At 40.1% G+C, this 60948-nt stretch overlaps 1 protein-coding gene across 1 annotated transcript; it reads left to right on the forward strand.

The window, feature by feature from the left end:
- Nucleotides 1-9169: 9169 nt before the first annotated feature.
- ccr6a (chemokine (C-C motif) receptor 6a) lies at nt 9170-55373 on the forward strand. The gene is made up of 4 exons (XM_043696272.2): nt 9170-9275; nt 24352-24404; nt 48682-48767; nt 53171-55373. Exon 4 carries the CDS (start codon nt 53189-53191, stop codon nt 54272-54274), a length of 1086 nt encoding a protein of 361 aa, XP_043552207.1. The 5' UTR covers nt 9170-9275; nt 24352-24404; nt 48682-48767; nt 53171-53188; the 3' UTR covers nt 54275-55373.
- The last annotated feature ends 5575 nt before the right edge of the window (nt 55374-60948 follow it).

A 60948-nucleotide genomic window follows, 5' to 3' on the forward strand; every position in this document is an offset into this window, starting at 1 on the left:
ATCCACCAAATATCTCTGGCTGAAAATTGTTGCAAAAGCCTCAGCTTTATGTCTTGCACTGATGTGCTTGTCTCTCCTATCATTGAGATAGGGATATATGTGGAGCCTCCTCCTCCAGTTTGTTGTTTAATTGTCTACCACCATTTGCGACTGGATAGGACAAGACTGCAGAGCTTAGATCTTATCTGTTGGTTGTGGGATCGCTTAGCTATGAGGAGAAAGTGAGGTCTGCAGATGCTGGAGATCAGAGATGGAAATGTGTTGCTGGAAAAGCGCAGCAGGTCAGGCAGCATCTAGGGAACAGGAGGATCGACGTTTCGGGCATTAGCCCTTCTTCAGGAATCCTTAGCTATGTCTATTACTTGCTGCGTCTGCTGTTTGGCATGCAAGTACCTCATTTTAAATATTCCTGGTGCTGCACCTGGCATGCTCTCCTGTGCTCACCATTGAGCCAGGGTTGATCTGCTGGTTTAATGATAATGGTTGAGTGAGAGATATGTCAGGTTGCAGATTGTGCTGGAGTGCAATTCTGCTGCTGTTGATGGCCCATTGCGCCTCATGGATGTCCAGTCTCGAGTTGCTCAATTTGTTTGAAGTCTGTCCCATATAGTATGGTGATAGTGCTACACAGGAGAAAGTGAGGACTGCAGATGCTGGAGATCAAAGCTGAAAATGTGTTGCTGGAAAAGCGCAGCAGGTCAGGCAGGCATCCAAGGAGCAGGAGAATCGATGTTTTGGGCATGAGCCCTTCTTCAGGCATTCCTGAAGAAGGGCTCATGCCTGAAACATCGATTCTCCTGCTCCTTGGATGCTGCTTGACCTGCTGTCCTTTTCCAGCAACACATTTTCAGCTCTGATAGTGCTACACAGTCAAAAGGTGTGGTGCTTGAAAGCACAGCTGGTCAGGAAGCATCCAAGGAGCAGGAGAATCGACGCTTCCAATTTTGAAGAGCTGATGGTTGAAATGTCGACTCTCCTGCTCCTTGGATGCTGCCTGACTGGCTGTGCTTTTCCAGCATGACTCTTTTTTACTCTCCAGCATCAGCAGTCCTCTCTTTCTCTCTCCTGATAGTGCCACACAACCTAATGGAGGATAATTTTAATACAAAAGTGGAAATTCATCTGCACAAGGACTGTGCAGTGGTCACTCTTACCAATACTGTCATGACAAATACATCTGCAGCCGGCAGATTGGTAAGGATGAGGTCAAGTATGTTTTCCCCTCTTATTAATTCCCTCACCATTTACTACAAACCAAACCAGCTCAATGAATAGTGCTACTGCCAAGCTACTCTTGGTGGTGGACATTGAAATCCCCCACCCAGAGTACATTTTCCATTGGGAGAGAGATGAAATTATCATGGAATTTTGAAGCTTCATTAATGCCCTTTAGGGATGGAAAAATTCCATCATTATCTGGTGTGACTGACATGTGAATCTAGAGCTGAAAACGTGTTGTTGGAAAAGCGCAGCAGGTCAGGCAGCATCCAAGGAGCAGGAGAATCGACGTTTCGGGCATGAGCCCTTCTTTCTCATGCCCGAAACGTCGATTTTCCTGCTCGTTGGATGCTGCCTGACCTGCTGCGCTTCTCCAGCAACACATTTTCAGCTCTGATCTCCAGCATCTGCAGTCCTCACTTTCTCCTCTGTGAATCTAGAACCACAGTAATGTCATAGTTGATATTAATGTTACAATTAACTCTTAACTGCCTTCTGAAATAGTCAGCAGTCACTCAGTGCAAAGGCAACTAATGATGGACAACACATCCCACAAAAGAATTTTTAAAAATTATTAGAAAGGGGAGGCATGGTGGCTCAGTGGTTAGTACTGTTGCCTCACAGCGCCAAAGACCCAGGTTTGATTGCAGTCTTAGGTGACTGAAAATATGTGGAGTTTGCACATTTTCCCTGTGTCTGTATAGGTTTCCTCCCACAATCCAAAGGTTTGCAGGTTAGGCGGGTTGGCCATACTAAATTGTCCAGAGTGCGGACTTGCTGGACCAAATGGCCTGTTTCCACAGTGTAGGGATTCCATGATCTTAAGGTGCTTCACAATCACTGGTTTACTTTTGCTTTTGTAATTGTGGTGTCAGCATTTTTTTTGTACAGGTCTCCACAAAGAACAAGTGAGCTTATTGTTTAGATAACGTTGATTTGGCTGGCTAAAGGGCAAATGCTGTCCAAGACACCTAGAGAATTCCCTGCTAATCCTAAACAGTGCTCTCAGTTTCTTTTCATTCACTTGACCAGACAAATAAGGACCAGAAGCTTGTACTATGAGATACAAGGTTGGACAACGTGATAGCCACATTAATAGCCATTAATTCAGCAGGTGAGCTCTCAAAGCTACTGAAAGTCCATCAGGCAATAAAAAAGTCATTGAAGTCCCAGCTGCCTTCTGTTAATGGGCCAAAAATTATTTGAACCAGGGTTGATCTCCTGGGTTGACGGTAATGGATGAGTGGAGGTTGTGAGCTGGTAGCTCTCGGATACAAGCAGGGAATGTATCAAGTATGACCATAGTGAATGTCAGAAGAGGGCAGGGTTGCTATTTTGATGTAAGTAAGTGTTTTCAAAGCTGAATCAGACAAATTTTTAATTAGTACGGGAATCAATAGTTATTGCGAAAAGGCAAGAAAGTGGAGTTGAGGATTGCTAGATTAACAGTTGACTGCAAGGCAGTCTCAGCAAATTGAACAGCCTTCTTCTGCTCCTACATCTTATGGTGTTACTTAAACTGCAAAGGAATTGCCCCACTTATTTTTCCACAGACTGTTGTCATCAGATAAAAAAACAGTTAGTATGAAACGTGCCTGAAAAACATCTGTAGGTGAATTGCACCCTCCCATACTGTGCAGTTTCAAGCTACATGAAAAGGTATGTGTTAGTTTCAGGCTACAAGCTGTTTCAAGCCAGAGTAGCATGTTTCACTTGGGTGTATAGTTGCAGCACAGTCAAATTGGCACCTCTCTATTTGCCTCTTGCATACAGTGCTAGTTTTGCTGCATACCAATGTGCAAGCATGGGTGTACAGAGTATTTTTGCAGAGTGCAGCCTTTTAAAATTTGTCTTGTTCATTCGTGGAATGTGGGGATCACTGGTTGGGCGAGCATTTATTATAAATTCCTAGTTGCCCTGAAAAGATTGTAGTGAGTTACCAAATTGAACACTGCAGTTCATCTGTTGTAGGTAAACCTACAATTGCATTAGAAAGGAAGTTCCAAGATTTTGAACCAGCAACACTGAAGGAACAGCACTATGTTTCCAAGTCAGGATGGTAAGTGGTTTGGAGGGGAACTTGCAGGTGGTGGTGTTCCCATGTATCTGTTCCCCTTGTCCTTCTAGATGGAAGTGGTCGAGGGTATGGAAGGTGCTGTCTGAGGATCTTTGATGAATTTCTGTGGTGTACCTAGTGGATGGTACATACTGCTGTGACTGAGTATCAGTGGTGGAGATTGAATGCTTGTAGACGTGGTGCCATTCAAGTGGGCTGTATTATCCTGGATGGTGTCAAGCTTCTTGAATGTTGTTGGAGCTGCAGCCAGCCAGGCAAGTGGGGTGTATTCCATTACACTCCTGACTTGTGCCTTGTAGATGGTGGGTTGGGGATGAGTTACTCGCTTAAATATTTTTTACCATTGTATTTATACGACTAGTTGAATGCAGCTTCTGGTCAATAGTAACCCCAGAATGTTGAAAATGTGGGATTCAGTGATGGTAAGAGAATTGAATGTCAAAGGATGATGGTTAGATTGTAAGTTGCTGGATATGGTCACTGGCTGGCGTGAATGCTACTGACCACTTACCAACCCAAGCCTGTATTTGAACATAGACTGCTTCAGTGTCAGAAGAGTCACAAATGATGCTGAACATTGCACGAACATCTCGACTTCTGATCTTATGATGGAGAGCAGGTCATTGGTAAAGCAGCTGAAGATCATTGGACCGACGACACTCCCTTGAGGAACTCCTGCAGAAATGCCCTGGAGCTGAGATGATTGACTTCCAACAACCACAACCATCTTTCTTTGTGACACGTATGACTCCAGCCAGCAGAGAGTTTGCCCCTTGATTCCCAATACCCTAGTTAGTCAAATGCAGCCTTGATGTCAAGAGCTGTCATTCTCACCTTACCACTGGAATTCAGCTCTTTATGCCCATGCTTAAACAAAGACTGTAATGAGGTCATGAGCTGAGTGGCCCTGGCTGAACCCAAACTGGGTGTCACTGAGCAGGTTATTGCTGAGCATATGCTGCTTGATAGCACTGTTGATTACACCTTCCATCAATTTACTGATAATCAAGATTGTGCTGATTGTGCTGTATTTGGCTGGGTTGGATTTGTTCTGTTTTTTGTGTACAGCCATACCTGGGTAATTTTCCATGTTGTTGGGTAGATGCCAATGTTGTAACTGTTCTGGAACAACTTGGCTAGGGGAGCAGCATATTCTGGGGCTCAAGTTTTCAGTAATATTGCCGAAATGTTGTCAGAGCCCACAGACTTTGTAGTATCCATTGCCTTCAACTGTTTGTTGATATTACACAGTGTGCATTGAATTAGCTGAAGACTAGCATCTGTGATGCTGGGACCACGGGAGGAGGCTGAGATAGATCATCCACTTGTTATCCACTGACTTCCAACAACCACAACCATCTTTTTTTATGACACATATGACTCCAGCCAGCAGAGAGTTTCCCCCTTGATTCCCAATACCCTAGTCAGTCAAATGCAGCCTTGATGTCAAGAGCTGTCATTCTCACCTTACCACTGGAATTCAGCTCTTTATGCCTATGCTTGAACAAAGACTGTAATGAGATCAGGAGCTGAATGGCCCTGGCTGAATCCAAACTGGTTGTCACTGAGCAGGTTATTGCTGAATGTTTCAGGCTTATCTTTTACACTGATGTGCTGGGTTTTTCCAATATTGACAATGAGGAAATTTGTTGAGCCCCTATCTCCAGTGAGTTCGTTAATTGTCCATCATAATTCATGACTGGATGTGGCAGGACCGTAGAGCTTAAATTTGATCCATTGATTTATGGAATCACTTACCTCTATCACTTGCTGCTTCTGCTGTTTGGTAGCTTCACCAGTTTGACACCTCATTTTTATGTTTGCCTGATGCTGCTCCTTTATGCTGTCCTCCAATGAATCAGGGTTGACCACCTGCCTTGATAGTCATATTTGAGTGAGGGATATGCTGGGCCATTTAGCTACACATTTTTTGGAGTAGGATTCCACAGGTTCTGAAGGCACACAGCACCTCATGAATACCCAGTCTTCAGTTACTAGGTCTGTTCGAAGTCTATCCCATTGGCACCGTGATAGTGCCATACAACACAATGTGAGATGTTCTCAATGTGAAGACAAGACTTTGTCTCCATGAGCTTCATGCAGTTATAACTTTACCAATACTATCATGGATGTCACCACCTGCTGCAAACTCAGTTTGTACTCATTTGTTCATGGGATGTGCGTACCACTGGACTTGGCCAGCATTTATTGTCCTATATGCCTTTGAAAAGTTGGTAGTGAGCTTCCTTCTTGAATCCCAGCAGTCGTTGAGGTGTGGGTTTACTCATTTGACTCAATTGACACTAAACAATCATTTCTGTTGCTGACGTGATGTTCTTAAGGTGGGACAGGGTGAAGTTGTGACACAAATAAATAGTAAAGACCAATCTGAACATGCACATACAGGAAGCTAATAATGACTATATGGAAATGCCAAAAAAAGCAGAGATGAGAAAACCAATTTAATTTATCTGGAGGTTGTGTTTCTTAATTATTTAGTTTATAAAACATTTCCATCAGAATATAAATGTATTGATTGTAACTAAACCAGCCAGGTGGACCTCATGAATATGAATTCCCTGATTGGGGCTATTAACCTGGTGTATTCAGGGATCCCTGGCTGACAGATATAAACAGGAGTGTCTGAGGTTCTGTTGACTCTGATGTCTGGCTTTAAGGAAGCTGGGCCAATGACAAATACTATGCACGTTAAATAAAGGATGGCTTGGTGATGGGATACCGGCTTCTGTGGAGTTATTTCAACAGATAATTGAATGTTACTACTACATGAGGCAACATATAAGTTTTCCTTTCTCCCCTCACAATTTCCAAGCTAAAAGTTGTTTGAGAGATAGCAAAACAGAATTATGGTTTCAAATGTGCACGATAAAGGTATATTGGGAATGGTGATGGATGAGGGAGTGCATTGAACTGAGGGGAAGGTGAATGTTATTGATTAGTGATATGCTCACTAGTTAAATAATATACTGGTGACAATGGGCATATAGCACATTTTTTGTACAAACTATAGTGTTTTAAACTAATTATTTAAATCCAAATAAATGAAGTTGGCAAAAGGTTTCCAATATTCAAGAAACAACTGCCTAAAACAAATATTTCACCCCTTATATTTGTAAATGTAAGACCTAATCACCTGTTTTAGGTGTCATCATAGCAACTGGGCAATGATACATTATTCAGACATTGGGTCTTGCTGAGGAGTCATCAATGACTGAAAATTCAAGAGTTTATTTCTTTTAATTATTGAAAAAGAAACACCCTGTGAAGTCAGAGAACTTGCTGCCCCATTTGCTCCCCACCACCCCCATCCTTAGATTGTAGAGCTTAGATTCCAGGGACTCATTTCATGCTCATTGCTACAGAGGCAAGTGGTCAATATTATTTGCATGAGCTTCCTTGTTATTGTTTGTGGAAATTTGCTGCATGCAAATTGACAGCTGCATTTGCTACATTGCATGAGCAATTACACTTCGAAAGTACTTAATCGGTGCCTTTATTAAAAGAACCTAATAAGGTGCTTTGCAACTTCCTGAGGTCTTAAAAGGTGTCATATAAATATAGGCACATGGAAGATAGTATAATGAAGGATATTTAGGTTAGGCAGATCTTTAGAGTAGGATAAAAGGCCGGACAACTTTGAGGGCCAAAGGGCCTGGCCTTCCCCTAAACTATACTATACTGTTCCATGTTCAAAGTCAATCTTCCTAGCAAGGGTGAATTCCAACTTGTACATCTATCATTATTCATCCAAGGAACAGGAGAATCGACGTTTCGGGCATAAGCCCTTCTTCAGGAATCCTGAAGAAGGGCTGATGCCCGAAACGTCGATTCTCCTGTTCCTTGGATGCTGCCTGACCTGCTGCGCTTTTCCAGCAACACATTTTCAGCTCTGATCTCCAGCATCTGCAGCTCTCACTTTCTCCTATCATTATTCATCACTAATTTAAGATGGTGAAATTTTATCAAGAAGGTTTGCTGTTATAATGACTCTGTTAGGGACTATTTATCAGATTCTTTTTGGTCTTAACTTACAATTTAAATAATTGTTTGTTAGGGTCATTTATTCTGACTATGTCCAATTAAGCTCAATACAAGCCTGAGAAATTACAATGTATTATCTTCTATTGAACACTTTAGAGTGCACTGGTCATAATATTAACTTCAATCATTTCAGGACTTTGATGTGGTTTCCACAATATCTTCAGAAGGAAAAATTTAAATGGCCAGTCAGCTTTAAGTGATGTTGAGGTATAGTCCAGGACATCAGGAGAAATATCTTTGTGTCAAATAATGACATAGGATGTTTTTGTCTGCCTGAGAGGGAGTCTGTAGCCTCAGTTCAGTGTTTCATTTAAAGGTGGTGTAAGATAGAATGTTTCAGGAAGGATGGAGAAGAGATTAATGCTTATGGTGGGATTGAATTTGAAGGAACATTTTGTTGCCCAGTTTAGTCAGCAACCTAAGTACTGAACTACTTTTTACTTTCCTGAAACTCTTAGGCTCTCAGTTTTGTTTTTGCCATTTTTCATGCTTCCATTTCTGTAAAAGATTTCCCCACCCCATTGCTACCATTGCCACCATCGTTCCTTCAGTTATTAATTATTCTCTGTAAATGTATATAATTTTTCACATTATAGCACCTAGAGTTCCACATTAATATTTCACAAGCCATTTAACTGTCATGGATGAACATCCACTTTTACTTAAGCAAGATATGGGATTGGTGTGTGAAGGTGACAGATGAATGGCTATCTTCTTGCAATGAGTCAGGAGCATATGAATTCAAATCTCACTCCAGAAATGTGAACTATTCCAGACTGCATTCCAGTATAGTATTAAGCGAGAGCTACAGGGCAGTGCTGTCATTCACATAAGGCATTAAACTTAGCCTGCCTGCCCTCTCAGGTGGATGTATAATGTTATTCACGAAGAGCAAGGGATATTGCCTTGGTGATCTGACAGAGATACTTAAATGGATATGAGCTAGACTTTAGAGATGATGATGTCCCAGTAATGTTACTAAACTAGTAATCCATGGGCTGCAGGCTAATACTCTGGGCACATGTGTTCAAATCCCATCATTACAGATAGTGAAATTGAACTCCATTCATAAAGCTGTAATTGGAAGTAAATTTCAATAATGGGGAGACTATGGAAGCTATTGTCATTCTAAAAACCCATAAGGTTTAATAAAGTTCTTCAGTACAGGAGACCTGTTGTCTTTATTAGGTCTGGCCAAACTCACAGCCACGCGATTGATTCTTAACTGTTCCCTGACCAGATGGAGCCGAGAATTAGGGATAAGCGGTAAATCTCATTACTTTTTCTTATTGTCCTGAAATTGTTTCTTTCCTAGTTTCCACATAGGCAGCGTTAAGGTATCTACATTAACATAAGCGTGCATTTCCACATCTTCCCTTTTTTTAATGGATGGAGTTAATTTCTCTTTAATATTTTGCTGTTCTGCTTCAGGTTCCGCACATAAACGGTCAGTTGTAGAGTTGTCAAATCCAGGACAGGTGTAGATTTTGGCGCAACCATCTTTTCTTCTTCAATTAAGAATCAAAATTTAGGAAGAAATCAAAATCCATTTTGTAACACCCCGAGGATGCCACCTGGCTATTACCTGTACAATGTCTAAAAGAGCTGAAGACTCGAGATAGCTTTGGGGAGTTGGTGCCACTTGCTTGTTTTGCCCGAAGGTGCAGACTGGTCTGTTGAATTGTATTTAGCACGTGATGTGGGTGATCACATACATCACTGAAACTCCGACCTGCAATGTTTCCTGTTGCTGCATCTGGAGTTTCGACGTTGCGCAACCTGCCTGGTTTTCAGCGGGTTCAGATCGAAGATCGTCGAGGGGAGAAAGAAATCTTTTCGGTTGCCCGCTATTTAACTGTTTTTATCTCTACTCTCACTCCACAAACTTCAAAAGGGATCACTTTGTCGTCGCTCGCAGGTGAGATGGAATAATTGGGGGGGTTATTGGGAAATTGGGAATGCGATTGAGTTAATATTGTGGAAAAATGGCTCAAAATTCTTTTAAAATGTGTAATTAAGATTTAGATTTCCTTGATTGAAAACAAAAAAAACCGCTGTATTAATAACTACAACAAAGTTTCGTTTTAAAAATTAATTTAAATGGTTATTGTTATGCACCTGGATCTTGGACTCGTATTTATATATCGATATTTTCTGATATATCAGAACTATAGTAAGCAAACAGGACGGCTAATTGAGACGCAGGACTTGCAACATTTAAAACTATTATAGAGTCACAGCGTGGAAACAGACCCTTCGGTCGGTCCATGACGACCAGATATCTCAACCCAATCTAGTCCCACCTGCCAGCACCCGGCCCATATCCCCCCCAAACCCTTCCTATTCATATACCCATCCAAATGCCTCTTAAATGTTGCAATTGTACCAGCCTCCACCACATCCTCTGGCAGCTCATTCTATACACGTATCACCCTCCATATGAATAAGTTGCCCCGTAGGTCTCTTTTATATCTTTCCCCTCTCACCCTAAACCTAGGCCCTCTAGTTCTGGACTCCCTGACCCCAGGGAAAAGACTTTGCCTATTTACCCTATCCATGCCCCTCATAATTTTGTAAACCTCTATTCTGATCAAATTCAGTAATAATTCTGAGAATTGCCAGGAGTCTGTGTGTCTGTGGCTGTGTTTTAATATCTTATCAAGTTGCTCAAAATATTGTTAATGAGGGAAATCCTACTGAGGGGAGGGAAAAACAAGTTGAAATTTCCATCCCAAATATATAATTTTTGTTTGAAAAATTCTGCTTTTTTTGGGGGGGGGGTGGTCGAAAGCAGATGAAAGCATTTTGTGACCGCTGTAAAGCTTAGAAGACAAAACCAAGGTGTCAAATTCATGGTTAGAATGAGGTTGGAAGCTCTGCCCGCTTTTAGATCAAGCAACAGTACTCACTGTTCCAGGATCTACAAATTGAAACTGGTTCCATATCCAGGTGTCATGAGAATAATTTCACATTTTAAACCTTGCTTCTGCTCGTAGTTGGCACATTCTAGCTCTCAATTTATACAATGTTGTCAATTTCAATTGAAGGAAGCCCTTTTATACTATTGACCTAGAATTTGGTTATGTGATTACCTCTAATATAGAGTCATAGAGATGTACAGCACGGAAACAGTCCATTCAGTCCAACTCGTCCATGCTGATCAGATATCCTAACCTAATCTCATCCCATTTGCCAGCACTTGGCCCATATCCCTTTAAACCCTTCCTGTTCATATATCCATCCAGATGCCTTTTAAATGTTGTAATTGTACCAACCTCCATCACTTCCTCTGGCAGCTCATTACACGCACCACCCTCTGTATGTAAAAGCTGCCCCTTAGGTCCCTTTTACATCTTTCCCCTCTCACCCCGAACCTATGCCCTTTAGTTCTAGACTCCCCCACCTCATGGAAAATACCTTGGCTGTTTATCCTAAACATGCCCCTCATGATTTTATAAACCTCTATAAGGTCACCCCTCAGCTTCTGACGCTCCAGGGAAAACAGCCCCAGCCTATTCAACCTCTCCCTATAGCTCAAATCCTCCAACCCTGGCAACATTCTTGTAAATCTTTTCTGAACCCTTTCAGATTTTATAACACCCTTCCAATAGGAAGGAGACCAGAATTGCACGCAATATTCTAAAAGTGGTCTAACTAATGTCCTGTACAGCTGCAACATCACTTCCTCACCCCTGTACTCAATGCTCTGACCAATAAAGGAAAGCACACCAAACGCCTTCAATATCCTATCTACCTGCGACTCTACTTTCAGTGGACTATTAACCCACCCTCCAAGGTCTCTTTATTCAGCAACCCTCCCTAGGACCTTACCATTCAGTGCATGTCCTGCTGATTTGCTTTTCCAAAATGCAGCACCTCGCATTTATCTAAATTAAACCCCATCTGCCCACTGGCCAATCTGATCTAGATCCCTTTGTCATCTGAAGTAACCTTCTTTGCTGCCCACTACACCTCCAATTATGGTGTTATCTGAAAACTTACTAACTATACGTCCTATGTTCACATCCAGATCATTTATATAAATGATGAAACATAGTAGACCCAGCACCGATCCTTGTGGTACACCACAGGTCACAGCCTCCAGCCTGAAAAGCAACCCTCCACCACCACCTCCTGTCTTCTATCTTTGAGCCAGCTCTGTATCCATATGGCTAGTTCTCCCTGTATTCCATGAGATCTAACCTTGCTAACCAGTCTCCCACGAGGAACTTTGTCAAATGCCTCACTGAAGTCCATATAGATCACGTCCACCACTCTGCCCTCATCAATCCTCTTTGCGACTTCTTCAAAAAACTCAAATCAAATTTGTGAGACATAATTTCCCACAATGTTGCAATTTGTAACTGTGAAAGCTGAGTTACTCCCAGACCATAGCAACACGACGGTTGGAGGAAGAGTGCCTCATCTTCCGCCTAGGAACCCTCCAACCACAAGGGATGAACTCAGATTTCTCCAGTTTCGTCATTTCCCCTCCCCCCACCTTGTCTCAGTCAAATCCCTCGAACTCAGCACTGCCTTCCTAACCTGCAATCTTCTTCCTGACCTCTCCGCTCCCACCCCACTCCGGCCTATCACCCTCACCTTGACCTCCTTCCACCTATCGCATTTCCAACGCCCCTCCCCCAATTTCCTCCTCCCTACCTTTTATCTTAGCCTGCTGGACACACTTTCCTCATTCCTGAAGAAGGGCTTATGCCTGAAATGTCGATTCTCCTGTTCCTTGGATGCTGCCTGACCTGCGCTTTTCTAGCAACACATTTTCAGCTTACTCCCATTTTAACCCTACCGCCTATTACTGCTTACTTTGAGATTAACATAAGCTTTAAACCAAGTTAATTCTATTCTCTAGATTCCATCTACGTTTGGATCACTGTAGCTGCTTTCCCTTTTTGCCTAATGCATCTGTAGCAATTCTTGTTTACACAGCCTGCTTTTTAAAAATCACTGTGTCTTAAAATTTATGGCGTGCCAATCTGTATTGACAATAAATATACCTCAACATATATTGTATTTGTAAGATCACTGGGTATTCTTATTTCATTGTTTGATCATTTACTGTTTCTGCTTCAAGTAAAACTAATTTTAGGGCATACGGCCTTTTAGGTCAACAGAACGTGTACTGGCATAGTGCCTTTGACATAGTGAAATATTCTAAGATGTCCCACAGGAGCAGTTATCATGAAGAATTTGAGACAGATTCACATGAAGAAATATTAGCTAACCAAAGCATGGTCAGTGAAGTAGGTTGTAAGGAGTATCTTAAATGTAGAGAGAGAGAGAGAGAAGGGGAAGCACACAGGTTTGGAGAGGAGACACCAGAGCTTAGGGTACTGGAAAATGAAGTCACAGCTGTCAATTGCAGAGGAAGAATACAGGGGGGTGGAAAAGAGGCTAGAATTGGCAGAGCACAGTGAATTTTGCAGTTTAGAAGGCTGGAGAAGGTTTCAGAGATCGGGGCAGTTGTTTTAACATGGCTAAGAATTGTTACGTTGAAGTTGACTGTGCCAAGAGCCAGTGTGAATCAAATAGCACAGGAGTCATGAGTGAACAGAACTTGGTCTACGTGTAAAAGCAACAGCAAATCTTTAAAAAGCAGCAAGTTATAATGAATGAGATTAGCAAGGAAAAAAAGTTGAATAGTTGAGTTTAGAAGTAACACTGGCATTGATGAGAGTTTCAGGAGGTGGTGCATGAGCTGAGGCAGAAGAGAGTTTAGGTGGTGTTACAGAGATGCAAGTGGCTGTCTTGATGAAGCAGAGGATATGAATTTAGCATATCAGTTCAGAGTCAAAAAGGACTCCAAGATTGCAGACAGTCCAGTTCAATGGGAATCTTGTGCCGCTTCATTAGAGAAAGATTCGAGCAGCTAGGATCTTATTCAAAATATCCACGGGACATGTTCAGAGAGTAAAGAGCAGAACTGAGATCTCAAGTGGGGTCACAAACTAAAATTCTGTGGGGTTACAAGTTCTGAGGCAGCAATGGTGACCATGGAACTCTACACCAACTGCAACCCCTGCGCCCCCACCCCTCCACTCCCTCCCCCCCCCCGCCATCCCTGGCTTTCTGTCTTTTCTTCCTAACCTCTGCACTCATTCGTCTTCATCCAGCTGCCTCTGCTTTTTTAGCTCTCACCAAGGGGTCGCAAATTGGGTCATAGTGGGAAAAAGTTTGGGAAGGGTTGCATAATAGTGAAGAAAGGATATATTCATCAGGATCTGGTTGGGGGGTGAGTTTAGATGGGCAGGCTATGGGGAATGTGGGTGGGACTAGAATTTTGGGTGGGGAAGGATGGAAATGATGATGGGACAGGATGGGTGGTGGGAATCTGATCCAGAAAAGTAAAAGACATCATCGACTCCTCTCTCATTTAGAGAGAGATGACTGGTAGCAAGTTATATCAGGGTCACCATACCTCAACCAAATGGTGGGTCTTAGAAGTCAGAGCCTTCACAGTGAGATCAGCTGATACTAGAATTGACCTATGCACCATTGGCCTTAATCAACATCATAAACAACCATCCAGCCAACAAAGCTGACCCCCCCCTAATGCCATCATTTCAACAAGAAGCTGACTGAAATCACCAAAACTGTCAAGGTCACTGAAGGCATCTTCAAAGAACATCTCCAATCACTGCACCACCCATGTTACACACTGCACAGTGCCCTCATTAGCAGTATTTAGCACTCAGGACTCAGGCCAAACATCCAGAGATTCCATTTGAGTCTCACACACCTTCCATTTGCATTTATACCCAGTTCCAACTTCTAGCTCATTTCAGCTACTCAGCAATGGCACATCATACAACAAACTGTGACATAATCACTGAGTTTTCTGCCTCCTCCTTGCAGGTCAAGGTGATTCATAACATGAGCAGAGCAGAACCAGTGAAGGACAAGAATGCCTACATCTCCTAAGCTCCACAGAGATGTTATCTACATCATGAGGCCAGTTGTGGTAGAGCAGTAGCATCAGACATCACAACATATTCATGATGATGAATGTTCCTGCTTTATGCTGTTTCTCAGCATTTCACTGTGCTACCATAGATCATGCAACAGCAGAAGTTGGTCTAAATCACAGTGCAATGCTGCTTAAGGTGCTGTAGTGAGCTGCTGGATCTGATAGAAAGGAGTGTTGTTGCATCTTCACAGAGTGGTAGAGGTTTTGATGATCCATAGAAAGGGTTGTAGTTGTAATGCCTATGAGTCAGCAAAACAACTGGAAGATGGAGTGAGGCTGTTGAGATGGAAAATTCCATGTAATAGCTTCTGCCATGTCAGAGCCAAACATTTCCATGTTCTTTGACAGCGAATGAGCAGTCTTGCAGCCGAACCAAGGCACCCGCATCCTAATTAATGTTCTCCTGTATGCGACCAAAGACCTCTTCTGGATTTTCATTAGTAGGACTCATCTGTAAAATCTCCACATAAGCCACTTTACCTGCAATTTCACTGTATGACCTTTAAATAACACTTATCGTGATTCCCTTCTATAGTAGTGGACGTGCACAATCTAAGATTCTGGTATGTGTTCAGATTTTGCGTGGTTGTTTCCTTTAAGACCATATGATGTAGGAGCAGAAATAGGTCATTTTACACATCAAGTGTGTTCTGTTATTCAATGAGATTGTGGTTGACCTAATAGTACTCAACTACACTTTCCTACCTTTGCCTCATAATCGCTGAATCCCTTACTGATCACAAGTCTATCTACCTCAACTTTGACTATGCACAAAATATGCACAAGACATTTCTCATCATCTCTGTCTTAAATATGAGGTGCCTTACACTTTGATTGTGCTGTTTGCCCTTGATTCTCTCACAAGGGGTACCAACCTCTCTGCATCTACCCTGTTAAGTCCCCTAAGATATTTACACGTTTCAATAAGGTCTCTTCTCATTCTTCTAAACTCCCCTGAGTACAGGCCCAACCCACTAACCTCTTCATAAGAAATCCCTCATATTTGGAGTCAACCCGGTGCACCTGCTCTGGACTGCCTCTAATGCAATTATCCCTTTCCTTGGCTAAGGGAACCAGAACTATTCACAGTATTCCAACTGTGGTCTAATGAGCGCCTTTTATAGTTTTAGCAAGATCTTCCCATTTTTATACTCCATTCCCTTTGAAGTAAAGGCCAACATTCAATTGCTTTCACTATTACCCACTGCACTTGGATGCTACCATTTTGTGATTCATCCTGAGGAGCCTATATTCAATGTGGCCTGTCTTTTCCTTTTTATATATTAGAAGAAGCTCTTACTGTCCATTTTTATATTACTTGCTGGTTTAGCCTAGTTTTTATTCTCCCTCTCTTTTTGATCATCTTTTTAAAACTTTCTCTTTGGTTTACTACTAATCATTGAAATATTGTAAGTTTATTCTCTGAATTTGATACCACCCTTAACTACTTTGGTTAGCCATAGCTGATGCATCCACTTCATAGAAACCTTCTTACCGGGCTATATCTTTGCTGTGAGTTATAAACTATTTTCCTAAACAACTGACATTGTTTGTTAACCATCTTTTCTACTGAACTCCTTTCCAAGCCTACTCAACTGTCAGCCATTTTTAATTATCCTTACTTAAATTTATCACAGTTGTTTCCAACCCAAGTTTCACGCTCACAAACTGAATTCTAAATTCTACTATATTATGATCACTAATCCCAAGGCGACCTTTAACTCTGACGGCATTTATTAAATTGCCTCATTACATATCACCTGATCCAAATTAGTTTCATCCCTGATTGATTCTACAACATGTTCTTCCAGGAAACTGTCCTGAATATACTCTGTAAATTCTTTCTGCTGGCTACTTTCACAAATTTGATTTTCCAAATCTACCTAAAGATTAAAGCCACCCAGTTATTGCTATGGAGCCTAGGAACTGCTCCCACTAGTGTTCTGTCACAATCTGTCCAATGAAAGTACTTTTCGTTTGGTTCCTGCAAAGCGAACAGTCTGTTTTCATGGCTTTCAGATAAAATTTCACCTGAAATTTGTTTTTTGATCATTTGTCCCTGTTTACACAGGGTAATAAAGCATTCAGTTATTGAAGGCACAAACCACAGCTTTCCATTATGTCACCTTTCTGAGCTGCTTTTACTCAAAAAACATTTTTTATCAAAGTTTGTGAGAAGGTTTGTAGCTCGGGTGCTCGTTGTTGTGGTTCTGTTCACCGAGCTGGGAATTTGTGTTGCAGACGTTTCGTCATCAGTGCTTGGGATCCTCCTGTGAAGCGCTTCTGTGATGTTTCCTCCGGCATTTATAGTGGTTTGAATCTGCTGCTTCAGGTTGTCAGTTCCAGCTGTCCGTTGCAGTGGTCGGTATATTGGGTCCAGGTTGATGTGCTTATTGATTGAATCTGTGGATGAGTGCCATGCCTCTAGGAATTCCCTGGCTGTTCTCTGTTTGGCTTGTCCTATAATAGTAGTGTTGTCCCAGTCCAACTCCTGTTGCTTGTCATCTGCGTGTGTGGCTACTAAGGGTGGCTGGTCGTGTCGTTTCGTGGCTAGTTGGTGCTCATGGATGCGGATCTTTTGTTTTCTTTCTCAATTTACTCCTGACAGTATTAAGAACCTAATATTTATCAAAAATTTCCTTTCACTGTTCAAACTCAAACTCTAAAGTTTACAGTTCTCACTTTAGGTCCAATCTGCATTCCAAATTAGGCTGAGCATTGTGCTAGTTTTCTGGAATGAAATTATGCTGTCAACCATTTGCAAAACTACAAATGTAAGATTCTTTTATGAACCAGTACAATCAGGTCAGATAATACATCATATAAAATTATCTTTATAAAGGATTTCTCAAACTATTTAAGAGTGGTAAACTGGTTTTATTGATATAGCTAAAAATGGGTATATTAAAGGCAATTATCATTTTCAGTACGAGTATCTCATTCATTAGCTGTGGGTAGCCTGATTTAAAATCACTGCAACTAACGTAAAAAATAAACAATTTGGAAGTATTAACTGGTTTTATTAGTGTACACAATTTCTTTCTTTAATATTTAAAAATGTGCCCACTAGTATCTTTGCACCAAAAAAAGCCTAATTTGAAGAACAGTTTCTTGTCCTATAACTATTTTGAACCTGATTACATTGTGATAACTATCTTTGAAATATTTCCGCACTTGCTCCAGTTCATTCATCAGCACCGCTTCCTTCCTCATTGGTTTGGAAAAGTACAGATCGACAGATTTTCCTTGGACACATTTCAGGAATTCCTTCCTCTTTATTCTAATGCTGTTTGTCTTTCAATGCTCTTTGCAGCTGATGGCGCCTTAAAATGTTTCATCAACCCTTTCTGTGCAGGACCTAGTTAACTTTCCCTCAAAGACATTGATCCCACTTCTGTTGAACGTAGCCCCTATTTTGCGCAGGTTTCTTCTGCTCCAAAACTGAATGCATTGTCCAGTAATCTGGAGTCTTCCCTCCTGTACCATCTCTCCAACTATGTGTTAACCTGTCTAATTTCACTGTTCCAAAAGTCATTACCAATTTACAGTGTGAGCAATCCAGAAACTGCCATTTTTTTAGGTCCAGATCTTTAACACTTGAAACCCTTTTACTTCCTAAGTCATTGTTTCACACATGGGACATGACATCTTTTGTTCCCTTTTCCATGTGAAATATTCTGTATCCTTTCAGGGATGTGCTGTACACTTCCACCACGGCAATAGTTTACTAAGTAGGACTCGCGTTGGAAGTTTCAGAAACATTGTCCATCTCTTGAATATCAAATCATCTGTAATCTCTGAATTTCTATACTCTACTGTGTCCCTTGTGCAGTATATAGACCACAGTGTGATCAATATGTTCTAAACTGTACTGAAAGCTGTTTGAGACTGCTACACTCCCAGAAGATCCTAGTATTGTCAACTACCAGTCCTGTTAAAAACAAGGTATAACTTTAAGTTTACATGCAAATTTTTCATGCAGAGGGTGATACATGTATGGAATGAGTTGCCAGAGGAAGTGGTGTAGCTGGTGCAGTTATAACATTTTAAAAGGCATCTGGGTGGGCATATGAATAGGAAGTGTTTAGAGGGGTATGGGCCAAATGCTGGAAAATGGGACTAAATTAGGTTAGGATATCTGGTCAGCATGGATGTGTTGGACCGAATGGTCTGTTTCCGTGCTGTACATCTCTATGACTGTGTTTTCTTTTAACCCTGCAGTGAGAAGCTTGGGTTGATTGGTTCAGCACATTACAGTGAAAAAAAACAAAATTGTGCTGTTGCTTAGTGACAGGGATCCAATGGCATCGAAAAACAGAACAATCCACAAAGTAAGTCAGCCTGTAACTGTGAGTGGCATGAGGTAAGGCAGCTGGACACAGTTTAGGGAACTCCTGTACTTGCTTTGAACTTAAAGTCATTGTGAGTTTAGTATGTTGGTTGTTCTAGGTAGCTCAGAGAGAGATATCAGCTGATATCAGATATCTTTACTCAGCGAGCCGTGAGTGCCCTGCCAGTAGCAGTGGTGGACTCTCCCTCTTTATGGGCACTTAAACGGGCATTGGATAGGCATATGGAGGATAGTGGGCTAGTGTAGGTTAGGTGGGCTTGGATCGGCGCAATATCGAGGGCCAAAGGGCCTGTACTGCGCTGTATTTTTCTATGTTCTATGTTCTAACATCTATGACTCAGTGACCGCACAGAAATTTGAAGCAAAACTGTGCCAGCCTAAATCTGAAGATGGAATTTTATTGTGGAGACAATGGTAACTCTTCAATGAGATTTGAGTGTAAGTCTATTGTTGGGATAAAATGAACAGTGCAAGTTTAATCCACTTCAGACTGTGACGAATTCTTCCAATCTTTTGTGTTTTATGTTGTCATATAGGTCACATTTAATAAATGCTTGTCCTTGTTTTACAAGCATGCTCTCAAACTCATGTGAATGTGTTCAGCATCTGACCTCCATGGTTATAAAAGATACAAATTTAGGATCTATCAATCCAAGTTTCATTCTGGATCTGACTTGCCAGTATTATTATTAGCTGGGATCATAACATGACTGAAAGCTGGCTTGAGACTTCAACACTCCCAGAAGATCCTAATCTGCCTTTCCTTGGTTTGCTGCAACTCGCTGTAGCACACATTCTGCAACATTTGCTGTTTAAAACCTCAGCGCTTAAAAATGTGTTGATGGAAAAGCGTAGCAGGTCAGGCAGCATCAAAGGAACAGGAGAATCGACGTTTCGGGCATAAGCTCTTCTTCAGAAACGTCAATTCTCCTGTTCCTTTGATGCTGCCAGACCTGCTGCGCTTTTCCAGAACCCATTTTTAAGCTCTGATCTCCAGCATCTGCAGTCCTCACTTTCTCCCTGTTTAAAACCTCAGCCTTCCTTCAAGCTCAGAACTTCAGAGCTCAAACTCAAGCAGTTAGGACTACTTCCTGTGGTTTCCAAAAGACAAAATAAGCACAAAGGAGTTCCCACATGGAACAGTAATATTTATTCTGATTTATTGTGTGTACAATCATCTTTTCTTTCATATTTTAAGTTTATAACCCACTGAAGAAAATATTGTATTTGACTAGAAAGAAGAATTATAATCAACTCCAAAATGCCAAGAACATGTGCAAAACTAAATGCCTAAAGACAAATTCGCTTGGTAAATGACCGGTCGATTGCGTAAACTCACATGCAACTATCAGTGTTTTGCTGAAACTTCAGTATGAAGGAAGGATCAGACCTCTCCTCAAGAGTCCAGTGGCCAATGTAAAGGACAGGTCCTTTCCTATTCCTCATGCTATTCCCAGCACTAATGGACCAGATTTCCACCTCCACATGTTGTAGTCAGGAACTCTTGCAAGATTTATTGAACAAAAGCCATGATCCATCCCAGCATTAGTACTGTAATGATGTACAGTGGGAACAAAAGATCTATGTGGCATATGTGTAAACATAGGTGGGGAAAATAGATCCATGGCTGTGGAAGGAATGAATAGCAAGAGACCTCAGTAAATTGTAATGATCATCATATGATTGGTTTACCTCCTGAGATTATCATGGTCATCTTATAATTGATTTACCTCAGGAGATTGTGTGCTATTTGTATTTTGTAGGGTTTCTTAGTTGGTTAAGAGATCAAAAGATTATAGATGTGGCAGATTTGGATTTCTTGGTTAATGATCGTGCATTAAACAGTCTTATCTTTTAGAGAAAATGTCAGCATTTTCAGATGTGCACTTTCAGCTATTTGCTTGCAAATTATTCCACAAAATATTACATAGTGACCTTGAAGTTCAGGACAAGATAGGATTAATCATCTAAATCATTAAAAATTTTCAAACTTATATACTGAAGACAAAATATTTAATTAGTGATGAGACGATTTTTAATTTCAGATTTATTAAATAATTTTCTTTTGAATCCAAGAATTATTTCTTGGAGGTCTGTTCCGTAGAATGTATCCCTTCAGGCTTCTTACTCTAGAGCTGTTTGGTTCAATTGATACTGTCTGGTAAGTTGCTTTCCACATTCTGAACATTTGAAACAATATGGTATTTTTACTGAAAAGAGTGAAATTCCTGTGTTGTTTGTAAGATTAGGTGGAACATTCCTTAAGTAAGGTATTAGATAATTTTTCCTTTAAAGTAGTTTAAGTTGAACTAATTGACACTCTCAATAACTTAGTTGTCTATTAGGCTACCTTTAAATGTACCTTTAACTACTACTAATAGCACGTGCAGTCCTTACTTAGTTATGATAATATATCAGCCATATCACACTGGAGGTTAAGATAAAACAAAGAATGCAGTTGCTGGAAATCTAAAACAAAAGCGGAAATTGCTAGAGACACTCAGCAGATCTGGCAGTATCTGTGGGGAAAGCAGAGTCAACATTTCAAGTCCAGTGACCATTCTTCAGAACCAAACTGGAGTTTCCCCAGCAACTTCTGTTTTTGTTTCTTACCAGAAGTTTCCTTATTCTCAATAGGTTTTGTACCATTGAAGACATATTATCATGCTTGCAGATAGAATCATAGAGTTCTACAGCACAGGAAAAGGCTGTTTGGCCCATTGAATCTACACTGGTTAAAAATAACTATCAAATGATTTTAATCCCATTTTCTAGCACTTCGCCCATAGCCTTGTATCCCTTGTCATTGCAAGTGTACATCTTAAATGTTAAGAAGATTTCTGCTCTACCATCCTTACAGGCTGTGACTTCCAGATTCCCATCAAGTGAAAAAAGATTCTCTCTAAATGTCCTGCCCCTTAAATCTGTGCCACTTGGTCATTGAACATTTTACCATCGGGAAAAGCTCCTTCCTATCTATCCTATCTGTGCTCTTCATAATTTTATACGTCTCTGTCATGTACACCGTCAGTCTCTTCTGCTCCAAGGAAAACACCTTGTCTGTCCAATCTCTCTCTTCATAAGTAAAAATCTCCAGTCCAGGCAACATCCTGATAAATCTCCTCTACACACGCTCCTCTGCAATCGCATCTCTCCTATAATGTTGGTTCCAGAACTCGAGCTGTGATCTAACCAATACTTTATATGGTCGCAGCATAACCTCCCTGCTCTTAAACTCTATGCCTCAGCTAGTCAAGCCAAGTATTCCATATACTTTAAACACTTTATTCAACTGTCCCACTACCTTGATATGCATTAGATCCCTCTGATCCTTGGTGTTTCTCACCGTTCTACCACTCCTCATGTATTCACTTGTCCTATTTGTCCTGCCAAAGTGCATCACCTCACACTTATTTGGATTGAATTCCATTTGCCACTGATTAGTCCATCTGAACTGCCAGCCTATGTCCTCCTGTGATTTAAGGCTATCCTTTCATTATTTACCTCCATATAGATGTTCATATTTGCAAATTCTCTGATCAATCCTCCTACATTCCTAAATTGTCTATATAAACTTCAAAGAGCAAGTGCCCAACACTGATCCCCATAGAACCATATTGGACCCAGTTTTCTAGTCACAAACACACCTCTTGGCCATCACTGTCTGCCTCCTGCCAAATTTCCTTGGATGCCATGGGCTCTAACATTCACCGTCAGAGTCCCAAGTGGGACTTTATCAAAGGCCTTGCTGAAGTCCAAGTAGGCTACATATAATGTATTGCTCTCAGATGCACACCCATCTGGTCACCTTTTTGAAAAATTATATCAAGTTGGCCTGACCTCCTCTTAACCAAACTATGTTGACTTTTCCTGATTAATCCTTGCTTCTCCAAATACAGATTAATTCTATCCCTCAGAATTGCTTCCAATAGTTTCCCTACGTTGAGCTTAGACTAACTGGTTTATGGTATCCCACTTTATCCCTTGCTCCCTCATTGAATATTAGTACCACAGTGTTTGCCATCCAGTCGTCTGGCACCTCTCCTGTGGCTAGAGAGGAAATGAAAATTATTATCAGCATCCCTGTTATTTCCTCCCATGCCTCACTCAACAGCCTGGGATTCATTTCATCTGGTCCTGGAGATTTATTTACTTTTAAGTATATGTCTGTTGTTTTGACCCCTCGGTATCTGCTAGAAACCTCCTTTTCTCTCTATATCCAAATTTGTAAATCCCTTGCTATCTAAGTTTTGCTGGATTTATTGGTCCCACACTTTTGTCTTCTTTGGAATATATTGGACCTGATACTTATTCAGTTCTTACAGTGCTGGATTAGAGTAGTGCTTGTTACACTATTCTTGTGCTCAATGTTTCAATATTCCCTTAGTGCTGCAAATTATTCGAACTGTTACATCATTAGCACAGCTATTCAAAGATTTTGGAAACAACCACAGTAGATGACTGATAATTCAGAAACCACAATGCAGTTTGCTATGGGAAAATGTAAAGATAAGTTTTTAACTTTCCCCTCGATGTTATGTGACTAAACCACTTGGAGTGCGACAAGGATTTATGCTGGTTCCTCTACTTTTTGTAATTTACATAAATGATTTGGAGGCGAGCATAAGAGGTACAGTTAGTAAGTTTGCAGATGACCCCAAAATTGGAGGTGTAGTGGACAGCGAAGAGGATTACTTCAGATTACAACAGGATCTTGACCAGATGGGCCAATTGGCTGAGTATTGGCAGATAGAGTTTAATTCAAATAAATGCAAGGTGTTGCATTTTAGGAAAGCAAATCTTAGCAGGACTTATACACTTAATGGTAAGGTCCGAGGGAGTTTTGCTGAACAAAGAGACCTTGGAGTGCTGGTTGATAGCTCCTTGAAAGTGGAGTCGCAGGTAGATAGGATAGTGAAGAAGGTGTTTAGTATGCTTTCCTTTATTGGTCAGAGTATTGAGTACAGGAGTTGGGAGGTCATGTTGCGGCTGTACAGGACATTGGTTAGGCCACGCGTGCAATTCTGGTCTCCTTCCTATTGGAAAGATGTTGTGAAACTTGAAAGGGTTCAGAAAAAATTTACAAGGATATTGCCAGGGTTGGAGGATTTGAGCTATAGGGAGAGGCTGAACTATTTTCCCTGGAGCGTCGGAGGCTGAGGGGTGACCTTATAGAGGTTTACAAAATAATGAAGGGCATGGATAGAGTAAATAGGCAAAGTCTTTTCCCTGGGGTTGGGGAGTCCAGAACTAGAGGGCATAGGTTTAGGGTGAGAGGGGAAAGATATAAAAGAGACCTACGGGGCAACGTTTTCACACAGAGCTTGGTATGTGTATGGAATGAGCTGCCAGCGGGTGTGGTGGAAGCTGGTACAATTGCAACATTAAGAGGCATTTGAATATGAATAGGAAGGGTTTGGAGGGATGCGGGCCAGGTGCTGGCAGGTGGGACTAGTTTGGGTTGGGATATCTGGTGGGCATGGTTGGGTTGGACTAAAGGGTCTGTTTCCATGCTGTACATCTCTATGACTCTATGCTAAATTGTTAGTCTCCACTGGGTCTTTATTCATTATTGTCTGTTTAATAAAGTTTAACAGTATTTTATTTATACTTTATTATTATTGCGATTTAATTATTATTTGTGCTTTATTCATACAGACACAAGAATTCTCTGGGTCATGAAATGCAAGCCATGTAATTCATTAAACCAGGTAAGAGAATGGCAATGTTTTGCACTATTCTGGCTTCAACTATAAAATTAATAAAATTTACTTTTATTTTCCAGGGGGATGAGGTGGGTTTCTTTTAAATGGTGTCGTGAATTGGATGCGCTGTCTGAAAGGATGGCAAAAGCAGAATCAGTAATTTCAAAAGAGTTGGATAAATATCTCAAGGCGCAACTTGTAGCAATATTGGGAAAGAGAGCAGAGGACAAGACTTAGTTGGATAACTCTTTAGAGAGACATGAATGGTTCCTGTGTTACAAACTTTTATGATTCCATGATGTGACAAATTATTCTTCCTCTTTATATTGACAATAAAAATACAGAATAAGTGGATAATTGTGAACAATGTGCAAAACATCCATGAACACCATCCCTTAAAGATAAATTTAACTTTATGTTGATATATATCATTCTAAATGAACAAGTATCTTCCAGATGATTTCATAGTTTAGATTACCTGAATCAGAACTGTTAAGCAAAAACAAAAAAACATTCCAGTTGTGTTGAGGAAGGTGGGAGGTTTGATGTTGAGTGGGGCTCCTGTTTCCCTAAGTTAGAATAGAAATGTGGTGCGTTATTTATCCTATCTCTTTGAAGAAGTAGCCAACAATATTTTAATGACTATTTATTTAGCCTCTTGATATCTTTACACAGTAGGACTGACATGTTTCATATATGCTTCATTCATTTCTTTTTGTATGTTGAAAGTGGGGTCCTAACTGAGATTGTGGTCTCTAATTTGAATATTAAAAGAACCCCCAGTAAGTTTTTTGGCAGGAGTGTTGGCCATTCATTTTAAAGTCTGCCTGAAACTTGACTCAAATGAACATATAGGTGGACTGTAGGCTCAACTTTATTAAAAGCTAGTTACTAATTGAAAACACGTGACATTCACACAAAATTGTTTCTTGTTTCCAGCAAAGATTATCAGTATGGTTAAATAGCTTAATCTATTGCCATTATATCATTTTGAACATGATCTTAAATATTTTGCAGTATATATACTGTATATTTGTGACTCATATGGCAAATGACTTACCAATTGTAAAGCAGATTCTATGGATAGATGGGATCAATAGGAGCTGATAATTTGTTGCATGATTGATCTTGGGCAGGTCGTGTATTTTTGTTGCTAATTCAGTGCTTATCTTTTCTAATCAGAAAATCAAAAATAAAATAGGTTTTGACATGTTAAATATTCTACAAGTGCTGTATATTCTTTTGCTCATTTTTGTTCCTTAAATTGTATGCATCACAATATATTTCCAACTGTATTACAATTATTTAATAAATGGGTTACTACTAGCAGCGGAACTCTTTGTAAATGGATAATTAGATCTTGCTTCTGATCATGGTTCATAGAAATCTCATTGGTTTTTCTTTTACATTCAGCATAGTGGAGATTTTGATTGTATTAGCTTGTTTTGGGTGAATACTTTTGTTTTAATACCAAGTGTAATTTTGGTATTCTTGAGCACCACTTGATTATGTAAGTTCCTCAGGAGATTTCATGAATGTGGTTAGTGTGTGATAGAGATATTGTGGTCAGTCAGACGATGGGATGCATTACATATTCTCATCACATTCTTTCACATTGAAAAAGTAAAGAGCAAAATCACTCAGTCTTTATCAGATCTGATTGACACTGCACACCACACCAGAGTGAATTTGTATCAAGTCAAAATGGAAATTTGATAACTCTGCAAGCAATCTAGAAAAAAACAAGTTGCATTTATATGATAGCCTTTATGATCTCTGGTAGATTCAGTGATTTACAGCTTTAAATACTTTGCAGGTAGGGGCATTGTTGTAATGTAGGAAAAACAGGATTTATTTTCTGCAAAGGGTTCACAGTGTCCAGACAGTTAGTTTTACTGTTTTTTATTCAGAGATAAATATTGGACAGAATATGGGGAAGAATATCCTGCTCTTTTTCAAAATAGTGCCATGAGATCTTTCTGTTTTGTCTTTAAAACTTTGCATTCACCTTTTCACATCTTATCCAAAAGATCCTTTTCTTTTCAGTAGCTATGATTTGGAGGTGAGGAGACTGCTATTGAATTAGGTATCACAATAATAACATTACTGATTCATATTGTTGCAAGAGTAACAGTACAATGTCTGGAAGTGTTAATCATGCATTGTATTCCAGAAATATTTCAGTAGCATAATTTCTAAATCAGGAACTTACTGTACAACTATAAAGTCAAAGATCTGGAAATTGAATATTACTTTCAACTCAGAATACATTCTGAGCGTAGTACATCAAAAGTGAGAATTGTGTTTGCTCACAACTTCAATTCTAAAGTAGGTTAAGACAATCAGGTCATTCAGTCACAGTTGAGGTGTTTCGTACTGAATGCTTAGCTTTTGAAGCTGTCTGACCTTTTGTTGAATAGCACAAATTGGTTTTACGTTTAAATCCTACACATCATTTTGTAACAAAGAAACTCCATTGATTAGTCACTGCAGTGGAACAGTTAATGCCACTTATTCTGTACAGAGTTTGAGAGGTGCTTACTTATCTGCTCATAAAATGTAGTTAACAGTTCTTTGATTCTGTAACCAAATGAAATTAATTAGAAGCCTGCCATATCCTGGGATCACCTACAATTCCAGGTGCTGTGTAAATTCACTGCACATTCTGTGGTTAAATGCATTCTGGGTAGGACCTCACTCACTCACTCACACCAACATATACCACCTGTGCTCATGAACCTGCATCCCATTAAACCTTCTATAACTGCCATGACAAATTATTCGGCTGTGCCCACTCCTGATGGATCCTCGGAGCCTCTTTTCTAACCTATGCCTTTGTAATTACTGTCTGAACCTTAGTAATCTCTATACCAACTTAGTGCCAGCTCAGTCGAACAGTACACCAACGCATTACTCATTGTACTTTGATCTACAATGCCAAACAACAAGTATCAACCAGGGATAAACCTCCATGCTCGTAGATGAGAAAAATAAAGTTTTGCTGAATAAACTAAATTAATTAAAGACTTCACTATATTAAGAAAAGCACTCATTATAAAACATGAATATTACATTTTAACCTCCTTCATCTCAATAAAACTTTATAAAAATAATCATTTTCTTATTATAACCTGCATGATATCCTGCACTCTGTTCTGTTACCCTCTTGCACTTGTTTCATACATTCTGCCTGTAAAGCACATAAGACAACACTTTTCACTGTACCTCAGTACATGTGATAGTAATAAATCAAATGGAATCAAATCAAAATTAGAGCAACAAACTTTGGAGTTCATAGCCCCACATTAAACAGTCCAGAGCCACTCCGAGCTGTCAACCAAACTATGAAGTGGAAATCACTCCATTGTGATAATGGATTCTGTCTGAACAATCATAAAAAGCTAATTTGGGCTGTTATGGTGCTATGGTAGAAGGAGGCCTGAGTTCAAGTCCCACCTGCTCTATACGTGTTGTATAACATTACTGAGCTGCTTGATTAGAAAATATTCACAATGCTAATCAAATAAATAAATTGAAATAGAAGGAAAACTCTTTAGTTTTTTCTTGAAAGGTTAAAACGTTTGGTGTTTTAAATGATTTAACAATCTTGACAGGTCTACTTGACAACTTTCACAGCTACATGATAGTTTTGACAGTTTTTGTTTTGGTAGCTTTAACAGTTCTTTGACAGCTTGACAGTCTCAAAGTGTATATGCACCTTTTATGAATAAGTGTGTTAATTTTCCTTAACTTTCCCAAAAGGTTCTTTAACTCTCTCAGAGGAGTCCTTACCTCCCCTAAAAGGCAGTGTTACTCCTTAAAGATTTCCTGGGTCCAAATCCAAAGTTATATCTTACCTCCCCAAAAGAAAATCCATAACGTTCAGACCTTCTGTTACGTGTCAGACTTCAGACATTTCAAAATCATCCAGGACTACAGGAAGATAATGGTTTAAATGGAGAATCCTGAGCAGTCCATTCCCACCTGTGTGAAATTGGTAAGTGCCGTGATTCAGCATGGAACAGATAGTTTCTGGACATTTCAGTTATTTTCATCCTCTCTGGCAAAACTTTGGGCATTTATAAGGAGAATTCAAACAAATTCTTTTGAGTAGGACATGGAAGAAATATCAATCTTACAACCTTTTCCAGTGAATTTAAGAAAATTTCATCACACCGTATACTTGTCTCACTAAGGACTGATCAGGTAAGATCTGAGATGGCAGCTTAGCTCTTTGGCCCACAAGACCACTCATCACTGTTGTAAGTAGTCTTGTGGGCTAGAGCCTTGAGCATAAATCTAGCTCAGAGTGGTTAAGTCTTTCCTCTATCTCTGCTTATTTCAAGTAATTTTTGTCCTCTTGGCCTCACTCTGTGTGTGCAAGTCCAGAAAACAACTGCCCAAAGTTCAGCAGAAATTAAGAAATGATAATGAAAAAGATATCACAAAAGTGAACCATCTAGGTTTTTATAACAATCCAGTAGTTTCATACTAAACTTTACTGATACTAAGGTTTTATTCCAGAGCCATTTATGAACTGAAATTAAATCTCTCTGTTACTGTGGTGGAATATGAAGTTCAGAGTCCAGCATATTTGTCCCAGGCTTGTTAGATTACTAACCCAGTGAGATGACCACGATGCAACCATTCTCTGAAAATCTCCATTGAATGTGTTAGTGGCTAACTTATATTCGTGTGTCCTTGTTCTGGACTTGTCAACAAGTAGAAGCACTTTCCCCCAATACACTCTATAAAATCCCGTCACAATTATGAAGATCTCAATCAGGTCTCTGTCTAGACTTCTTATTTCCGAAGAAATTAGTCAATCCTGCTCAATCTTTTCTGTTAGTTCGATTCTTTTAATTCCCGTGAATCTTGTTAGTCTTTTCTGCATTTTCTCCAGTATTATTGTATCCTTTTTCACAGCTTGGCAATCAGAACTGCACTCAAAACTGCAGGTGTATTTGAAGCGAATTTCTGTGTTAATATACCTTCATTTTTCTGCTATCATTTTCTATACTTTTAGAATTATACCCATGCACTTTGATTTGCTAAGTTTATTTGAAGATTTTTCTTTAAGTTTATTAAAGATTTTTCCTTAGCATTAAACAATTTTGCATTATTTCTGTTTATATTCTTGAATCTTTCAATTCTATGATTCCTAAAACCACTGTGGATGAAGAATTCAAATTCTAAGTTTGTTATAACAAGATAAAAGCAAACATCCTTGCATATTGGCCTAGAAACACTACTGGCAACGATAATGCAACAGCTTGTGCAGTTAATGGGTATCTTTACAGTGTCAAACAATGTAATTTCTCTGTGTGGATTAACAATAATCACTGCAGATCATTTTGTTTACCTATTATATAGTAAAACAGTCAATAATAGATGTGTAACAGGCAGGTATACAATTTTTGTCCATGTTACACAGTCACCCAAATTAAAAACTCCCCATTCCCACCTCCACCCCAACTGTCACCAAACTGTCCTTAAAACCTTAAAAAAGGATGCAAAATACTTTCCAAAGTACAACAAACACATATTGTTATAAGTGCGTTGTGAGTAGCACTCACAGTTTAAGCATTAATTCATGTGTTGGGGCTGCATTTATAATGATGCGTGTTTATCGTCTCCACCTCCGTAATTTCCAAGTATATTTTATTTCATTGTCTTTTAGGTTCGGCAGATCATAAGCTTTTAGGATTGAAATGCAAAATGTATTTTAGATTGGTATTGGAGCAAAGATCAAAATAATAATTTGCTGGCCTTTGCAAACAAAAGGGGCAACTTCAAATTCCTACATTCCATCAAATGATTTGTGTCAGTCATTTTTCAATATTTTAGATCCCCTTTTTAACATGTTTTGATATAACTCTCTTTCCACTATTTTGATAGAGGAGCCAACTGATTGGGAAGAGATTATATTAAAAATGTATGTTTACAGTTCAGATTATGCTCTGTGTTATTTTCATTGGTGAGGGCATTTGTTTTGCTTTGTTATTTATTCTCCCATACCCCTGCATTCAATCAGTTTGAGTCTCTTTTGAATCATGAATTTTTAACATTATTAGGGCATTTCCTTATAAACTCTGGCATCCTACTCCCAAAGGTTTTAACTTCTGTCTTTCCTTCTTTAAGATAGTCCTTAAAATCTATCTTTAATTATGGTTTTGGTTACTAGTTTCTATGAAGTGCAACTCATTTTTATTATTGGAACAGTGAAAGTGGGTGTATTGAAATACTGGAAGTGGTAGCTGTAATGGAGTAATATTTTCTGTATTCCTTACTCCATTGCTTCATTTATCTCTATTTCAGGAGTGAATTTAGGCTGATGTTGCTGCATTATCAGAGGTGCTGTGTTTCAGATTTGTTGTTAAGTCATCTCTCCATGTTTCTATGGTGGCAACGGATCCCATTTTCCATTTGAAGAATGTGGAATTCTCTTATTTTCCAGGCCAGTTTCCTGAAATATTACAATGCCTCGCTAACCATGTTCTTCATTTACTGCTTATTGAGACTTTTGCTATGTTTAAATCTATTGTCCAACTTTTTAACCATGACTGCACTTAAAAATTAATTAGGGAGAATTGTTGCGCTGTGAAGCAGTTTCAGACATCCTAAGAAGCAAATGTAATATCATTACAAATTCTTTCTTCTTGAAAATGGCTTTTATAATTTCTTAGAGACAATTGTAACGGAAATTTCACCTGGGTTAAATTGTTGTTAGAAGTGTTTGGAGGTTAATCATCTTTTTGATCATGCTATATATTTCTTATTCTTCAAAAGCTGATCAACAAACAGTAAGAGAAACTTCAGGAAGAAAACTTTTTCTTTGTCCCCAAGTCTCTAAAAGAAACTGCAGTTTTTTCAAATTCCTACCATACCGATCAGCTGTGAAACCTACACCTTCATTGCATATACCATTAATAAGCGCTTAGAATCTTACCCTCTGCTTGATCTTCAGCCTGAATGACAAGATCTCCCTCATGTGCATATGTGTGCTATTACATGCATATGAACGTCATGCTTCTAAATTTTGTTCTGGCATTTTGTTATCACCTTATAATAAAAAAAGGTAGATTAATGTTGGCCTGGTATAAAGTTGCTGTTGTGAATCAATCCATCCAGTCCTGTCAAATGTTTTTAAAAAAGCAGCCAAGGAGTGTCATTTTTAAGGAACATCGTTTTGAACACATCTTTCTCAAGAATTTTTATTTCCATTTGGCCTGTGACCTAACAAAATCATCTTTTGGAAAAGGACTATTTTCAGTCACTTTTACGTGTCAAGGAGTTCTGTATGCTCCAGCACAGAAAGGGTTACATTATTACTTTTGAACCAGTAGCAAATACTTGACCATTATTGCAGAGTTTAAGGAGTTTTAAAGATTTTGCTTTTCTTTGAAAGCAGGATGTGGTTAAAATGTCATCCACCTATATTCCAGTTCTTCTAGAATATGGTTTGTAAACCAAACCAAAACAGGTTGCTGTGCACTTCAGCCAGTGCTCTTGTAATCTGATCAACAGATATCCAGTTTGCTTAATCAACATGAAAGCAAAGCATGGGGATTGGTTGAAATTCAGTTCATGAACTGCCAGTCATTTTAGCAGCATTGACTGTAGTTATTATCTAGACATGAAATTTCCCTTCTGTCTGAATCATTTTATGGGAGAAAATATAGCACAAGAACAGAATATGGGTTTTTTGCTGTCTAAGTAAGCTTGGCTAATTTCAAAATGAGAAATCACCGACGAGTCTAGTTAAGATTATGATCAAAGTGGACAGCTCTTTCACACCATTGGTTGATTGACTACAGTATTTTATGTAATGGCAGGTTCCTTTCCACTACATCCCATGGAAATAAAAATCAAATTGACCAGGAATTGGTTTGGAAGTATTTCCACTCTGATGCTGTTACTTTGCCAAAAGTATGCCAAAACTCTGCTCCAGCAGATTTAAACAAGATTCAAAAATTGAGAAAGAAACAGGACTCTTTTTTTTTAGAAAAAGGAGTGTCTGATAAGGAGGACAGATTACAGTCCAATTATTATAGAAAAAAAGAAATAAAGAGGAAAGAAAGATTGGATTAAGACAGAGAAAAATAGAAATAAAGATGACAAGAAAGAATTAGAAATTAAAATGTTGCTATTTTAAAAATCTCTAACAAGTTGCTCCATAAGAATGAAAACATACAAACATGATTTTGAGGTAGAATCTTTCAAGTCTGCTTTACCATTTAATAAGATTGCGGTTGATCTATTTGTTCCCTCCCTGATTTAGTAGTAATCACATTGTTAAAAAGTACTTATATTGTTATTCCAGTTCTAATTTTCATGTAAAAGATTGATGCATACAAATCCAAAAAGTTCTTAATAATATTATTGAAACTAGGCATGATCCCATTTTGGAAGGCAAAATGTAGACTAGAAAGTTTTTTAAAGATTTGTAACTGATGTATTTCTTAATTCAGTGAATGTGTTGACAAGCTTTTTCATTACTAAAGCATACAGTTATTATTCCAGCAAAATCTGGCCTGTTGTGCACATACATTCTGGTAAAGTGATGTTGTCTCTGTGGAATTTCCCAGCATTGTCAAATATCCCATAAATCAAAATCTCATTTTCCACTGATATTGCTTCAGTCTCTTTTTGAAAGTGCTAATTAATTTTGAATTTGCAAGTTTATTATGAGCATCCCCAGCTGTGTAGGCAAATTTAATTCTTTTTTCTAATGTCTATTTGTATGTCCATCAGTAAAATAACAAAATAGATGAACTTGCTTAAATCCAAACAGATATGTAACTCAAGTGTAAAGTTTTGGAGTTTTACTGTTGTACTTCAAGGACCATTTTCCATAGCTGCTTTCAAGTAAAACATACTCAGGTTTAAAACTGTTTGGCATAAAGGATGGCATGCATTTCCCTTTGAATTGTAAGCTATCTGCGAAAATAACTGGGCCGTGTATTTGGAGGTCACATCGTCAATCATGAAATGGACCATTCAGCATTGATGAGCGAGACTTTACTACTTACTTGCTATTTGAAAATTGAAACTAACTGGAAGTTTTGTCTATAAGATGTCACTAATAGGGCCATACCAGATAACAATCTTTAAAACAAATGCAATGAATGTTCCAATGTAGTGTAGTGATCTTCAGATCGCGTCAGATATTTACACATCCACACACATGCAAATTACATTTCCTTTTTTCTAGTTAATATTTTACTTAATAACCGAGGTCATCATTTCATATTACACAACCCATATTTGAAACTTTTCAAAGGATCATTGCCTGCCTGTACAGTAAGAAGAACCAGATCAAAATCCTGCTCTGGAATATGTTGTGTTACACTAAGAGAATTAATGGGTCTGTAGATGTTTCCCTGTTGAGCAATACTCTTAATGGGAATGGGGAGTGCTGTGTGTACCAATCCCTGCCACCAAAAACGAGACCAATTCAAGGTAACTGCTGTGCCGGTGACTGAGTCAGCCTCTGATTGTTGACTTCTTAATTAGTTTTACAAAGTACCCATGCTTCCAGCCAGGTTTCATGCCTGATCCAACTTCCAGGAAAAAGCTCAAGCCCAGTATAACACCACAAAACTGGCAGACCAGATGGCATAGTGAACTTGGACACCCACCTGCCTCTTTTCTTGCACATGTAATCAGACCAGAAATCTGCCAAATACAATTTCTGATCAAACTTGTTCACATGATCTTGGGGGGGATTGATGTTACTCAAAGCCCTGCCCAACTATAGACATGTTCACCTCTTGAGGGCCCAAACAAAGACAACTTCACCAGCACCATGCAGAGGAAGGCTTGGGCTTGGACCTGCAGCATGTCAGGTGGTCACTGGGGTAGAGGCAATAGGCCCGAAGTAGGAGCACTTTGGATGAGGTTTCCACTTCTATATCCACTTTCATCATCATATCTACTCTAAACCAATGCCATATAGAGTCATAGAGTCATACAGCATAGACGCAGACCCTTCGGTCTAACCAGTCCGTGCTGATCATGTCCCCAAACTGAACTACTCCCATCTGCCTGTGCTTAACCCGTATGCCTCCGAAGCTTTCCTATTCATGAACTTCTAAAAATGTCCTTTAAATGTTGGAACTGTACCTGTATCCATCACTTCCGCTGGCAGTTCATTCCACATACAAACCACTCTCTTTATGAAAACCTTTCCCCTCGTGTCCTTTTTTAAGTATTTTTCCTCTCACCTTAAAAATATGCCCCTAGTTTTGAACTCCCCCACCCCAGGAAAAAGACCCTTGTCATTCATTTTATCTATGCCCCTCATGAACAAAGAACATTTACAGCCCAGGAACAGGCCCTTCAGCCCGCCAAGCCTGAGCCGATCCAAATCAACTGTCTAAACCTGTCGCCCAATTCCTAAGCTTCTGTATCCCTCTGCTCCCCACCTCATGCACCTGTCCAGACACATCTTTAATGAATGTACCGTGCCTGCCTCTACCACCTCTGCTGGCAACACATTCCAAACGCCTACCGCCCTCTGTGTGAAGTACTTGCTGCATGTATCCCCCTTAAACTTTCCACCTCTCACCTTGAAAGAGTGACCTCTCTTTATTGAATCCTTCACCTTACCCTGGGAAAAAACTTGTCTCTATCCACCCTGTCTATACCCTTCATGATTTTATAAAACTCAAACAGGTTCCCCCTCAATCTCCTTTTTTCTAATGAAAATAAACCTTACCTACTCAACCTCTCTTCATAGCTAGCACCTTCCGTACCAGGCAACATCCTCGTAAACCTTCTCTACACCCTCTCCAAAGTAGGTATAAACAATGACTGCAGATGCTGGAAACCAGATTCTGGATTAGAGTGGTGCTGGAAAAACACAGCAGTTCAGGCAGCATCCGAGGAGCAGGAAAATCGTTTTGGGCAAAAGCCCTTCATCAGGAATAGAGGCAGAGTGCCTGAAGGGTGGAGAGATAAATGAGAGGAGGATGGGGGTGGGAAGCAAGTAGCATAGAGTACAATAGGTGAAGAAATGACCTGGGAGTTGCAGTGGGAGAAAGACTCCCTGAGATTCTTGTAGAGAGAGGAGGAAAACTTCTTCAAGACAGGCATCCTTGCAAGAGGATTCGCAGTAGGGTTAAAATCAACTAGGTAAAAACAATGACTGCAGATGCTGTAAACCAGATTCTGGATTAGAGTGGTGCTGGAAAAGCACAGCAGTTCAGGCAGCATCCGAGGAGCAGGAAAATCGACATTTCGGGCAAAAGCCCTTCATTAGGAAGGAGGCAGAGTGCCTGAAGGGTGTCCACATCCTTTTGGTAATGTGGCGATACAGTATTCTAAATGTGGCCGAACCAATGTCTTGTATAATTTTAACATGACTTGCCAGCTCTTATACTCAATACCCCAACCAATGAAGGCAGGCATACTATATGCCTTCTTGACCACTCTATCCACCTGTGCAGCAAACATCAGGGTAAAATGGACCTGCAACTCCCAGATCTCTCTGCCCATCAACTTTTCCCAAGGCTCTTCCGTTCATTGTGTAATTCGCTCTAGAATTAGTCCTGTCTAAATGCATCACCTCACATATGTCTGGATTGTAAACCATCTGCCACTATTCTGCCCAACTCTCCAGGGTTCAGAAAAGATTTACAAGGGTGTCGCCAGGGTTGGAGGGTTTGAGCTACAGGAAGAGGCTGAATAGACTGTGGCTATTTTCCCTGGAATATTGGAGGCTGAGTGATGACCTTATAGAGGTTTATAAAACCATGAGGGGCATGGATAGGGTGAATAGCCATGGTCTTTTCCCTGGGGTGGGGTAGTCCAAAACTAGAGGGCATAGCTTTAAGGTGAGAGGAGAAAAATTTGAAAGGGACCTAAGGGCAGAGGGTTGTGTGTATATGGAATGAGCTGCCAGAGGAAGTGGTGGAGGCTGGTACAACATTTAAAAGGCATCTGGATTGGTAAATGAATAGTAAGGGTTTAGAGGGATATGGGCCAACTGCTGGCAAATGGGACTAGATTAGGTTGGGATATCTGGTTGATATGGATGAGTTGGACCGAAGGGTGTTTCCATGCTGTCCATCTCTATGACTCTATGATATTTGGTGTACAGATTTTTAAAAACCGAAGAAAGGGATATGATTTAGTCACAGTCTTGGCAATCATCACATCAATAGTGTTAATATTCTGTCATTGATGGAAAAAGTCTACATCAGTGTCAGAGATATTTGGAATTCTGGCACGATTTGTGGGTTCCTTGAAACTCCAAAAATAATTTAACTGGCAGAGGGGAGGGACTGGGGAGTTATCGTCAGCTGAGGGATTGGAGGCTAGAGCCCCAAAATATGTCAGCATGATGGCAACACAACACAAACTTGTTCAATTCCCACTTTTATATGAATGCAATTGAAGGTACATGGGAAACTTCCTTGACGATGTCTCAAATTAGATACAGTACAGGGTCAAGTAATTCTGACTTTAATCTAGCATTCTGCCTTTAACAGTCAGTGCCTAAGCTTTCTAAGCTGTGTGAAACTTGCCAATAAGGTGAACGCACAGTAATGACGTACTGCCCTGTGAAATTAATAGGCTGGAAAGCCTTTGAGACCATGCATCATTTCCTTACCTAGATGAAAATTTATGAATGTAGGACTTTCTCAGGAGTTCTACTTCACCTGCTTCACAGGTGGTGTTCACTTGGAGACAATGTCAGTATCTTGTACTTTATGCGCATTGATCTACACTTTCCTGCTGTCAATCTTCATCACAGCCTGCGGATCATTTGTGTTTTAGGCCTCTGATGAAGAACAACACAAGCATAAAACAAAATCAAAGCACTCTTGATGTGGGAAATCTGATATAAAACCAAAAAAGCAAGAAATGCTCAACATGTCTAGCAGCATCTGTTAAGAGCAAAGCAGAGTTAATATTTTCAGTCAATGAGCTTTCATAAGAAAAATCAGCACCAGGAGCAATGCCACAGTGTCAACAACTGCCTTCTCTTTATCCAAATCTTGCCTTGCAGGACAGCATGACTGAACACAGAGCTCCAGCTCACACAAGGCATGGGACATATAGACTGAGATTCATTTTTGGACATAACTGTAATGGTACTCAAGCTTTCTCAGCAGGTCATTGTTGTAGTCTGCCACCTCCTGGTAGACTAGCTCCCCCACAATAAACCAGCTGGGCATGCATTGCCAATAACTATCAGAGCTTTCAGAGCCCCAAACTCCTTTGTGTGCAGCCACTACAGGGACCTACTAGTGAGAGATAGGAATTAACAATCTGTTCCCCATCTTCCCATCTTCATATGAAGGATACCCTCACTGTGTTATGTGGCACTACCACCATGTAAAATAGCACAGGTTTCTAACAGATCTAACTATGCAAAACTGGACATCCATGAGGCACTGTGAGCCATCAACAGCAGCAAAAATATACAACAACGCAATCTTTAACCTCTCAGCCTGCCATATCCTCTGCTGTACCATTACCATTAAGCCAAGGTATCAATACTTGTTCAGTAAACAATTCAGGAGGACATGTGAGGATCAGGGCCAGGCAGACCTAAAAATGAGGTGTCACCTATTTGCATGTCTAGCAGCAAAAGTAGCAACTTATAGACAGGGCTAATTGATTCCATGACCAACAAATCAGACCTCGGCTCAGTAGTCCTGCCACAACCAATCATGAATGGCAGTGGACAAGTAAAAAACTAACTGGAGAAGAAGCTGTACAAAGGAGACCAGCAGATTAGTGCAAAAGATAGATTTGAAGCATTTGCAATAACTTCAGTCAGAAGTTCCAACTAACTAGGCCTCTTTCAGAGGTTCCCAGCATCAATGCCAATTCAGCTAATATGATTCATTCCATGTCAATCAAGACACAGTTAAAGACACTGGATACTACAAAGGCTAATAGTCCTGGCAATATTTAAGGAAGACATGCTCCAAAACTAGTTGAGCCAATAAGTAAGCTAACCCTGCGCAGCTACAATTTTGGCATATATCTGAAAATGTGAAAAATGGCCCAGGTGTGTCCTGACCATGAAAAGCAGGACAATTTAACTTGGTCAGTAATCGCTCTGAATCTACTCTAACATCAATCAGCGTTTTTTTAGCAATGACTGGTTTGGATTTACCAGGGCCACACCTAATGATCTATTTATAATCTTTAATGTATATATGGACAAAAAGTTGATATCCAGAGATGAGAGTGACAGTCCTTGACATCAAGACCACATTCCAACCAGTGTGGCAATAAGGACACCGAGGATAACTGGAATCAACAGGAATCAAAGACAAAACTCCCCATTGGTAGGAGTCATACCTACACATAGGAAGATGGTGATGGTTGTGGTTGTTGGAGGTCAGTCATCTCAGCTCTAGGCCATCTCTGTAGGATGTCCTCAGGGAAGTGTTCAAGGCTCAACCACCTTCAGCTACTTCATCAGTGATCTTCCCATCAAAATAATGTCAGAAGTGGGGTTTGCCAATTATTGCATGATATTCAGCACCATTTTTGACTCCTAAGATACTGTAGCATTCCATGTCCAAATGTAACAAAACCTGGACAATATCCAGATTAGGAAAAAGTGAGAACTGCAGATGCTGGAGATCAGAGTCAAAAACTTTGACACTGGAAAAGCATAGCAGGTCAGGCAGCGTCCAAGGAGCAGGAGAGTTGGCTTTTTAGGCATACACATTTAGTCAGGAATATGGGGGAGGGGGGAGGCCCAAGGACGTTGAGAGATAAATAGGAGGGGAGTGGGTCTGAGAGGGAAGGTAGCTATGAAAGCGATAGGTGTATGCAGGTGGGGGGTGATGGTGATAGGTTGGAGCGGAAGGTGGAATAGATAGGTGGGAAGGAAGATGGACAGGTGTAAGAAGTTCAAGAGGGCGGTGCTGAGTTAGAGGGTTGGATCTGGGATAAAATGGGGAGGGAAGATGAGAAAACTTGTGACATTAACATTGTTACCGTGTGGTTGGAGGGTCCCAGGTGGAGGATGAGGTATTCTTCCTCCAGGTGCGGGTGGCTAGGATTTGGCAATGGAGGAGGCCCAGGACTTGCATGTCCTTGGCGGAGTGGGAGGAAGAATTGAAGTGGTCAGCCACAGGGCAGTGGGGTTGTTGGGTGCATGTCTCCTGGAGATGTTCTTTGAAATGTTGCACAAGTTGGCATCCCCTCTCTCCAATGTAGAGGACACTACATCGAGAGCAATACACACAGTAGATGAGGTGCTTAGATGTGCAGGAAAATCTCTGCTGGATGTGGAAGGATCGTTTGGGGGTTTAAATGGAGGTGAGTGGGGAGGTGTGGGCACAGGTGGTGGGGTGTGACAGTAGGTGGCGGAAATGGCAGAGCATGTCACGCTGTATCTGGAGATTGGTGGGGTGGAAAGTGAGGACCAGGGATTCTATCCTTGTTAGGGTTGGAGGGGTGGGGTTCAAAGGCAGAGGTGTGGGAAGTGGAGGAGATGCACTGGAGGGCATTGTTGAGCACATGAGAGGGGAAATTGCAGTCCTTGAAGTAGGAGGCCATCTGGGATGTTTCAAAGTGGAATTGGTCCTCCTGGGAGCAGATGCAGCGGAGGCAGAGGAATTGAGAGTAAGGGATAGCATTTTTACGGGGGCTGGGGTAGGGGGGTGGTGGTGGGAGGAGATGTAGTCCAGGTAGCTATGGGAGTCAGTGGGTTTGAAATAGATGTCCGTGTTGAGTCAGTCACCAGAAATGGAGTTGGAGAAATTCAGGAAGGGGAGGGAGGTGTTCAAGATGGTCTAAGTGAACTTGAGGTCAGGGTTGAAGATGTTTGTGAAGTTGATCAACTGTTCAGCCTCCTGGTGTGAGCATGAGGTGGTGCCAATAGAGTCATCAATGTAGTGGAGGAAAAGGGGAATGGTGCCAGTGTAACTACGGAAGATGGACTGTTGCATGTACCCAATGAAGAAGCAGGCATAGCTGGAGCCCATGCGGGTGCCCATGGCTACACCTTTGGTCTGAAGGAAGTGGGAGGATTCGGAGAAATTGTTGAGGGTGAGGACCACTTCAGCTAATCAAATGAATGTGTCAGTGGAGGGGTACTGGTTGGGTTGGCAGGACAGGAAGAAATAGAGGGTTTGGAGGCCTTCATCAAGGCGGATGGACGTGTATAGCGACTGGATGTCCATGGTCATAGAATCCCTACAGAATGCCTACAGTGTGGAAACAGGCCATTTGGCCCAACAAATCCACAACGACTCTTCAAACAGTAGCCCACCCAGACCCATTCCCCTACCCTATTACACTACATTTACCCCTGACTAATGCACCTAACCTGCACATCCCTGAACACTATGAGCAATTTAGCATGGCCAAGCAAGCTAAACTACACATCTTTGGATTGTGGGAGAAAATCGGAGCACCCGGAGGAATCCATGCAGACATGGGGAGAATGTGCAAACTCCACACAGGCAGTTGCCTGAGGCTGGAACCTGGGTGCTTGGCGCTGTGAGGCAGCAGTGCTAACCACTGAGCCACGATGGTGCCCTGCACCGTGAAGATGAGGCATTGGGGGCTGGGGAAAAAGTCATGGAGGAGGTGGAAGTCATGTCCTGAATGCATGTGGGGAGTTCCTGGACCAAGGTGGACAGGGTGGTGTCAAGTTCAGTGGGGCAGGAGCAGGTGGAGGCAATGGGTCAAACGGGGCAGTCAGGTTTGACAATTTTAGGTAAAAGATAGAACCAGGTGGTGTGGGGCTCCGGGACTATGAGGTTGAAGGCAGTGGATGGGAGATCCCCTGAGGTGATGAGGCTGTATTTGGTCTGGGAGATGATAGTTTGGTGATGGGAGGTGAGGTGGTCGAGGGGTCAGTAGGAAGAGGTGTCCATGAGTTAGTGATATACAGGTCAGTATACAACTGCACCTTCTTTGTCCGCTGGTTTGATGGTGAGGTTGGGGTTGGAGCGGAGGGAGTGGAGGGTTGCATATTGCGAGGATGAGAGGTCGGAGTGGGTGAGGGAGTGGACAGGTTGAGGTGGTGACAGGTAGTCTTCATGGTGGTTTCAGCAGCGGTGGTCTTGGTGGTGATCGCGGAGGCAGTTGTCCTGGCAGCTATCACAGAGGCATATTTGGCAGTGGTCTGTGGGGTGGCGGCGGCGGAAGTGATATTATCATTGCTGCAGTGGTGGTAGCTGCAGTGACCATATGGCTAAAGGTGTCCGAGCGGTTTTGGAGGCCGGGAGAAGGTTCTGGAACAATCGAGGAATTCTGAGTTTGGAGGTAAGTATATGAGAGTTTGGTGTAATTACGTTCCTTGATGTCCGATAAGCTGGAGAAAAAGCGTTTGTTGAGTGTGTGGATTCTTCTCAGGATTAGTGCTGACAAATGGCAAGTCTCATTCATGCCATGCCCCCTGACATTCAAATGTGATACCATGACTGAATCCCCCACTATCAATATCCTGAGATTACCACTGGTCAGAAACTGAACTGCGCTAGCCAGGTAAATACAGTGGCTACAAGAGCAGGTCAGAAGCTCAGAAATCTGCAGCAGATCATTCACTTTCTGATTGTCCAAAGTCTGTCCATAAGGCATAAATCAGGAGTGTGATAAAACACAGCTCCAACAATAATCGAAACGCTTTCCATCATCCAAGTCAAAGCAGCCCACTTGATTGGCACTATATCCACAAACATTCACACTCTCAGCACCATTGCTCTGTAGCAGCAGTGTGTACCATGTACAAGATGCACCGCATAAATTCACCAAGATTTGTTAGGCTGCACCCTCAAAGCCCATGGCCACCATCATCTGGAAGGACCACAGCAGTAAATATATCAGAACACCCCCACCTGCAGGTTCCCCTCTAAGCCATTCTAACTTTGAAATATGTCAACATTCCTTCACTGTCACTGGGTTAACATCCTGGAACTTTCTACCTAACAGCATTGTGGGTGAAATTACACCAATAGAACTACAGGAGTTAGAGCATAGCTCACTATAACCTTCTCAAGGCCTATTGGGGCTGGGCAATACAGGCTGGCCTATACTGCCATTTACATCTATTTTGCTACTGATGAGAACAGTCAGAATCAGATGGTTCTTGTATCTGCTGTATTAGTTGTATTTACAAACATACAGAGAGTCACAGGCTGCACATACGTTTCAATAAAAGTTTTCTTTGATCAACCAGCAGTGTTTGTCAGTTGGAAGGGCTTCCACTCCATTAATGTTCATTGCAATGTGACCACTAGAAGGTAGTCATTTATGTCCAAGCAAGTTAACCTGGAGGCTGTCACAATGCCTCCATTCTATACCAGTCAGCACCATTCTGCACAGCCTTTGCAACTCCAAATAGAGCAAGTGGGTGAGTCCTTGGAAACAAGGGCTATCCTCAAGTGACATGCCTGATGACATCAAAGGTGGCTCCACCACTGATATCAGGAAAGATGCAACGGGAGCCACACAAACACAAGGTCACTCATCGAGTAAACTATTTGGTTACCTGCATAGGATATCTGTCCAGGTCTTGGGTGCCCTTCAGAATATACCAGAAAGAATGTCCAGAGGGGATTGACCTGCTTTCCTTTGTACAACATACTGCAGCACAGAAGACGAGCTGCAGGAGGATGGTTAAGACACTTCAGTGAGGTCTTGCAAGGCTTTCTTCAATTCCATTTAACATAGCAGACTGACTGCAAACCATTGGTGAAAGCAGGTGTGCACTCAGTTGTCTGCTGTGGCTGATGTGCTCTATCGGTGATCACTCTTTCAATGGAAATACACAGTAGTGCAAAGGCTTGGAAAATCACGTCACTCATGTTTGAAATGATCTCGTCTTTGCAAGGGTATTTTCTCTTCCTTGTTGAACCTCCCAGTGACCTCTCTCCCTCACAGAGCACCAGTCTTCACCTCTGTTGCTGACTCCACAATCTCTCATTTCTTCACTTATCCTCACAACCGTGCTTTTCTTCACAGTCCCTTCCCAAATCCCCAAGACACTTCCATCTCGCTTGGAGTCAGTCACCTGTGGTCTGTCTTACCACTGCCACCCCAGTGGTCAGGCTCCTACTGCTCTGCTAATCACTCACTTGTCATTCCAGTCATTAATTTTGTGAGGGTATTCAGGAGCAAATTCATCCTTCCTTAAACTCAGATTTGAGATGTGGGAGATGAGGAATTTATACTTAGATATATAATTTGCCAGATTATGAAGGAAAACGAAAGAGGGGCTAAATTCGGCCGAGACTGAAGTATGTTTAATCTACGCTGGTTGTTTGCACTGCAGGCAGCATGCTATCTTCCTGCCAACTGTCCCTTTCAATGATTTTAGTGTCTAGCCAATACTAATGATGCTTTGATTGTATCACTGCTGATGAGTGGCTAGACTATTTAAAACTAGCCTGCATGACTCAACACTTCACCTTCTTACAGGAATGGTGTGCTGCCTTGCAGTTAGTCGAAGGTGACTGTTCTGTCGGAAACATTGAAGAATGGAACCAAACAAATCTTGGTGAAGGAGATGAATGAGGCAAGATGTCTTGTATCTCTAGATACATTCAGAAAGCAGTGGTACGGGTACTAGTGGAGGTCATTACCAAGTGTCATATGCTGTGGACCGAGATGCAATTAAACAATTTTTAAAAATATTTCTGCTATGTCACTTTGAACAAATATTTTAGGGATTTACCTTAGTCATCTTTTTAAATAGATTAGTTTAGATTCCTGCCTGATACCTGAGATAATTAAATAATTAAAAGCAGTTAAAATAACAGGGAAGCGACTATGTCTATGAGAAATCACTCTTAATAAATCAATGACCATGAAGGTGCAGAAATGTCTACTTAAAACTCCAGTCTTAACTCCACTATGTACATTTCAAGGCTTCTGTCAGCCTGAATGAAATGAACATGTTTTTTTGTCAAAGTTTGAACTGAAAATGGCTTCTATATTTTGATATTTATTAAATATAAACCCTGCATTTGGTTTTGAATTGTCTGCTAATACCTTGATCTTTTAATTGTATGAATACAATTAATCTTATGTTTCATGAAGATGTCATCCACAACAATTTTTTGATTTTCAATTAAATGTTCTGCTCTGAGATTCATGGCACTAGTCCATAAAGGCTTGGAGTGACTTTTCTCATGCAGTTTTCCATTGTTCATCTCATTAATTATGCAGTCAGCCTGGGGAATAGCTGTGTCCTGTGTGAAGTGATGCAGAATGAATATCAATGATTTTTTTTCCCCTCTGCAAGCATAAATACCACCATCATTTCTCTGCTCACACTGACAGGACCATCAATGACTCCACTCTGCAACTGCACGTATCTCTTACCATGGTCTATTGTAAGCTTATACTCTACAACTCTCTTATGATTGCATGCATCATGTCCACTCAATGGATCTCATTCACCTGATCCTCCCAACCCTTCCGGCCCAATCTGTTTTCTACTCACTCACTGCATATATTTCACAATCTGTCACGTTTATGTATCATTCACTTCCATCAATCCCACCCTTAGTCTCATTGCAGAAAAAAAGGATCATCCCACCCCCAAAATGATCCAAATGATGTAGTTGTGTCTCCATAGTACCCTGACTGACCTACCTGTAATCTTTAGACTGGTTGCACTTGACCTGCAGAGCTGATCCCCAGATTGTAAGGATATGGATACTGAAAGGAGAAAGTGAGGACTGCAGATGCTGGAGATCAGAGCTGAAAATGTGTTGCTGGAAAAGCGCAGCAGGTCAGGCAGCATCCAAGGAGCAGGAGAATCAACGTTTCGGGCATGAGCCCTTCTTCAGGAAAGTTTCTGAAGAAGGGCTCATGCCCGAAACGTCGATTCTCCTGCTCCTTGGATGCTGCCTGACCTGCTGTGCTTTTCCAACCAACATATTTTTAGCTATGGATACTGAAACTGTGGTAGCACCAAATATTTGACATGCCGTTGTCAAATTCCAGGACTAGAATTGGGTGAATCGCTTCACTGACTGTGGTGGTATCCCCTGACTGACTGCAGTCTCCCTCAGCCCATGCAGGACTATTGCCCTTTGACTGTCACACATTGCTGTTTGGCTGAAGCACAGGCAGCATGTTTGCTGAATTAAACTGCTGGCAAATGCCCCAGGAATGACATTAACATCATATTGGGCCATAAAGTGTCAGGTCCATCCGTTGATTGTTCAAAGCCTGCAAGTCATAGATGTTTCTGAACTCCACAGTAAAGTGGTTGGGGACCTACGTTGTGCATGAGTTAGTCTGATGATATGGAAAAGCTAAATTTGCAGTGAATTTGGGCATGAAGAAACACTGTTGTGAAGAAGTATGGATGTAGGATTGCTCGCTGAGTTGGAAGGTTCATTTCTGCATGTTTTGTCACCCTACTAGGTAGTATCTTCAGTGGACCTCCAGGCGAAGCACTGTACATGATTCCTGCTTTCTATTTATATGTTTAGGTTTCTTTGGTTGGTGATGACAAAGGTGTCATCCACGTAGCAGACCCAAAGCTTGGGTTGGATGGTTGGCAGAGCTATTTGTTCAAGTCTCTGCATTACTGCCTCTGCTAATCAATAAACTCATCAATAAACAAAACAAATTAAAGGAAATCTTCAACACCATCAATAATACCCTTACTGGCATAAAATTCACTAAAGAGGAGGAAAGCAACAACAAACTGCCATTCTTAGATGTCACTGCCACAGCCAATGGGCAACTTCAAACCAGCATCTACACAAAAACAGCACATACGGACTAAATATTGAACTACAGAAGCAATCATCCCAACATCCACAAACGAAGCTGCATCAGAACATTATTTCAACAGCCAACACACACTGCAGCACAGAGGAACTATGCAGAGTAGAGGAAAATTACCCATACCATGTATTCAAAAAGAATGGATACCCAATGAACACAGTCCGCCGATTTCTCAGCAACAAACCCAAACAAGCAGACAATACACGTTCAGAAACCCTAGCCACTCTCCCCTACATCAAAGACATCTCGGAAATGACTGCCAGACTACTCAGGCTCCTTGACATCATGGTAGCCCACAAACCCACCAACACACTAAAACAGCAGTTAATGACTTGAAAGACCCTATACAGACAACAAGCAAAATTAATGACATTTACAAAATACTTTGCAAGAACTGTAACAAATACTACATTGGACAAACAGGCAGAAAACTAGCCACCAGAATACATGAACACCAACTAGCCACAAAATGACATGATCCTCTCTCACTAGTATCCTTATATACAGATAAGGAAGGACACCACTTCGGCTGGGATAACACATCCATCTTCAGACAAGCAAAACAGAGACACGTACGAGAATTCCTAGAAGCATGGCATTCCAATCAGAAGTCTCAACAAACACATCGAGTTAGACCCCATCTACCACCCCTTGAGAAAAAGAACCGGAAACGACATCACCATAAGAAATGACATCACCACAGGAAATGGTATCACCACAGGAAATGACATCACCAACCCAAAGAAACCCAAACATACAAATATAAAGCAGGAATCATGCACACCTGGAGGCCCACTGAAGATGTTACCTAGTAGGGTGATGAAATGTTTGGAAATGAACCTTCCAGCTCTGCGAGCAATCCTACATCCAGAACCTCAACCTGAGCGACAAATCTCAAAACTTGCTGAAGAAGTAGTTACATATTGGTTAGGTTTAGTGAACTGCAATTGCCAGAAGTTTTCTGCTCTTATTTACATGAGGGAATTTGAGGCCTTCTGCTTACTTGTGGAAGGAGACAAGAATTGAAAGTCCATCATAAATAAAGCAGATTGAGGCTTTAATGAAATACAAGGATGTGGAAGTAAGGACGTCACCACACAATGGCACAATTCTGAAGTCACCATTAAGGCTTGATGCAAAAGCTGGAAGTTTTTGATGTCAGTATCCTGATTTTTTTTCATTCTGTTTGTTACATTTCTTGCTATTATTCATGCTGCATCCTAGCAGGTCCACCTCCATCTCTTGCTTTGATCTGCATGTCTATTTATGTGAATCTTTGCAATGGTTTGTACTTGGGAGTGTAGCACTATTTGCATAACTGGAATATATATTTAAAACCATGTAACCACAGAGTGGTTAGGAATAGGAAATTGACATTTGTCTTATTCTGTATGGCTTAAATGACAGAGGAAATGAAGTTGGGATGACGCCAGCTGACTCTTATCCATATGAAGCGTTAATTTGGACTTCTTCTTAAAGGAATCTGAGACTGTTGACAATAGGATAAAAGTTGAATTCAGAGCTTTCCTCAGCACAGATGCCCCAATACTTCTGTGGTGCTTCCGAGACATACTTCAAGGTCAATTCAGAGATGCAAGAAGAAGATTTTCTTCCCTCCAAGTTCCTTTTTTCTCTCTGCTCAGCTACACTCAGTATAGCTGATGGAAAGGGTTGACCTCTTATGAGAGATGATAGTGAAGCATGCAGCAGATTTTCATAACTCACAACATCAGTTCTACAAGTACTGCAGGGCTCATTGCTGAGCAGTCCAGCTCACTGCAACATTGTTTTAACATGTTGTGCTTATACATTTAGATTTCACACCTGGAATTATCAGCCACATTGATAGTAGACAGCATTCATGACTCATTAGCTATCTTCCAGTTCATTGCTATGGTTTAAATATTAAATTATGGATTACAGAAGAATGAAGGTTACCAGGATATTGAGCACTGAGTTCCATGATTCCATGTCCATGGTAACACTCCAGTTGGATGTTGAGAGGGTGGAATGCCATTTAGTTCTAATATAAGGTAGGGTTGAAACAAACACAGAGAATGCCGGAGAAACTCAGCAGATTTGGCAGCATCTGTGGAGATAAAACCGAATTAACATTTCGAGTGTGGTATGACTCTGCTTCTGATCCGAAGAAGAATCTTACTGGACATGAAATGTTAATTCTGTTTCGCTTTGCACAGATGTTATCAAACCTAATGAGTTTCTCCAGCATTCTCTGTGTTTCTTTCAGATTTTCAGCATTTGCATTATTTTGCCTTTTATAAGGAGAGTTGACATGTGGTTACTATAAAGTAATGTGTGTGGTCAGTAAAGGTATACATCATTGAAGGTATAATATAGTTCATTGAAGTACCTGATAGACGTTCATACAACCTGATGAAGGAGCAGCGCTCTGAAAGCTAGTGCTTCCAGATAACCTGGTGTTGTGTAATTTTTAACTTCAATAAAGTAGGGCTCCTGTAATTCATATCAGATTTCTTGGTAAGATTTTACTTTATGATTGATTATTTAATATTACACTTTGAAATTGCAGACTACCAAGTTGGAATAATCACATCTTCCTGATAAGACACAGCATTGCATTGAAGAAAAACAGGATCATTGTACTCCATATAACAGGTATGAACTGCATTCATGACAGAAATAAATAGCATGCAATTCAATGGTGCTTCAAGTGACTTTTTGACTTTGATGGGAAATGGTTGGAGAGTAGGACATCAAACACTGGGGCGCTAGAAAAGCACAGCCAGTCAGGCAGGACGGGAGGAGCAGGAGAGTCAACATTTCGAGCATAAGCTCTTTATCAGGAATGGCCTGATGAAGAGCTTATGCTTGAACTGTCGATTCTCCAGCTCCTGGGGTGCTGCCTGACTAGCTGTGCTTTTCCAGTGCCATAATTTTTTATTCTGATCTCGAGCATCTACAGTCTTCACTTTCTCTTGGAACGTTGGAAGTCATTGGGACAAGTAATGCTCCCAAGGATATGTTCAACGTTTATTAATAATTTGGTTAAAAGAAAATAGAGTTTTCTATCTTAGTCTGATAATGACACTAAATTTGAAGGGAATGTAAATTGTAGTGACATGGTCAAGAAGTAACTAAATAGCAAAAAACAGATTAATCGAGGAAGCAGAGCTATGGAAAATAAAGCTTAATGTAGGCAACGTAAGAGGCAATCTATTTTTGACCAAATAATTGTGAATTAGATTGTTTCCAACCAAAAGAAAATAATGAGCAGGAAGATTTGAGAGTTCAAGTACATTAACCATTTAAATTTTGTCGACAAGAACAACAAGCAATCAAAAAGGCAAACAGAATTTTTTTTATCTGAAGGCTAGAATATTTCAGGATGGAAGTTGTGCTGTAGTTATATAGAGCCTTATTTGGATTTTATGTGGAGTACTACTTTCAATTCATGATGCTCGGGAAGGATATATTTTCCTTGAAGGAGGTGAAACAGAGAACCATCCCTTCACATAAGGCTATCATAGCTATGTGATAGCTGTGAATTATGATGCAATCTGGAATGTTTGGAATTAGGCACTCAATTGAATTTTAAGAAAATAGATTGTGAGGTTTTGCATTTTGCTGTTTATGGTGTCTGGGCAAACAGTTTAGACTTGCACAGAAACAGACCACTTAGCCTCACAGTCCATGGTGGTATTTATGCTAAATACAAGCTTCGTCCACAACTGAATTTATTGAATCTTATAAACATATGCTTCTACTCAAACCTCTCATTTGTGTCTATGTATATTTGTGGATGTAAATTCTGATCTCACCCCTGTCCTTCTCTGTCTACCTTTTATATCTCCAAGAAGATCACTAGTGCTTCCAAATAAACCTGTTGGACTATAACCTGGTGTTATGTGACTTTTAATTTCATATCCTCGAAGATGTCAATCAGGTTGGCAATCTAAGTGTATTGTTACAACCTTTTTTGAACAAAGGTGTTACATGTGCTATTCTCCAGTGGTCAGGCACCACCCCAAACCTAGAAAAGATCGAAAGATTATGGCCAGTGTCTCTGCAATTTTCACACTCACTTCCTTCAATATCGTTGGATGCATCTCATCTGGTTCCAGTGTCATCAACTTTAAGTATCAATAGTCTATCCAGTACATCCACCTTATCAGTTTTAAACCCTTCTAGTGACAGAGTTTTGGTCACCTTGATCTGGGCAGCACTACTTTCTTAGTAAAGAAAGATACAAGGTATTAATTTAACACCTTAGCCATGCCCATTGCCTCTGTGTGTATATCCTCTTTGAGGTCCCTAATTAGCCCTACTCTTTATGTCCCTATAGAAAACTTCTCATATTCTTCTTTGTTAGCTTACAGTCTTTTCTCATAGTCTCTCTTTGCACTCATATTTGCTTTTAAACCTCCCCTCTGAACCTTCTTAATTATATTTTCTATCTGCCACCAGCCATTAACACATTTTATTATCTTAATCCCCTTCTCCTTTCTCATCCAGGCAGCTCTGGGCTCGTTTGACCTAACTTTCCTTTTTGTGGAAAAATGCCCCAACTTAACTTTTTGGTTGGCATCAACCATTTGAGCTGAAGGGCCTCTCTCCGTGCTGTAGGACGCTATGTGCAGGGCCAGGTGAATTGGCCATTCTAAATTGCCCGTAGTGTTAGGTAAGGGGTAGGTGTAGGGGTATGGGTGGGTTTCGCTTCGGCGGGTCGGTGTGGACTTGTTGGGCCGAAGGGCCTGTTTCCACACTAATTAATCTAATCTAATCTAGACTCTATGTACCTGTAACACCTCTTCTTTGAGGCTATCATTGTTCAGCAAAGCTTTTCCTGCAAGTCTTTGGTTCCAGTTTATCTAGTCCAGCTCTGTTCTTGCTGTATTGAATTCAGCTCTTCATCATTTTATTATTCTTACTCAGGATTGTGCTTTGTCTTTTTCCATTGTCGTCATAAACTTTCTGACACAAGTTTCACTGTTCTCTAGAAGCCCTCCCATCAATACTTGCTTGAATGGAGCCATTTGGTTTCTAAGATATAGGTCTATCAGTGCCTCCTTTCTGGTTTGACTGAACAAGTACTGCTATAGAAAACACTTCTGAACACAATCTAGGAGTCTATCAAGGTTGTATCTACTACCAACATCCTAATCAATATTTGGATAATTGAAGTCTCCATTATAACTACTCTGTGCTGTTTTCACCTCTCTGTAATGTCCTTGGAGATTTAATATTCCACATCCTTCCCATTAGATGGTGATCTGTAAACTATACCAAGCAATGTGATTTTACCCTTTTTGTATCTTATTTCAAGCTAAATTGACTGTTTTCTTGAACCCTCTGAGGTATCCTCCATCTGCAGCAAGACGATCACCTGATGAAGGAGCAGCGCTCCGAAAGCTGGTGCTTCCAATTAAACCTGTTGGTCTATAACCTGGTGTTCTGTGATTTTTTTACTTTGTACACCACAGTCCAACCGGCATCTTCAAATCAGCATTACAATGTTGTCCTTAACCAATCAATTTGTACACTGGCTTCTCCAAATCAGCATTACAATGTTCTCCTTAACCAATCAAGTTGGAAAGATAAAACACAGATCTGCAGATGCTGGAATCTGAAACAAAAACATAAATTGCTCGAGAAACTCAGGAAGTCTGGTCGTATCTGAGGGGAGAAAGCAGAGTTAACTTTTCGAGTCCAGTGACTCTTAATCAGAATGGCCAAAAAAATGTGTTACTTGTCACTCAACTCAGTAATGTAGCAGGGGAATTTCAATGCTGGCATGACACGAGTACGCAGGCTGATGTCAAAAAATTGGCAGATCATAACAAACTGCATATCTTTAGCTATTCACAACTAGCAAGGTACTCACTGTACTCAGCTTGGTAAGCTTGCAAAACTCATAACAGTATTCACCAATGTAGTTCCACAATTACTGCATAGACTTGGGTGTGCAAGGAATCATGCTGTCAGCCAATTTACGATGGTCAGTCGGGCTTAATGTACTTGCATGTACTGAAAGCTACATGCGTCAATATACAGAGAATGTTCTTTGCTGGGCCTATCTATTTACTCTTTTGAACAAGGGTGCTGCATTTTCAGGCACCATTCCTAAGTTTAGAGAAGATGGAAAGACTATTGCTAGCACTTGTGCAATTTCCACTCTCACTTCCTTTAATATCCTTGGACAGAAAGAATATTGTGATGTTGATTCATAATGGCCCTATGTTTCTTTGAAATAGTGCCCTGGGAACTTTTCCATTCAACTTTTCAAGAGGCTTAGGCCTCTGTTTAAAGTCTCATCCAAAAGCCAAAAAAGGCTTCCTTATTATTACTTGTACTTTAAGCCGAGATTTTGTGTGGAAATTACTAAAGCCATATTTGAACCCAGAACTCAGAGAGAATGCTACTAACTGAGCCATAGCTAACAAGTTGCACCAGGCCAGGACCTGGGCACAAACTTAACAAAAATATAATTTGGACAACTAAGTTAAGAATAAATAAGTGTTGCTTTAGCTCTTTCCTTCATTTTATGAATGGGGACTTCAATAAGGGTCTTGGCTAGATAACTAACATTTGGTTCAGATAACACCAACAGCTCAGATTTAATTTCTATTCCAGTTGGGGTAGACTAAGATCTGCATCCTCAATCTGTCCCTGAGAGTGGAAGGAAATGGCAAACTACCACTGACTTCCTGAAACATTTTCTTGGCAGTGTAAGTCAGGATGAAGCATTAACAGGCAGTGAGCTGAAGACCTGTCTTCTAGTAGAGCAGCCATACGTCCACAAGCTGTTGGCTTCAAATTATACTGGCCCTTCCTTGCTCCAGATTCTGAAGTTTGCTTCTTCATGGTATATTGAAAATGGATGTTGGGACAGTTATAAATTGATTATAGGGGTTGCCTAAAATAATTTGAAAATTGTAAAAAGACTGGAGAGGACCCAACTAAGCAACTGTTGAATTCAATAGTCTTATGGTATCTAAGAGCATCATCTGAAGAACCTTATTGTCTTTAATAATGATTTATTGTATTTATTTGTCTTCCAGACCTACTGACCCAAAACGATGGATTACATTTACGATAACTATGGTTACTTTGAATACAACAGTACTTTTGATTATAACGGCATGGAATTCTTGTGTACAATGAATGATACCAGGAAATTTACATGGGTGTTTATTCCAGTTTTGTATTCAATCATCACTGCAGCAGGCGTTATTGGCAATGGTTTGGTTGTGTTAACCTATTCCCTTTACAAGAAGGTGAAGTCTATGACTGACATGTACCTAATGAATTTGGCTATAGCCGATATACTGTTTGTAGTTACTTTACCATTCTGGGCTGCAAATGAAGCAAATGGGTGGATCTTCAAGGACATTGGATGTAAAGTTCTCAAGGGGCTGTACAGCGTCAACTTCTACAGTGGGATGTTGTTGCTAGCTGTTATTAGTATTGATCGATATATTGCTATCGTTCACGCAACTAAGTCCTTCAATTACAGAGGAAAGGCACTGATTTACAGTAAAATTATTTGTGTAGTTATCTGGCTATCTGGAATTGTTGTATCCCTGCCAACATTTGTTTTTAGTGAAATGTACAAGTTTCAAACAACTGGAGAATATATATGTGATATCAGGTACCCTAAAAACTATTCAAGTATTGGTAAAATGATTGCTCCAACAATACAACTCACACTGGGGTTTTTTATACCTCTTTTAATCATGGTTTTCTGTTATTCATTAATAATTAACACACTTATCCAAGCCAGAAACTTCCAAAGGCATAAGGCATTTCGAGTTGTATTGGCAGTAGTGATAGCATTTGTCTTCTGCCAAGTGCCATACAATGTCATTGTACTTTATGAAACTTTAGTTAAAACAGACAAATGTGACCTTCACAAACAAATGACCATTGTGCGTACAGTAACACAATCTTTGGCCTTTTTACATTGCTGTCTAAACCCTGTTCTCTATGCATTTATTGGTGTTAAGTTCCGGTTTTATTTTACAAAAATTATTCGAGATATCTGGTGTTTAAGCAAAAGGTACATGACATTTCGCCACAGTCCATCCAGGCGTACCAGTGAAACATTTGTGTCAAAGCGCACTTCTGATTTTGATATTGACAACCCATCATCTTTTACGGTATGATCTTCACCTTTTTACATTAACTCTTTAAATTCAAACTTCACGCCAAAGTGGGATGTTAAAATACTGTTTCACAATCTTTTCTGCTAATATATTACTGCATAGTGTATGTATAAGGAATATAAGAATAGGATTCGAGGTCTAGTATGCTCTTTCACACCACAGAATACTTTGATTTTCCCCATCTGTCACTTTGCTGAATCTCTTGTTGAAAATGATAACTCCCAAGAAAATAAACTTCCTGACAAAAGAAGCACAAGATGATAATTTCAAAATTAAACTCTTATCCATCTATATTTATAGTGGCAAGTGGAAAACATTCCATCATTCTTCTGACTTGTGCCTCGTTGATGGTGAAAGGGCTTTGGTGGGCCAAAAGGCGAGTTATTCACCAATTAATAGCTAGCCTTTGATTTGCTGTTGTAGTCACAATTTATTTGGCTGGTCTAATTAGATTTGTACCCTCGAATGCCAATGGCAGGGGATTCAATAACAGCAAATGCCATGAATGTCAAGGGAAGGTGGTCAGGTTCTCTTTTATTACAACTAGTCATTGAATGGCACTTGTGTATCATGTATGTTATTTGTCAATTTACATCACAATTCCTGTTCAGATCTTGCAGCAACTAAATTAATCATGGGTAATTTATAAGCTCAGTGTTTATTGAACTGATGATATAAGAATCTAAGAGAAAGTAGTAAGACATAGGATCATGTGGGACAGTCTGCCATTCAGTTAGATCGGGGATGAATTTTCCACATCAACTTCACTTACCTGCCAGATCCCTGTACCCCTTAATTTCCTTAGTTCCTCACAATGTTATCTAATTCAATAAGATCACCTCACATTCTTCAAATTCATGGATCTATTCTACTCACTCTTTTAAAAAATGATAGTGCAGGAATCCCAAGAGTGAATATAGATAACCTGTGATGCAACCATTCTTGCTCATATCCTCTGAGATATCTTCTGAAAACTCAATGTCAGTTTTCACACTAAAATAAAACAAAGAACTGTAGATCTGAAAATCTGAAACAGAAACAGAAGTATTGAAAAACTCAGCAGATCTGGCAGCATCTGTGGAGAGAAAACAGAGCTAACATTTCAAGTCCAGTGACCTTTCAATTCTGAAGAAGAGTCACTGGACTTGAAACATTAACCCTGTTTTCTCTCCTCAGATGCTGCCAGATCTGCTGAGTTTCTCCAATTTCTGTTTTTGTGTCCATTTTCACACATAAAATGGCAACAACCAGTACTATTAACTCAAAACTGCTTGTCTGGCATTAGATACTGGATGAACAGAAAGTTCCCTAATCAAATATTGAACAAATGAAACCATTGTCTTTGATTTCCCCCCAGTGACCTTCACTTCTGGCCTGTGTACTTTTGCTGGTAAGTGTCTGAGGCTGAACTAGACTTTAGATTCACAGAATTCCTACAATGCGAAAAGAGGCCATTTGGCCCATCGAGTCTGCACCGACCCTCCAAAGAGAATTCCACCCTATTCTGATAACCCTGTGTTTTACCTCGGCCAATCCACCTAACCTGCATGTCTTAGGACTGTGGGAGGACACCCATTCAGACACGGGGACACACACTCCACACAGACAGTTACCCAAAGTTGGCATTGGACGTGGGTCCCTGGCACTGAGTGGCAGCAAAGCTAACCAAAGAGCCACTGTGCTGCCCACAGTCTATCATTTTCAGGAAGCGAGTTTTCAATGACATAATTGTGTTGCACTGTCACTGATGCAACTTATTTTAGCCTTTGTAATATTGACCAGTTTCACCCCTGTTGAAATCTTTATCTGTGCCCTTGTCACCTCCAGGTTTCTCCAAAGTAACGCATTCCAGACTAGCTTCATATTCTAGCTGCTGTAAATTTGGGATCATACACAAATCTGTTGTTCATATTCTAACCTGCACTGAATCTTATTAACCTTGTACTTGCTAATATATGCTGCCTTCTAGTTAAGCAACACCTTTGTTTCACAGTTTTCGTCACTTTTTCCATCCCTCTGTAATCCTCTCCCTCGCCCCAGAACCCTTTGAGATATCTACAATTTGGCATGACTGATTTTAATTGCTACACTGTTACTGACTGTGCAAATCATAAACTTTGAAATTCCCTCCAAAAACCTTTTGTCCATACTTCTCTATTTTAAGATATTCATTAAAAATTAATTATTGTCTAAACTTTTGTTGACCCACCCTCGTATCTCCTGATGTGGTTCGGTGTCATACTTTTATTTTTTAATGTTCTGTGAAACCCTCCAGGATATTTAATCATATTAAATTCACAGCATAAATTCAAGTGATTTTTGTTATATTTCATTCTCTTTGTAATAAAGTTTAATATATAATTCGCCTTCTTAATTGCTTCAGTACCATCATGCTAACTTACTGTGTTCTGTACAAAGACTCTCAAATCCCTCTTGTTTCCAGAAGCACAATCGAAACTTGATTTACATATTAACTGGATTTCTGTAATACAGAAATGTAGTAGTACTTTTTCAAAAAAATTCAAAAATTCAAATATTTATATTAACTGAGTCTATTTGCTTCAATATTTCTAATTTCTTTTGTTATGATAATTTTACACAATCCATTCTAAGAAAACTATTTTTTCTTTAGTATGAAATGTACTTTTTATTATACTTGTTGGAATTTGCAGCACAGAAACAGGATATTTGTTTCAATTGTTTTCTGCCATTACTTAATCTAACCATATCAATATAAACTTCTGTTCTTGTTTAATCTCCCCTCACCTGAATAATGAAGAATATATAAATTGTCTCCAGTTGTGAAGAGAAATCTTATATACCAGCTCTGGTGATCAGATTTATCACAAAATCAATTACATGTTGACTATTGAAAGTCAATATATATAATAACCTTACTGTTGTGGAGTACTGGGGGTGATACATTGAGATTATTACAGCTCAGAATTAAGCACCTTTGTAGGTTATGGGACTTCTTTGCAAAAATTGCAGTATTTGTGCTACAATTTCATTTTCAAATTTCTGAGATTGATTGTAAGCTGTTATGTTGTACAAGTCGTTCTGCTATAATGCATGTTTCATCAACACGAGCTCACCGAAATGTAATTGACAGATGGGGCGCTGTTTGTAAAGCACAAACTTTTAAAATATATGTTTGCTATAGTGTGATCGCATCACCAACACTTTGTATTACGTGATTCTTGTATAGCGGAGGGTCGCACAGGAACACGACTTTTGTGCTATAGAAGAAATGACAATCTGGGGTACAATTCTGGCTCAGTGGTTCGCACTGCTGCCTCACAGCACCCGGGACCTGGGTTCGATACCAACCTCGGGCGACTATTTGTGTGGAGTTTGCACATTGTCTGTGTGGGTTTCCCCCCACAATCCAAAGATGTGCAGGTCCAGTGAATTGGCCATGCTAAATTGCCCCTAGTATTAGGTGCATTAGTCAGGGGTAAATATAGTGTAGGAGAATGGGTCTGGGTAGGTTATTCTTCGGAGGGTTGGTGTGGACATGTTGGGCTGAAGGGCCTGTTGAGCTGATTAATACATGCTCATTCTTTTCAGTAAATCAGTGCTTGTTAATGTGGATTTTACATTCTTTTTACCAAATGATTAATTTTACAATTGAAAAAAGATACACATTGAATTTATTTTATATTTTGTAGAATTGTTAATATGAAAATGCAGGTTAGTTTTTTTACATTGAATTCTGATACAGTACTTAACATTACCACTGTCACGGAAACCTTTTTTTTAGGATAATGCTCAGTTTTAATGTTGATGATTAAAAGCATTGTATTCTTGATGTATTCAATTTGTATTCTGTTTATAAATAGAAATATTTCATCAGGTCACTGTGTTTACTTAAAATTAATTTTTAATCAATTATGTGTTCAAAAACTCAAATTGAGATAGAATTCTATGTGTTGGTGAGGAATGATGTGCTATCATGATAAGAGTTCTGAAGAGTTTGACAAGGTACTACTGCTTATGCAAAAAGCTGCATAAAATACCCAAATGATAACTCTCCTTAAAGTGATACATAAGTTGAAACAAAACTGAATGTGCTGGAGAAACTCAGTATCTGTAGAAAAAAACAAAGTTATTGCTTTTAGTCCAGTAACCCTTTGTCAGAACTGAAAATAAGTGAGAAATGATGTTATTTATACTGATGACAGGGCTGGGGGTGGGGGGTAGAGTGAATAGGAGTACACCGAGATTGTGCCCAGCCAGAGAGAGAAAAGGGATAGACATATAATGCCTAGATTGATGATGTTAAGCTGAGATAAAAATGTTGTCAAGAAGAATAAATGGTTGAAAATGAGTTGGCTGTATTGGGAGCAACCCTACAAATTGCACCTAGTGGTGTGGGGGTAGATAATGAAGATGTAGGAGGGTTCTCGCATTCTGAAGTTATTAAACTCAATATTGATTCCTGAAAGTTGTAAAGTGGAAGATAAGGTATTTTTCATACAGCTTATATTGATATTCAAAACAGAATTGTTGAGGAAAAGGGTCATCCAAGTGAAGGTCAGTGCGGGGTGAAAGTTGGAAGGAAACTTGACAATTTTTCCAATTCCAGATGAGAGAGGGAAGCAGCACTGATTATGTCATTGATGTACCAGAGAAACAGTTAAGGAGAGGGACCTGAGTAGGATTGGAACAAGGCATGTTCCACATAAACCAAAAGAAACAAGCATAACTGGGGCACCAAGAGGGTACCCACATCCACAACTACTTGAAAGTGAGAATGAAGGTGAACCCTTCCTTGTCCTTGTTCTGATCTATTACAGAATCAATAAAGACTTTTCCTTCTGTGCAGTGAGGAAGTGCAGTAAAATAAACACAAAAAAACTGCAGAAATCTGAAAGAAAAAGAATTCTGAGAAGCTGAGGATGTCAGTCAGCATTGTTAACAGAAAAATAGAGTTAATGTTTGGAGTCCAGAGACCTTTTTGTGTTCTGACAAAAGGTCACTGGACGTGAAATGTTAACTTCGTTTCTCGCTCAACAGATGCTGCCAGACCTCCTGTGTTTCGTTAGCATTCAGTTTTTCGTTGAGGACACACAGCATTTTTTTATAAGGAGTGTTTACTTTGCTGACTTTAATCTCAGCTACAGTCCTGTGGAGAGTGCTAATCAGATGCCTGATAAGCTCCAAACTAAGATGGTAAGAATGTGATGAAAAAAAGAATGTGATGGAATTAAATGGCCCCTATTGGTGTTCAATTCAGATAAATACTGGTAGAAGGTACAGGAAAAGGCTTGAAAAGCTTTAGTTGTTTTAAAAGTTTATTACTGTATATTCAAATCAATCATTTAAAATAACACAAGTTGTGAATAAATGTATCCATGCTGCATGGAAGAGTTTATGATAAGATTTATGATTTTGCTTTACTGTCATGTTCTCAAATGAATAAAAGTCAATGTGTACTGTTTATAGAAATAAATGCATAAAAGTATTCCTTGTTTATCATTTATTACTATTGTGCCATGAACAATTGTATTGTTCCAACTTGATTTCATTAACATTATGATCTAACTAGCGGTCTGTGATAGCCAAGTTGTTCTATAGCTTAAGCAGTGGTCTGAAAACAGAGTACTGAGAGTGGAAAAAAAGGAAGTGGGAGTGTGTTTTCTTATTCTGCAGATACCTTGCAGAAATGTAGTGATGGCTCTTGCCATTTTCGCAGGAGGCCTCCTGTCTTATCTGGTTTACAATAGCTAGTAGTGGGAAATGAGATGTGCAGATAAGACCTGGTAGGGACAGTCTATACTTTGTGGAATTGCTGGATTAGTACTCTTTTTGAGAGTTAAATTACCCTTTTGGAAGTTGTCCTGAGACACCTTTGGGGGAAGTAAGTTGCCCTTTTAGAATTGTTACAGGTAGACATGACATTGTATGCAAAGTGCTTAAACTCATTGGAATTACCAAGCTCATTGGAACTCTCAACAAAGTAGTAAAAAGAAGATTCTAAAATGAACTGTCAATAGAGTTGTTAAAATGAATTATCAATAGAGCCATGAAAATGAGACATCAAGTTCTCAAGACATGTTTACTCTTTCTGTTTTAATATTTGGGAACAAAAATCTGCAATGTTTTTTTTAAAAAAAGCGCTGGCTATTTCACTGTATCTGTTGACATAAGCCTGAGGATTTTCATTACTAGATGAATGCTTCATGACTAATTTTACAACCCTCCATTATTATGGTGTGGTTCCACCCAATTTACAGTTGGATTGACAGTTCTACTTGATTATAGACTCTTTGAAATAGAACTATGAATCTCAATAGGTGTTTCACAAGGCATTAAATGACTATAAATGTAGTGAAGAAGTGTCTATCAATGAAAGCTTTTTTCAAAGAGTAATTATTTTAATTTAAACAACTAATATAGTTGGGCATTCAGTGATGGTAGCACCATTGAATGTCAAGGGGTAATGATTAGATTATCTTTTATTGGAGATGGTCATTTCCTGGCAATTGCTACTAAGCCACTCTTGGTGGTGGACACTGAAATTCCTGACCGAGAATACATTTTGCTTTGGAAATAAAACCAATTTGACTCCAGGTTAGAACACAGACTGTTAACAGGACCTCACACCTAAAATGCATTGTCTAACCTGAGATGTCACCACTTGTATACACTGATAAAACTTGTAGTTATCT

Source organism: Chiloscyllium plagiosum, unplaced genomic scaffold (genome assembly GCF_037043375.1).
Source record: "Chiloscyllium plagiosum isolate Xiang-an unplaced genomic scaffold, Cpla_swu_hap1 HiC_scaffold_10, whole genome shotgun sequence".
NCBI lineage: Eukaryota > Metazoa > Chordata > Chondrichthyes > Orectolobiformes > Hemiscylliidae > Chiloscyllium > Chiloscyllium plagiosum.

Excerpts from the sequence above, each read along its gene's own strand:
- ccr6a (XM_043696272.2), top strand. The coding sequence starts at position 53,189 with ATGGATTACATTTACGATAACTATGGTTACTTTGAATACAACAGTACT.